The sequence below is a fragment of the Cebus imitator genome, unplaced genomic scaffold, assembly GCF_001604975.1.
Source record: "Cebus imitator isolate Cc_AM_T3 unplaced genomic scaffold, Cebus_imitator-1.0 Scaffold47, whole genome shotgun sequence".
Taxonomy (NCBI): domain Eukaryota; kingdom Metazoa; phylum Chordata; class Mammalia; order Primates; family Cebidae; genus Cebus; species Cebus imitator.
The window spans coordinates 6,622,792-6,694,880 of record NW_016107362.1 but is presented as its reverse complement, the minus strand read 5'-3'; positions in this window follow the sequence as shown (position 1 = coordinate 6,694,880).

The window sequence follows — 72,089 nt, the reverse complement described above, 5'->3', positions numbered from 1 at the left end:
GGAGTAGATCAGTTGCACCTTAAATAAGACTTTAAGGAAGGCAGGCCACCATGCCCTTTTATACAAAGCAAGGGATGGTAATGGTTGGAAATCAGAAAGACTTGTATTTTATTAAACAAGGCAGACGAGTTATTAATTCTGGAAACATAATAAATTTGTCAAGTCTGATAAAAAAGTAAAAAATCAAAAGCAAGTATTTTAAAGGGCTGCTGTGTGAGAAGCAGAAAATACTGAATACTGTGTGAAGAGCAACAATTGGGTTCAAAGGCCTTAGAAAGACTTATCAAATTCTCTAGTTGCAAGGTGGGCTTTAAATACACTGTGGGGAGGTTAGTCTCTTAATGGACATATTTCTTTGTTACATGCTTTGTAAATGAACATATCTCTTTACTAAATTAATTTTCCAGCATTTATGTGTAAATAATTAGTGACTACTTAACCATGTCTGTGAAATATCTGATGGTGCCCATGTAAGGAGTATTACTATTGAAAATGAGGTATGAAAAAAAAATCTTTGATCCTTTAAGAAAATTGAAATAGTTCTCTTTTAAAAGAAACATGCAGGCATTAAAAGACCCACATTTCCTTTAAGGATAAATTTCTTCTAGGGAGTTCCTAAGCTACTTTGTGAAACAAATGGGGACTTTAGAGCCAAAGAAATGTTACACATCTGCTGTAGAACTTTAGGTTTCTATCCACCAACAATTTACTGCAGTGGGAAAATTTGAGATGAATTACCCAGTCCTACTTATCTTGTGCTGCTTCTGTTGCTGCTTTAACCTGAATATATTTCATAAGTACTTCAAAAGAAACCCAGAGCAGCGGAATATGTCCTTTCTTTTTCGACAGGCAGACCCTACTTTTGAGTGCTGGAATTGCATTTTATATCTGGTTTGGAACCCAGTTCTTGGGGGCTGAACATAATCATCTTTAATCCATTTGGCTGCTTACTTATTGCTTTGAAGAGTGGGGAGAAAGGGGCTTCTGTTGAGTTTGCTCTCCAATCCGTGCCTCTTTAAAGAGTGCAGGTGAATAATCTATATTTCAAAGAAAGATGACCTTTACTTGATTTAATGGAATCTCTCTTTCAATATCTGCAATGAGAAAGTGATTAAAGCTTTGGTTGATAGGCAAGATGTATTTTAGGAATAGATAAGCATAAAGGTCAGACACTGTCAGAAAGGATTTTGACTTTCTTTAATATTTAAGTGCTTCATATGAATCATGGTTTATGCATTAATAGTATATTTTTAAGTTGGATTACAAGTCCTGCATGTTTTATATAATTCATAATTGGTTTCTGACATAAGGTAAAGATATTGGGCAAAGCAAGTATATTTTTGTCAGGATTTTCATAGAGACTAGACCTATTTTGTTCTTAAAAGATGACAGGAGAAATAACAGTCATTTAACATGCTGCTTTAGATCATTTACAATTCTGTTGGATATGATTTTAAATTATAATTAATTTGAATTTCAATGGCTATATTTTGCTGTCACCTATATTCAAGGAATTTCTCTCAACAAATTAATGGAAAAATAAATCCAACATTTATTGAGGATTCACTAGATAGCATGTGCTTTTCTAAGTGCTGTGCAAATATCAATTCGTTTAATCTGCCTGTAGACCAGTACTTGACCCACCATAAAGATGTGTTGAAGAATGAACAACTCTATGGATCAGGATTGTTAGTTGTTCCCATTTTATAGATAAGGACTTTGTGACAGAGAGAAGTTAAAGAGCTTGCCCCTTGCCCCAGATCATAAAGTAAGTAGGTAGTGAAACTATGTTTCAACACATGTCCCATGCTGGCACCCACATTTCTCAACATGACGCTCTTCCATGTGTCTTAACACTAGCTATAGCATATAAATTATATTTAAACAGGTTTTGTATAAACACTTTTGCTCACCTCCATTTATTAGTAAAATCAGAGTGTATCTTAAAATCATATGTATCTTATATACCTTTTAAACATTTTAATCTACACTAGCTACACTTATCTACACTTTACAGGTAAACGTTTGCATGATTACTTGCTATTGTATATGGTAGGATATGTAAGCAATGACAGAATAAATGTATAAAGATACTCAGGGGATTAAAAAAGAGGTAATAGTCTATTTCTGGATTCAGACATATTTTATTGAGGAGGAAGAATTTATGATAACCATTCAAGCAATGTTTTGACTCTTGACAATATCTCAGGCAGTGAGAACACCACAAAAATGTTAATTACAGTGACATTATAAAATACTTCATGGAACTAAACTCACAGCTTCAATCATAGTACATTCTAAGTTTCTTCTATGTGAGCAAAAAATGTGACACATTCCCTGAAACTGTTAGGGTTGTTAATGGTGCCCCAAATCTGTGACATCATCAGCTTTCTTTATCAAAGCCTTTAGATTGCCCCTTGTAAAATCCAGGATAGTAAGATAATTCATAATTAACTAGGAAAGAGAACTTATGTAGAATCCTCGGTCTAATGTGTATTAGTGTTGTCATGTTGGGCAAAATAATTAGCTCCTTTGAATCTATTTCCTCATTTGTAAAATGGAGATAAATGTTAATGTTATCTTCTTAAAAGAGTTTTCTGTGCTACTCAAATAAGAACCTTGTAAATTACGATGACAGTTCATTGTAAATTACAAAATGTTTCCTATCTATTTCATGTAAAATGTCATTACCATACAAAACATTCACTCTATTTTACTTCTACCCTTTTAAGTGGTGTTTCCGACACTGGAACTGTAAGAGCTTTTTCAATGAATACTCTTAGTAATATATGAAGACAATGTAGACAGATTTTTTTAAAAGATTTGAAAATAAAAAAACAAGAAAGTCAAATATTTTAGATATTTAGGGGAATATTAGAAATCATAGGAAGATAATTTGAGAAAATTGAAAAGAAAGAAAAAAAATACCTGACAGTATCTGCTGAAAACTGAACTCAAATTCAGATCAGCAGTGTCACAGGCAGCAGCTCAGAGAAAGTGCTATCCACCATGGCTGCTGCTCAAGCCTCCTTATTTCATTGCCAGGAAAGGATTTCTCCCTGCCTCCACACCCATGCCCCCAGGGTCCCCATCAGGCCTTGCCTAGACATCACGAAGGCCAACTTCATTATGCCCTGATTTTGGTTCAAGTCACCATCTGAAACCTGGGATTACTAGATTATTTTCAATTCTTTTATTTTATTCTCTTAGATAGCTGTGTACAAACCCTCTTTGGACTATTTTACCTGACCCTGAACAGCTCCTCAGTTTTTCCATCTGGAACATACCATTATAAGCAAAATCTCCTGAGGCTCAATTATTTCCCTAAAGATTCTTTTTGACTTATTGCCCGAATACGGCTTTCCTCCCCAAGACTTGGTTTCATATGAAACCTCCAAAATGCCTATGGTCATATTCATTTCCATGATTCACCTTAAAGAGAGGCTAGCTGTCCTTCTTGAACCTCATGTCCATTTTAGGACCATTTTTCCCATTTTCCTCCTAAAAGCAGGCAGTATTGAATCTCAAAGTTTCAAGAGTATATCATACATATGGCTCCCCATTTCAGCCATTTGCCATACGGCAGGGTCAGTGGCCTCATAGGTTATCCTTTTAGTACTTGAATTTTCAGTTTCTTCACTTCTTTTCTATTTATCTTATCTCCTACCCTACCTCAACATCTCACTTTCCAAGCCAAAACTCTAAAACATGTCATTACAAATAATTTTAGACCCTCCATAATCACAAATTCAAGCATTCAACTTCACTTTCTCTTTCATCCATATAACTCTACCCAGACACTCATAATTTCTTTACCCTTCTTAGAATTTTAATACAATAATTATTTGTTCCTCTTATGGCCTCTCACCCACTTTTTGCTCTCACTTCACTTGCTATCCAACTTAAATTACACGCTTCAGCAATTTTTTTTTTTTTTTTTTTTTTGAGACGGAGTTTCGCTCATGTTACCCAGGCTGGAGTGCAATGGCGCGATCTCGGCTCACCGCAACCTCCACCTCCTGGGTTCAGGCAATTCTCCTGCCTCAGCCTCCTGAGTAGCTGGGATTACAGGCACGCACCACCATGCCCAGCCAATTTTTTTTTTTGTATTTTTAGTAGAGACGGGGTTTCACCATGTTGACCAGGATGGTCTTGATCTCTTGACCTCGTGATCCACCCGTCTCGGCCTCCCAAAGTGCTGGGATTACAGGCTTGAGCCACTGCGCCCGGCCAGCAATGCTCTCTCTCTTTATTTTGCTTGATTTCCATTCCTCAGATACTCATGGAAAATACCCAGCCCTGCTAAAGATCTGCTGGGTTGGCATCTACACATGCAACCATACTTTCCGGTCTTACTGGTAGATATGAGTTACTACCACTCATACCAATTAGACCCTTAATGTTTTCTGATATTCTTACTACATTTCCCTTATCCATTCACTTACCCAAGCTCATGGATATTAAATCTCCAGTTTTCTCAGCTAAAACTTCCACAACTTCATTCTCTATTCTCATGAATAGAAAATGATATTTTTTATTTTACTATGAAAATATAAATGACTAGCAGGAAAAAATATTCAGAACAACCAACAGCCGGTCTGTTCTTTTGTTCCCATACTCCACTATCCTAACATAGATTTACACTTTGTGCTTTTGTCGAAGGCCAGCTCCTCTGTTTATGCATTATATCTCAAATCTTGTCACCTGAATCCAGCCCATTACGTCGGTAACACTTGCACTCTCTCTTGCTGTTTGCTCCTCTCCACTTGCACTTAATATTTTTCCATCTTAAAAATTTAATAAACAAATCATTTTTCTGAGCTCATAACCTTCTTCAGTTACTACTCACATTTTATCTGTTCTCATTTATAGCAATAATTCTCAAACAAACAACAACAACAAAAACCCAATGTGTAAACTTGAGGTATTCATACCTTTTGCTGCCTTAAACCCACTCCAGTCAGGTTGGTCTTCAGCATTCCACACTGCTCTTATCAGGATAAGCAATGGCCACGACCTTAACAAGTCAAGGTCAACTTCTGGCTCTCATTTAACTTGACATGGCAATATAACTGATGCAGATTATCTCTTCTATCCTTTGTGACACTATTTTCATTTACACACACACACACACACACACACACACACACACACACACAAATCCTTTATTTTCTTTCTACTTCTTGACTGCTTGTAGTTTTTCCCAAGCTCTCCAACTTTTAGCACTGGAATATCCAGAGCTCAGTTTTTGAACTTCTTTTGAAGCAGCTAAACCTTGGGAAACTCAGAAACACTGTTTTATGGGTATAAATATAAATGTAGCCCAATCTTGATAGTAAATGCAATTATTTTTATTTAAAACTATGATTAAATGGTATATATTGAGGTCATTAAGTGGTGAGTGACAAAGCGATCAATTTCTGCTACTGTAATAGTTTAACATCAATCATAGCAGTGAAATAAATAAGATTTTTTTCCCAGGCCAAGTCTTCTTAGATAGCCAGTATGTTGTAGTAAAAAAAAGAAATGAGAAAACTTTAGCAAACCTAGGTTTAATTCCTGTGTTAGTTAATTACTATTTGTATAACTCTTAGGTTATCTTTGAGATTTCTCATCTATAAAACATGGCTAGAGCACAATACTCTGCATTTTTATGAGATAAAGTCAGAGTTTGGCTTGGCATCCAGATTCTATGAATGAGTTACATTTTATTTCTTCTCCTCAAAGATAATCATTCCCCCTGCACTTTTGAGCCCTATTCTCTGTATCTCTGGACCTTGAAGTATCTTTCATTGGCAGCCTCTTCTCGTTCAATTCCCAAAAGGCTTTTTATTTTAATTTATTCTATAAACTTGCTTGAGTCATTCTGGGCATCTCCAGAAGAATGTACATACCAATGTCTCAAATTCAGTAAGCTCCAAATCAATTTATACATTATCCATTAAATTAACACCTTCTGGTAATTTCTATGTCAATGTTCAACATTGTTCTTCAGGCAGTCACCCAATATGGAAATGTAGAATCATGCCTTTGACTTTACCTAATCAGTTACCAAGCTTTATGTCTTGTATCTCCTAAATTTTCTCAAACCTTTACTCCTCTTTTCAGTTTTATACTCACTACTGTAATTTAAGTCTTCATGATCTATTTCACAGAACATGGCAAAGGTCCTATTTGATCTTACGAATTGGTATAGGTTCTATATTATACTTGTTCAGTCAAAATTTTTATAAACAAATCAAAACTGATGATCTCAGCTCCCTGCATAAAACAGTTATTGCCCTCATTTTGCTTCTCAAACCTTTTAAACAATATACTCCTAATAATCAAAGAAGAATAGCTTACTATGTACCTTAAATTTTGTGTATTATATTTTGTAATATTTGTCCTAATTTTTAAAAAATATAATCTTACATTGTAGTTAAGGAAATCTCTTTTTCTATCATCCATTCTAGTTTTCTGTTTGTGGATCTGGCTCCTCCATTAGACTGAGAGCTGCTTCATGGAAAGGGACCTTTCTTATTCATTTTTTGTTTTGTCAGTATGATGTATATTGTTTGATTTATAGAAAGATCTCACTAAATAATAGCCTAGTGAATAGACAAAAGAAAAAAGATAGTATTTACCAGTATAATACCAAAATATCGAGATAGAAGTTACGTATTCAAATGCTGGCTCTGATTGAATCAAATGTATTTCTACTTTCTCCTATTTCTGGCAAGTTCTGTGAAATGAATCTATTCTAGTCTGTGTATTTGTTTTTTGATTATGTATATTCTTGGATTTCTTGTTTTTATGTAATTGATTTTGTCTTTCAGATTTTCTCTTTTATCACATCAATTTCTACCATATCCTTAGAAATGTCAATTAAAATGATTTGACAAAAACATTTCATAGTCCCTGATGTATGTTTTGACAATTTCTGTTTACAGCTATTTCTAATTTTTGCTAGGCACCTGGTCACTGGGATACAAATAAAGTCCCCAGTTTCCATGACAAGCTAGTTATAGCCACATGACTAAATGTTTGACAGTAATGCTCTGAGGAAATTCCTGTAAGTTGTGTTAAATGGAGGACACACTTTTTCAAGGCATCCTAATTCCTACTGACTGGAATGTGGATGTGCTGGTAGGGCCTGTAGGAGCCATGAGGAGATATAAATCAGTGAGTAGTTGGAGCCACCATAGACCCATGAGCTACCTACCTTCAGATTCCATTTAAATAAGTGAACAATTAACTCCCTGTCTTGTATAAGTGACTGTTCTCCTGATGTTTCTGTCTATTGTAGCTGAACATGATCCTAACTAATGCATCTGAGATAACTTTATCATATGAATAGATGCACCTGAATTCCTCTTAGAACAGGGACTGTAATGTCCCTGATGTCTTGGATTTGGGGAGAACTCATCAGCATTAGATAGGAAAGACAAGAAGGAAGAGAGGCAAAAACGCAGAAGAAAAGAAAAGATAATGGTAACCTAAAGGGGGAACACAGAGTGATCTAGTAAATTCTGCCCTGACATCACAAAACTCTTATTATGACTAGAAGGGCAAGAGGTTTGCAGCTGGTTTGACTGGGGCACAAAAGTTAAGGAGGAATTAGGAAGTTTTAGGACATTTCTAAAACAAGGTGTTGTTTTTAAGATTTTATAAGCCATAAAATTGAGAAAGTGAGATTCAGATGTAGCCGTGTGTGTGTGTGTGTGTGTGTGTGTGTGTGTGGCGTCAGAGTGTTTCCAGCCAGTAACAATAATAAGCAGTCATATTTACTTCTCATACTTTATTTTAAAAAAAGGAAAAGGAGAGACTTGGAACTTCTCACATGCATACATGTCAAACAAAAGCCAGAAGTACATTTTTTTAAATTAGTACCTGAAAAATGCTGAGCCAGTCTTAGGACCACTTGAATCCAAACACTCTCTTCCAGTGTAACATAAGATCAAGAAGAAGCAAAAATCATGCTGCTGTTTTTAAAGCTGATACATTTGTGTAAATTACAAAAAAAAACTTTTCCATTTAAGAACTATTCTAAAGTGGAAATGCAAATAAAAATTGAGAAGATATCTGAAGAATATGTTAGAGATAACAGATTAGAAATGCATAATATTTATTAAATACGTGTATGTATTTATACAATTTTACAAACTGAGGGCCAAAAGAACTACAAAATAGTAAGTAAAAAGCATAAACATGGGAGACCAAGGCAAGAGGGTTGCTTGAACCCAAGAGCCCGGGACCAGCCTGGGCAACACAGTTGAACCCTGTCTCTACGAAGAAACACAAAAAATTTGCTGGGTGTGATGACATGCACCTGTTGTCCCAGCTGCTAGGGAGACTGAGGTGGGAGAATTGCTTAGCCCAGGAGGCAGAGGTTGCAGTGTGCCAGGATCCTGCCAGCCTGGGTGACAGAGAGAGACACAATCTCAAAAAATAAAAATAAAAAAAGCATAAATCCTTCACATAAAATCACAAAAATGGCTTTAAACGTATAAAAATATGTTCAACTTTACTCATCATCAGTGAAACCCAACTTCAAACTAGAGTGAAATACCATTTCCCACCTGTCAAACTGGAAAAAAACTAAAAAGATGGATCTCACAAACTGCTGACAAAGCTGTGGGACAAACAGGCACTCTCATATATTGCTATGAGAACACAACTCATAAAATATCACTGTAGTAGCATTTACTAATATCTAAAAATTATGTGCGCATTTAGTCTTCATTATAGAATACCGCAAAATCAGACTAGGGATTTATTATAAGGATAATCCTCCAGCAAAATAAAAAGAAATCTGCACAAGTTTATAGATTGCAACATTATTGAATTTCTAAACCATTGAAAATTACCTAAATGAGAAACATAGGCAATTGACCAAAAAGAGTGGCTTACTGTGATTAGAAAGAAGTACTATACAGCTGCACAAAGGAAAGATCCCTATTTATTGATAAGTTAATTTCAGACATATTAAGTTAAACATGGAAAGGTGCAAAAGATTATATACATATGTATGTTTGAACAATCTTTTAGGTAAGAAAGAAAAAGAAATAAGAAATCATACAGGTGACCATTTATTTTTGCACATACGCATTAAACGTTTTTGGTTGGCTTACTTCTTAAGAGTTTCTGTGTTCTCTGAGCATCAAAACAGAGGTCTGTGATATTTGTTTGCAAATTTTGATGATGTTAATTTTTATCAGTAGGTTAAAATGTTTTTAATTTTATTCACGTCACAATTACCACTTTTCCTTTTGTAGTTAGCAATGAACTTGAAGAGCAAGCCTTTGACAAAACATAAATATTCCATTTTTCATTAAACGATCTCTCCTGCTGATTAAGGCTTTATTAATGATTCTTGGTGGAAAATACTTTCATATGTTTGTTGTTAAAGGTAATTCTCTAACTTTATTGTTTCTACTATATGTATTAATTTTCCTTNCTCAATCCATCACCAGGCTGAAGGGGGCAGTGGCGCAATATTGGCTCACTGAAATCTCCACCTCCCGTGTTTAAGCCATTCTGCTGCCTCAGCTTCCCGATTAGCTGGGATTACAGATGCACCACCACACTCAGCTATTTTTTTGTATTTTTAGTAGAGACGGGGTTTCACCTTGTTGGCCAGGATGGTCTTGATCTCCTGACCTCGTCATCCACCCACCTCAGCTTCCCAAAGTGCTGGAGTTACAGGCGTGAGCCACTGCGCCCCGCCATTTCCTTCTTCTTAATTAATTTATTCGTTTACTTTGTACTTGTGTATGTCCATATGCATGTACAGACACTCCTCAACTTACAGGGGGAGTTATGTTCTAACCAACCCCTCATAAACTGAAAATATCAAAATTTAAAAATGCATCTGTTACACATAGCCTACTGAACATCACAGATTAGCCTAGCGCACCTAAATATTTGCAAAACAATTACATTAGCCTACAATTTGGTGAAATCAACTAATATAAAGCCTATTTTATAATAAAGTGCTGAATATCTCATGTAATTTATTGAATACTCTGCGGAAATTAAAAAAACAGAATAATTATATGGGTACTTGAAATATAATTTCTACATAACACTTTTGGACATTATAAATTCATAAACTATTGGGATTTACTCAGGGTGATTGGCAAGATATTAAAGAAAATATTAAAAATATATTCAGGAAAGTTTTAGATTGGTCTCAAGACTTTTGGAAGGCCAAAAGGTTTTATTGGGGCAGGCTGAAGACCGCCCACCAGTCCATTAAGTTAGGGAGAGACAGAGATTATCGAAGAGTTTACCCTGCACTCATTTGTCTCGGTTCTAACTATTTACTCATGCAGATTTTGTGCTGGGTGGTCTCTCCAGGGAAGATCATAGGGGAATTACCTGTTAATAGCATTTACTCTGGGCCCCGGAACCTAAAGCTTTTATCAGTCTTAAAACCATTCTCTTAACCATGTTAATTATCCACAAGTGTGTTAACGTAGAACCTTTGTTATGAATAAAAATGTGGACAGACAGAGGGTCTGTCTGGGTCGATTGGCTGTATTTCATCCTCTGAAAGCAGCCAGCAGCCATTCCCTAGCCCACTTGAAACACTGTAATGGTGTGAGAGTGCATTCATTCATCCGTCATTAAGTCAGGGTCTGCAGGTCAGACTTCATTAGCAGTGAGACCCACGTCTCAAAAAAATTGTTAGGTCTAACCACTGTAAATTGAGAACCACCTGTATTTATTTTCAATACTCATAGCCTTACTTTATGCAATGAGAGAAAATTCATTCATATGTTTATGCTCAAATTGTGCCTATTTGGCTAATTGAAACTCCTTCAAACTGGTTACTCTAGCCTTCTAACAGACTCTCACCATCATTTTACTCACTTTCTGGAACAACATGCAAGATATTTCCATCTCATTTTGTAGCTTCCTTGTCCCAAAACCTAGAATTAGTCAGTTTTTAAAAATTCTTAGGTTTTTTGTAGTGTTTAATGGTAATCTAAATCTGTGTTGGTGATCAATTACCATGTAACAAATTACTCCAAAACTTGGTGGTGTAAAACAATAACAAACATGTTATCTATTACAGTTTTTGTGGGTTAGGATTTTTAGAGGACTTGATTGGGCAAGCCTGGCTTGGATTTCTCATGAGATTTCTTAGGTGTACAATAGAACTTCAGTAATCTGCGGGGGTTAGGTGGAGGGGAGAACTGGTTGCAAGAGAAAGGTGAGGAGTGACACTTCTCTGAGTGTAATTTTGACTATCCAAATCAATTTTGTTATATATATATATATATATATATATATATATATATATATATAATTATACTAACAAGATAGAAAATACAACTTATATAAATAAAAACAAATGAATCCAACTTTATTTCAAACCACAGTAAAGGTAAAGGTTTTCAAATTGAATAGAAGATATCCTATTATGTTGGATAGATTACTTGAACTATACACTGTCAGACTAAAGAAAAACAGAGCAATGAACAAATTTTGAACTTTTCTCAGTAAGACTGAACATAGAAGGTATGAAGCAATTTTAGGCCTATTGAAGGATTTATCAGATGAATATAATTATATTCAAATGCATTATTTTATAATTTTAACACATATGCATACACATATGCAAATATATATGTGAGAAAAAACCCTGATAAACAGAGTTAGGAAAGGGTATGAAGGAGAGAGAGTTCTTATGCTTGTGTGCCTGATAACAAAACTGTCACAAAACGCTGTAAAAATCACAACCTTTCACAAAGATAATTGCAAACTTACACAAAAAAATACTTCTGCAAGGACGTATGCCAAGAAATTGCTTGTGGAAACTCAGAGTGGCACCACCTTTGTAATTGATCTACTTAGCCAAAGATAATTATCTCGAAGCAATTATTTCATCTCCTTTATTTTTTTCTTTAAATATCCTTGTATTCTTTTATCTTCCTGAATACATACACAGCTTACTATGGCACTTGCCTTTCCATTGCAGTGTCCTATTCCAGAATAAATACCCTTTGTAGAGACTCTCTGTTATTTAGGGTAACGATTATTCTATCTATCTATCTATCTATCTATCTTTCTATCTATCTTTCTATCTACTATCTATCCATCTATCTTTCTATCTATGATTTATGTATCTATCTGCATGTATGTATATAGCTCTGTTTACTTAAAAGGCCTAGGAGCAATAGTGTACCAGCAGAAATGAGTATGCATAATGCCACTGAATCTTAGGGCTTCTGTTGAACTCAGCATCCAAGATTCTTTGAATTCTGAATTCTGTTGAATTCAGCATCCCAGTGATTCTTACTTTCTGGTAATAATTACCTTTATGTAGTTTATTTTCGTACTGAACCAGAGCTCACCCGGCTGAGAGATACCAGAAGTCACTAGTAACTCCGAAAGCTATGCCATAAAAAACACTGACATTTCTGAGACATGCAGGCTGACTGGTTTTGTTTTGATGTGGTCTAAAATAAAAGAACGAAAGCCTCTTAACCAAGCTGTAGGCTTACCTAACTTCAGCCATTCAGCAACAAAATACCCAAGAGGTTATTGACCACAGATACTACTTCAGGGAGCTATGGACTCTCCTGGGGTCCCACATATGCAGTGAGACTTAAACTTCAACTTAGAGTTACCCCTTCCTCATTTTAATGCTAAAAATCACATTCAGGGGAGGATATTACAATTCTAATATTACATGCTGTCTGTAAAGAGGCATATTGAGCCACTGTGCAAACACTAGAGAAACCTCTTCTACACATGCATTAATGAAATCCTTTCCCATTGAAAGACCCTATAAAACTAACCCACACACAGCGTTTTTCCCTTGTGCACAAGCTAAATAAACTTTGTCTTTGTTGCTATGTCTGGTGACCTCTCTTGATTTCTGTTGTGGGAGATACAAGAACCCAGGGTTCTTGATAACACGTTAGCTTGTTTCCTTGAAACATTCACTCTGGGGAAATCCAGCCACACTTATCATCACGCTTAGCCATTCTCGGGAGATGCCCATGTTGGAGAGAAATGTAGGTCTCCCTCAAACATGCCAGCCATGTGAGTGATCCATGCAGGTCCTTCGGCTCAGCCAAGACTTCAGATCACTGTAGATCCAGTGGACATCTGACTGAGAAAATTCATAAGAAATCTTATCCAGAACCACTCAGCCAAGTCACTCTAGAATTTCTGACTCATAGCAACTGTAGGAGATAATAAATACGTAGTATTGTTTTAAGTCATTAAGCTTGGGGGAAACTTGTTAGGCAGCACGTAATCCCTAATACAGTTTCTAAATACCATTAACCACTAAAAGCAACAAAGAATACTTAGAAAAATGACTGTTTCTAGGTCTGGGACAGGGAAATTAGAAGATGAAATCAAAACAGCTTTCTATACCAGGAAAGTAAAGAGAAGTTTTGAAATAATTATGGCCATATGTCAAAAAATAAGGTAATTCAGGTTGGCAGAGTTTCAACTAACAAAACTGGTGTAATTTGGCATCAAAACTTATAAAGATATGAAGTCTCATTGAATAAGATAGGACTCCATGAATGTATGGGAAAAAGCAATACATGCATAAATGTATACAGGTGTGTATAAGTATATAAATAAATATGAGAATAAATAAATAGTGGAGAAGAAAAATTCATTTTAGTAAAATATCAGCTGATAAATATAGATGAAATAATATAGTTAGATATATTAATTTTTTATAGACAACATGTTAAAAATGGATTCTGGTAGGAATCATCCATACTTCCTTTGCCGGGGGGGACTGAGTTTCACGCTTGTCACTTAGACTGGAGTGTAATGGATGATCTCAGATTCCTGTAATCTTCATCTCTTGGGTTCAAGTGATTCTCCTGCCTCAGCCTCTGGAATATCTGGGACTACAGGCGTGTGCCACTACGCTCAGCTAATGTCTTTTTATTTTTAGTAGAGACAGGTTTTTACCATTTTGTCCAGATTGGACTCAAACTCCTGACCTCAGGAGATCCGCCCGCCTCAATATATGTTTGATCAACTAGATGGCATTTGATGAGAAACAGAATACTTACATAGTCTCAAAGATTATCTTTTCAAATGTGTTATTGATTACAAAAGGAAAACAGCAATTATGAAGTGGATAGAATGATATTTTAATCAACTAATCAAACTTGGTATCATCAATAAACTGCCATTGGACATTTTAGGCCTCCATTTTCATGCCCTGAGAAGGACATAGCATCACTTAAGTAGTGTGTCAACCAAAAATGCATAACCCAAATCTAATCATGAGGAAACATCTGAAAAATCGAAACTGAGGGATAGTCTATAAAATAACCAACTCGTATTCTTCAAGAAATGTTAAAGCCAGGAAAGTCAGAGTCAAAGAAAGGCTGAGAAGCAGTTCCAGATTAAAGAAGGCTTGAGAGACATGTAAACTTTATTCATTATGGGATTTGGGCTGGATCTTATACTGAAAAATAATCCCTATATAGAACATTATTGGCATAAATGAATAAATTGGAATAAAAACTGAATATTAGAATACAGCATTATATCATTGCTAATTTTTTTCTATGTATAATTCTTTTTTTCTGGGACAGAGTCTGGATTTGTCACCCAGAATGGAGTGCAGTGATGTGATATCAGCTCACCACAACCTCCACCTCTCAGGTTTAAGCAATTCTCCTGCCTCAGCCTCCCAAGCAGCTAGGATTACAGGTGCATGCCACCAGGCTCGGCTAATTTTTTTTTTTATATATTTTTAGTAGCGATGGAGTTTTACTATGTTGGCCAGGCGGATCTCAAACTCCTGACCTCATGATCCACCTACTTCAGCCTCTCAAAGTGCTGGGATTACAGGCATCAGCCCCTGAGCTTGGCCTGTATAATTTTATTGTAGTTATTTTTTTTCAATCTCCTTTTTCTTAGCTAGTGAAAATCAAACATTTAAAGGTTAAAATGTAATAATTCCTGAAATCTAACCTCATACATTAAATAAAGAAGTGCATATCATATGCATGATGAACATTCATACACACGTGTGCATACAATATATACATTTGAGAGAGAGAGAAAGATCACAAAGGAAATACGCTGTCAGGTCTCCATATGCAAGCCTGGAGCCTGAAAGTCTGAAGTCCTGCCTGCCTTGGCCAATCATCTTCCACCCCCCACCTGTGTTCGCCATTGTCCCTGATCACCCAGCAAAGCTTCCCTGGACAAGCCACTCACCCAACCCTGCCATCTTAACTGTTCTTATGATAATGTGAATACCTCCCACCCATCCTGCCACCTTAACTGCTCTTCTGCCTCACCCCCACCTGCCATTGTAACTGAACTTGTGGTTATGTATACTCCTTGCCCGTATCCCCCACCACTGTAACTGATCTTACTCTGCAACACTCCCACCCCCCCGCAAAAAACTACCCCAGCCTATAAAGCCAATTCTCACCTTACCCCTTTCACCTGTCCTCAGATTCGACCCACTTGCGCCTGAATGAAAAATAAAAGGGCCTTGTTGCCCACACAAAGCCTGTTTGGAAGATATCTTTATTAAATGCATTTAATATTCAGAACTATTGGACGTGAATAACATATGCTAGTAATTTTTAAAAACTTACAAGGGAGATTTTATTTTTGCAACTTGTACAAAGTTTGAAATTGTTCCAAAATAAAAATTTTAACTAATTATTAACTAGTGTCAGCTGTGTTAAAACTAAAATTTTATTCCTTTAATCTTTTATTTCATATGAATGCCTTTATTTTGAGAGTAGAGAAATGGTGAAGATGTTAGAGATAAAGGTTAATTTAATAATTGGTGTCAGAAGGAAGTGAGAGGAGCAAGATTCTGGATATAAAAATGAGTGAAAATTTCTAGTAAACAACAACAAAAAATTATGAGCATTGAGGGAAAAGGAAGATGGAGAGGAAAAAACCACAATAAAGAACTTTGTTCTGGAGCACAAAGGATTAGAAAAGGGATTCAGGATTTATTGAGGTAGTTTACAAAGCGAGTTTTAACTCTTTTTCCTCTATACTTTTTTGTTCCTTGACTACAGTTGGAAATTATTCTAGTGCTATGAATTTCACCTAATCACATGGAAAATGAAAATAGTATTTTTCTAACTGAATCCCATTATATACACTGAATTGTCAATTTCACTTAAAATTTTCAATCCAGGATTTCCCAGTCAATTCAAGTTTCTCCCTTTTCACGTGTTCTTTTTCCGTCATTGTGATCCAAACACATGGCGGCAAAATGGCAGGAAGAGAGAAGAATCAATAGACAAAATTGAAAGAGGGAATGCTGACACTCTTTTTATTGAAAATCCGTTTTGGTTTGAGAAACCCTCTGTTCTCAACTCTTCAGGCTTTATTCCCACAGCACCCACTGCTGAGTTGTCACTATCTCTCTCAGTCCTCAAACATTCATGACATTGGCTTTTTTTCACAATGCAAACCAGTTGTTGTAGAGATGATCCACCAGGCTATGGAGGGTTTTGTTTTCTCTTCATTCGACACAAGAACATTCTAGTGCCACTGGCTTACCCTCAAACTTCCTTGATCATTTCAAAGGAAATTATGTAATGATCCATTATACCCCATAGGGTCATTAAATGTTGGGCTGGAGTTAGGGGGAGATATCTCAGATACTTTCGGAACAAACACATTTTTTTTCTCTACTGTAACTTATTTATTTAAGTACTAAGGGAAAGTAGAAACCTTCATCTATGATGTGATCTTTTTTGTTCTTCCCTTTTCTATGTATTGTTTCTAGGGATCTACCTAGATTATTTCCTTTTGGTTGAAAATCTGCTCTTCTGTAATCAACATATCTCTCCCCAACACACATAGAAACACACAAGCACACAAACACACATACACACACACATGCATACACACACACACACACACACACACACACACACACACACACACCAGTTTCTTTAAATGTAAGTTATGCTCTGATCCACCATATTCTTATTCTTTCGGATTAAAAAAAATTTCTTTTATTCTCAAATTCTTAGCTCTTGAAAATCTAAAGTCACCAGACTTATCAGATGCATGTTCCCACTTTTTGAACTTTACAAAATCTGCTAATATATTCAATGACATTTTTCTTTCTTTTTCTTTTTTAGATGTGCTTTTCCTTTCCTGGAAAAAATATATAATACCCTATGGCTGGCATTGATCCAGTCAGGACTAGGAAGAAAAGTATTAGAAATGGCAGCTATAAAACTCTTTTAATATGGCCATAGTTTTATCTCACTTCACAATTTATCATCTAGTTTCTTTTTATTCTATAATGCATTTGTGTACTCCTACTTTGTGCCAGAAAATAATCAGGGCGAATCTGGGTGAATAAACCATAGTTTCTCTCCTCTTGGTATCTGTGGAAAATACAGACGAAAAATATATTCATAGTACCTTAAAACATGAATCTTAAACTAATCACATTTGTGGACCACTGTTAGGGGTCAGCTTAGGAGTAACTTCCAGAAGAATTCTGGTACTCTGGAGTTCAAGCAAGACTGTGCTGGAGCAGCCACTGCACCCTAAGCAGGGCTTGCTCATTCTGGAAGTTTCTTATAATCCATAAGGTATAAGGCTTCAGAGTTTGTTTCATCAGCCTACCACTGAGCACTACAGTATAGCAATGAAAGAAGCACAGCCACCAGAAATACAATCCTGTAGTATAACTGATCTGGCAACATTGAAACAATATTCATCATAGAACAGCTCAACTGACCTGCACATGTGCAGAAAATAGAATACGGCAGGATATCCAACTTCTGCTGTAAAGTGAGCTGAAATGGGGGTAATCACAAGCAGAGAGGGCAGCAGAAACATGTTAAGGATTCATAGAAGCACAGCCTCAAGCAATGTAGCATAACTGAATATGTGAGAAGGGGCATGCTGCGGAAGAAACGAAAGAAGCAACTTGCTCTTAAAAAATCTATTTCTGATGACACTGGACACAGTGTTATATAGCTATATGAAGCTCTATTCATTTCTAACTTTAAATAACAAAAATTAGTATGGATGCCAAACCCTGTCAGAAGATGTGTGTATTTATCTAGTATATTTCAGTTGCATTACAGTCATTTTAACTTGTTTTCTTAGCTATATTAACAATTAGTTTGCATGAAATCAAAATATTGTGTAAATGTCTTAGATGTTGCAAGTTAATTTGGAAGGGCAAGTGTGCACAATATGTGTGTCTCTCTGTACACAAAGTGTGTCTATGTGTGAAGAGAGACACACATTATGCACACTTGGGGTCATAAAATATTATTATTGCCAAAATCAGAGAAGAATACAAGAAATAAAAGCGTGACATTCAGAGAGTTCTTTTGCTTATATTGTCGTGGTATTCCCACAAAGTAATGAACCTACTTTTTGAGGATGACTCCTGAAAATCGCTGTCATTATTTCCGTCATGTATATGTATTTATTCAATTTATTCAACAAATATTTCCCCTGCATGGTAGGCATATATCAGGCTACTCACACCTGGAAACAAGGAATAGAGACAGAGAATATTGGAATGCACGTTTAGAGCTTTTGCTTTTCCTTCCAGATTTTTAACTCTGGGTAGGTAAAGGGAGTACACTTATTTCCATGCAGGTAGTGTTGCTCACTCCATATAACAAGAAGTACTTAGCTCTCACAGCTAAAATTCCGGCAAACATCCATTGAACTTTAGAGCAACTTCCTGAATCACAATGACTCTAGATATAGAATCAAAAGTACATCATTGTAATGAAAGGATTCTTTTTATTTTTTCCCTGCTTGTAGAAAATTTTGTGATAAAGGTGAGCAAAAAGGTTGGAAATGAAAGAAAATGTAAGGGAATTAAACAGCAAGTAAATAATTAGAAGTGATTATTTAATTTAAAAGGATTACAATGGCACATGGAGGCTTTTCAAGGTCAATTCCTTTGGTAGTTCAATTTCAGTGTATTTTTTTGGGGTGATTCAATTGAGGTCATTAAAAATTTTGGAAGTTGGCTTTTAGATATACTCGAAAGAATTAATAAGGCACTGTTTAGTTGAACTACCTGGAAAGTTAGTGAATTTGAATTATAAACACACAGACAATTACTAAGTTTATGTTATCCAAACGTCATTCACTTCAGTGATGCTTTTATGTACATACCAGCTTCCTTAGTAGCTGTGCAGTCATTGTCTTAGAGAAAACATTTACCAATTCGTACTAAAGAAAAGAATTATTGAAGAAGAGAAGAAAACAAGTGAAGGAGTGGTTTCCTCCTGTCTGACTGTAACTCCAGGGACTTTGTTTTCAGGAGTTTTGAATTATCTGCAAAGCATAAAACTTTCATACTCTTTTTAATAAGTTGAATTATTTTCATTTCCTAATAAAACTTCTTTCTGTCTCACTACAGAGTGAACTTTTCAGATTCTGCAAAGATCAAAGGTCGAGAATACAATTCATTCTTTTGTTGAAAGTCTTTCCATGGCCTGTGGGTTTTATTATTCAGCCTACAGTGGACAGGTTTTATTGCTTCATAGAGCTAAAGAAATAGAATTTTTAAGAACCTGAAATGCTAATGGAACAAAAATCGTCGTTCTGACTACTGAATTGTTATTTCCTTGCTTGCTATTCTTATTAATTACTCATGTATTTATGCACGGAGGAATAAACTTTTTTATTTCATAGCACACATTTATACAGAAAAACTCTACTTTGGAATGGAATACTTAGAGTAAAAACCATCATTCATTTAAACACTTATTCCTGGGTTTCATGTTTATGTCACTTGAAAGAGATTGCCATCCCTGAGTGAACCAGACAATAAGTCAAAAACTGTCAGCCTTATTAAATTTAGCTAGTATTCTTGTTCCATTGTGGAATGCTCCCTGGTTGAAATCAATCCTGTGAGAATGGGGATTATTCTTAAGGTGATTAAAATGATGAACTTTTGTGCTGGCAAATTGTTACCCTATGGTAGTCCATTTCTTAAATGAAAATCAAATATAGCATTACAATTTTGAAGAAAATATTTCAGTATAAGAAAATTATGTGTATAGCTTTTATTGCTGTTTCTATCAATAAGATTTATTCCTTAACACATAATTTAGTATTTTGAAAGTGCAGAAGGTTTCCTTAGACTGTTAAAAATTTTCATTTAATTATTCTTCTTAGGGAATATATACTAGCAAAAGAGGGAATTCTTATCATTTTTTCTTACAATCACACCTTGCACGTATCAATTTTAACATTCAAATTTCTGCCAATGTTAACAACTTAAGATACTTAGTCTTATCAGTGAAGTCATAGCAAATGTTGGGTCCCGTCAGACCCATCATGCATCATCCTCATTATTTTTGACATCTTCATGATCTGTTAATATTTATTTCATCTGTTAATATTTTCCTTAAAAAATGAATGTGTGGTGAGGCCAGGTGCAGTGGCTCACGCTTGTAATCCCAGTACTTTGAGAGGATGAGGCAGGTGGATCACGAGGTCAAGAGATTGAGACTATCCTGGCCAACATGATGAAACCCCCTCTCTACCACAAAATAAAATAAAAAAAAAATTAGCTGGACATGGTGGTGTGCGCCTGTAGCCCCAGCTACTTGGGAGGCTGATGCAGGAGAATTGCTTGAACACAGGAGGTGGAGATTGCAGTGAGCTGAGATTGTGCCACTGCACTCCAGCCTGGCACCTGGTGACAGAGCAAGACTCTGTCTCAAAAAAAAAAAAAAAATTAAAAATTAAAACTGTGTGGTGAATAGCTTTTCTCTTCTATCAGACCTTAATAAATGATATCACTTACTATGTCTCATGTTTAGTTTTCAACCAAATAATCAAATTTATTCTGACCTCCTCTTAAAGATTTTTACAATCTTTCTAAATTAGCCTTTCTAAATGTAACTAATAAAGGAACATAATACTGATAATATTCACAGTTTAGACAAAATGGGAGAGCTTATCGGAAGATTATTCTATCTTCAATTTTATAAGCATTCTTGGAAAAATGCTTATCTTTATCTAAATGTGCTTAATTTACTTACTCTCATTGTCCCAGGCTAGATCTTAATTACTCATCACCTTGGACTATGGGAACAATTCCTTAAAATGCTACTTGCCCCTCACCTCCGTCACTCACAAACCATTCTCATGTACTTATATGCTGCTACTGCCAGTGCTCAATTTTCTCTATGACTCTCTGCCAAAATCAGAGTAGAACTTGAGCCTGGTGTTCAAGGCTGACCTCAAACCATATAAAACCTCTCTTTATGATCTTACTGGTCTTTTCTAATGTACACAGCCTACATGCTCAAAGACAAATCATAGAATACACTGCTTTGCAAAAACCCCATTCCTTTACCAGTAGTATTTTTCTTTACTTACAAATCACTATTACTCATTTCAATCTGCTGAAATTAGAATAAATCCACCAGGCCTTATGCAAATACAATTCATTTACTGATATTTTCCTCAAAGAAATTTTCCCTCTTACTTTTGAACTCCAATATTTTGTGTGTATGACATGTAAAATTCAGTATCTTCTGTTGTTCATAATATAAATAAGCATTGCATTTCTCTATCACAATGGAAAATTTTCTAGAGGTAATGACATTCACTTTATTTCTAGTAGCATTTCATTTGTATTTTGTGAATAGTACTTTTGAAATAGTATTTTTTAAATAATTATTTTGCCTTAATAAGTAATTTAACAATATTTAGCAAGTATATTATTCAACAAAAAGTAGCTAGTAAATGAATATGAAAAATAAACATAAATTAACAGTAACAATAATGTAAAACTATGTATATTAATATCTAATGCATTTTAAACTGTTACTTTGTGCCAGAAAGTGGTTTATTAGTGATTTTTATATATAGGTAAATATATAAATGCTTATGCTAAAAAAATGGAATGGGTAATATCACCCCTATTTTAAAAACAAGGACACAAAGTGAATCTTTTGAGGGGCACAGACATAATATTGAGGAGAGTGGCATTTTGAACCCATATCTATTTGATGTCAAAGATGGTGTCTTAAGAAAATGAAATAGTATTATACAGACTCTTTAAAAATGTATTTAATTAAGAAGAATATATTAAATCACAGTATATAATATTGATAAATAATTGCTCAAGTAAGTGTGTGAAAGTACAGAGAATAAAATGTCAAAATTGATACAAGCAAAAGGCTTCATAGAATATATGAACATTTAGTTGGCCTTGGAGCGTAAAATGTGAATATGGACAGGAATGTGATAAATGAACATATTAAGGAAGCTACTTTCAGTGTAATCCATTGCACAAGTGAAGATGCAGACTACTAATAATCAGGCATGCCCACATTACAATTGCAGGTCTCATTGTAGATAATTTATGATTACTTCAGCGTAAAAATGGAAAAGTTCTTTCATATTGAACAAAATAATAGAGATATTGCACCTACATCCATTGTAACTATGATGTAAACATATATACTTCAAATATCTCTATTTTAAAGTTTTGGTTTTAACCATAGGAAGCTTTGATGATAATTATTCTGAAGTCAACTGGATAAATCCTGTGATAGTCAGCTTTGGCTGCAAATTCAAAAGACGGCATGGTTTAAGCAGTAGAATTTTTATTTTTGAACAATTCTGGAGGCTGCATATCTAAAAGGTGTCAGCATGTTTGATCTCTGGGGATGCCTCTCTCCTTAGCTTGTAGATGGCTACCTTCTCACTACGTCCTCATATGGTCTTTCATGTGTGCCTGAAAAGAGTGCTTTCTGGTGTCTCTTTCTTTTCTAATAAGAACACCATTTCTATAGGATTAGGGCCTTACCCTCATCAACTTTATTTAACCTTAATTACCTCCTTAGTGGCCCTATCTTCAGATTGGAGTTTTAGACTTCAACAGAAATTTGAGGAGGACAAGTTTCATCTTTGCAAGTCTAATCTTCAAATACTTTGCAGAGAGACTACAAGTTTGAAGAATCAACATCTCTGATAATATATGTATACGTATGTTCTCCATGCCTAGGAATCATGGACAGAAAAAAATTGCATGGTATAAGAGTAATATTTATCTTTCAATGAGTCCACAGTTGTTCAACAATAACTTATGAATTTAAGTCTCAAGGAAAAGATTAAAAACATGAAAGCCCTAAATTAAGCAGTGATTTACATTTAGTGTCCATTTTTTTTCTTAAAAAATCTTTCTATACATTTTGTATTCAGAAATCAAGAGTTAAAAGCTAAAATATACCAACAAATATCAATAAATTAAAAGAATATTTGAAAAGTCCATTATTTGCATAAGAATGCATAGATTTTTTCCCATTTGCACTGTTAAAAATTTTAGAATTCCACTAGAGATTCTAACTGCCCTTAGTACTTGTGCGATTAACACTGTCGATATCTTAAAAGCAAAAAGAAAAAATAAATAATTTTCAAAAAATTATAAAATATAGAAACATCCATCACCTTGTAACTTTGGGTAAAACTGTCAATTTATTTTTTTTCCCATTTTCTTCATATAGCAAGTTATTCACCAAATTTTAAATAAAATTAAGTTTGAAATATGTATTTCAGTATTAATGTCTTTATAATTCCATTCATTTAACAATGATAAGGCTAAATGGTACTTTAACCAAAAATAAAATTTATTTGGTTTATCCATGTTTGCAAAATTAATTTATCATAACTAAAATGTTCCTTTCTATTTTAAGAAACATACCTTAATGATCAATGTGAATGAAATTCACAAGAAATCAAGAGTTCAAATTAAGCTGATTAGCTTTCTTTCTGAGTATAATGTGTGATTTCATCTTATTCACTCCATTGAAACAAAAGATAAAGAGTATAACATTGTGAAGACCTTAATTTGATGCTGATTTGTAGTGACATCTTATCAATACATTTTTCTTTCTCTTTCTTTCCTTATTAAGCCATTATTTTTAGTCGTGTTCTTTGCTTCAAGATTGATTGTAGTCACCATTTTAGGGATATTTCTATGCTGACAAAAACAAAATACGAGTGGAATTATAAAAATGTAAATCCTACCAACCTTGTATATGACATAACTTAGGCTGAATCTAAAGGAAATTTCACCTTAACTTAGCAAATTCTCTGTATATAAAATGTACATAATAGTAATATGAACACAATATAAAAGATGATATTTTACCTTCATAAGAAAACAAACTACTTTTAATCATGTGGAAGCTCTAGCTTGCACTTTCCACAACATAATTTGTACAATATAGTGCATAATCTAGATGAGAACGTGTGTGTGTGTGTGTGTGTGTGTGTGTACATGCCATATTAAAGTTATATATATTTTCAAAGAAATGTCATATTTATGTTTTTATATACATATGAACTATAAATATATGTATTAAATTTATACATACATATGGCAAAATAAAAATTATTCTAACTTTTCTCTAATTTGTTCATTAAATTTAAAAGCCTAAACCTAAAAAAAGACATTAGCTATATAACAAAAGATGAATAAACTGGGCTTTACTAAAACTAATATCTCTCATTCATCAAAATATGCCATTAAAAAAGTAAAATGTCCAATTCACAATTTGGGAAAGAATATAGCTATGGGTAAAGCCTACCAAGCACTTGTATCTATTTTATAACAAGAACTTCTACAAAATAAGAAAAACATAATCAAATTTTAATACAACTAATTTCTGAATAGGTGCCACACATGAGATGCCCAAATATACTGAATGTATGATGTATGAGCATCATCATTAGTCATCAGAGAAATATAAATTTAAAATCTTCATTTAATAAATAATAAATCATACCCTACAATTACAAGAATGGGTAAATTAAACTACTAAAAATACTGATTTTTAGCAAAGACATTGAGCAATTTCAAGTCTTACAGTAATATGGCAGTACAAACTGGTACAGTCATTCTGAAAAATATTTGGCATTATTAAGTAAAATTAATCCTGCATGTTTGATAAGACCCAGCAATTTACTCCCGGTATACCCCAAAAGAAATGAATGCCTAGATATGCCAGAAGCATGTATAAAAATATTCATAATTGTTTCAAATTAGGAACAATTTAATTGCCATCAAATGGATAATAACAAAACAAATATTTATTTACAAAATAAAAAGATCATTAAAAAACAGAATTTCTGATAAGTACAATGAAATGGATGAATTATTCTATGGATGTAATGTTGAGAAAAAGAAGTCAGATACAAAAAATGTAGACCCTGCATGGTTTTATTTGTGTTATTTTAAAATAGACAAAGTGTTCTATTTATTATAGATAGAGATCTGAACTGGGGTTCCACTTGGGGAGGAAAATTAATTAGAAGGGATCATGAGGATGCACTCTGGAATGCTGAAAATATTCTGCATCTTGCTCAAGGTAGAGTTTTTTGTTTTCGTTTTTAGACGGGGTCTTGCTCTGTCATCCAGCTGGAGTGTAGTGACACAATAAAAGCTCACTGTATCCTTGATGTCCTGGGCTCAAGTGGTCCTCCTACTTCAGTCTCCTGAGTAGCTGGGACTCCAAGCACATGCCACTATGCCTGGATAATTTTTTAGCCACTATGCCTGGATAATTTTTTATTTTGTATTTAATTTTTTTTAAGAAATGGGATCTCACTATGTTGCCCAGGTTAGCCTCTAGCTTTTAACCCCAAGTGATTTCCTGCTTTTGCGTCCCAAATCAATGGTATTATAGGCATGTGCCACTGTGCCTGACCTAGGTAGAGTTTCCATGATCTATGAAAAGTTTTCTTTTCTTTTTTTTTTTTTTTAATTGTACTTTAGGTCCTGGGGTACATTTGCAGATCATGAAGGATTGTTGCATAGGCACCCACATGACAATGTCGTTTGCTGCCTGCATCCCCCTGTCACCTACATCTGGCATTTCTCCCCTGTTACCTACATCTGGCATTTCTCTCCCCCTGTCACCTACATCTGGCATTTATCCTTCCCCAACTTCACCACCCACTGCTGTACCTCCCTTGGCCCCCCACAACAGACCCCAGTGTGTGATTCTCCCCTCCCTGTATCCATATGTTCTTATTGTTCAACACCCACCTATGAGTGAGAACATATGGTGTTTGATTTTCTGTTCTTGTGTCAGTTTGCTGAGAATGATGGTTCCAGATTCATCCATGTCCCTAGAAAGGACAAAAACTCATCACTTTTTATGGCTGCATAGTATTTCGTGGTGTATATGTGCCACATTTTCCTTGTCCAGTCTATCGTCAATGGGCATTTGCTAGTGTAAAAAGTACCCCTATGAACATACGTATGCATGTGAATTTTTAATAGAATAATTTATAATCCTTTGGGTATATACCCAATAACAAGATTGCTGGGTCAAATGGAATTTCTATTTCTAGGTCCTTGAGGAAGCACCACACTGTCTTCCACAATGATTGAACTAATACACTCCAAACAACAGTGTAAATGTGTTCCTATTTTTCCACATCCTCTCCAGCATCTGTTGTCTCTTGATTTTTTAATGATCGCCATTCTAACTGGTGTGAGATGGTATCTTAATGTAGTTTTGATTTGCATTTCTCTAATGACCAGTGATGATGAGCATTTTTTCATATGTTTGTTTGCCTCATATATGTCTTCTTTTGAAAAATGTGTTTGTATCCTTCTCCCATTTTTGGATGGGTTTGTTTGTTTGTTTCTTGTAAATCTGTTTTAGCTCTATTTAGATTCTGGAAATTAGTCCTTTGCCAATGGGTAGATCGTAAAAATTTTTTCCCATTCTGTTACTTGCTGGATCAATCTATTGATTGTTTCTTTTGCTGTACAGAAGCTCTGGAGTTTAATTAGGTCCCATTTGTCTGTTTTGGCTTTTGTTGCCAATGCTTTTGGTGTTTTAGTCGTGAAGTCCTTGCCTATGCCTATGTCCTGAATGATTTTGCCTAAGTTTATTCTAGGGTTTTTAGGGTGTTAGGTCTTATGTTTAAGTCTTTAATCCATCTGGAGTTAATTTTTAGTGTAAGGTGTCAGGAAGGGGTCCAGTTTTAGCTTTCTGCACATTGCTAGCCAGTTTTCCCAACACCATTTATTAAACAGGGAATCCTTTCCCTATTGCTTATTTTTGTTAGGTTTGTCAGAGATCAGATGGTTGCAGATGTGTGGTATTGCCTCCAAATACTATGTTCTGTTCCATTGGTCTATATCTCTATTTTGGTGCAGTACCATGCTGTTTTGATTACTGTAGCCTGTAGTATAGTTTGAAGTCAGGCAGCATGATGTCCCTGGCTTTGTTCTTTTTGCTTACGATTGTCTTGGCTATGTGGGATTTCTTTTGGTTCCTTATCAAGTTTAAGGTGTTTTTTTCCAGTTCTGTGAAGAAGGTGATCGGTAGCTTGATGGGGATAGCATTGAATCTATAAATTACTTTGGGCAGTATAGCCATTTTCACAATATTAATTCTTCCTAACCGTGAACATGGAATGTTTCTCCAATTGTTTGTGTCCTCTCTTATTTCCTTTAGCAGTGGTTTGTAGTTCTCCTTGAAGAGGTCCTTTACGTTCCTTGTTAGTTGTATTCCTAGGTATTTTATTCTTTTTGTAGCAATTGTGAATGGCAGGTCACTCATGATTTGGCTCTCTGTTAGTCTGTTACTGGTGTATAGAAATGTTTGTGATTTCTGCACATTGATTTTGTATCCTGAGACTTTGCTGAAGTTGCTTATCAGTTTCAGGAGATTTTGGGCTGAGATGATAGGGTCTTCTAAATATACAATAATGTCATCTACAAATAGAGACAATTTGACTTCCTCTTTTCCTAATTGAATACCCCCCCTTTTTTTTTAATTGCCTAATTGCTCTGGCTAAAACTTCCAATACTATATTGAATAGAATTGGTGACAGAGGGCATTCTTGTCTGTTGCCAGATTTCAAAGAGAATGCTTCCAGTTTTTGCCCATTCAGTATTATATTGGCTGTAGGTTTGTCAAAAATAGCCTTTATTATTTTGAGATATGTTCCTTCGATACCTAGTTTATTGAGAGTTTTTAGCACAAAGGCCTGTCGAATTTTGTTGAAGGCCTTCTCTACATCTATTGAGATATCATGTGGTTTTTGTCTTTGGTTCTGTTTATGTGGTGGATTACATTTATAGACTTGCCTATGTTGAACCAGCCTTGCATTCCCGGAATGAAGCCTGCTTGATCGTGATGGATAAGCTTTTTGATGTGCTGTTGTAATCGGTTTGCCAGTATTTTATTGAAGATTTTTCCATCTATGTTCATCATGGATATTGTCCTGAAGTTTTCTTTTTTTGTTGAGTCTCTGCTGGTTTTCAGTATCAGGATGATGTTGGTCTCATAAAATAATTTGTGAAGTATTCCCTCTTTTTGTATTGTTTGGAATAGTTTCAGAAGGAATGGTTCCAGCTCCTCTTTGTATGTCTGGTAGAATTCAGCTGTGAACCCATCTGGACCTGGACTTTTTTTGGTTGGTAGGCTATTAATTGCTGCCTCAACTTCAGCCCTTGTTATTGGTCTGTTCAAGGTTTCAACTTCTTTCTGGTTTATGCTTGGGAGGGTGCAAGTGTCCAGGAGTTTATCTATTTCTTCCAGGTTTACTTGTTTATGTGCATAGAGTTGTTTATAGTAATCTCTGATGGTAGTTTGTATTTCTGTGGAGTAAGTGGTGATATCAAATTTATCATTTTTTATTGCATCTATTTGATATTCTCCCTTTTCTTTTTTATTAATTTGGCTAGTGGTCTATTTTGTTGATCTTTACAAAAAACTAGCTTCTGGATTTATTGATTTTTTGAAGGATTTTTTTGTGTCTCTCTCCCCTTCAGTTCTGCTGTGATATTAATTTCTTGTCTTCTGCTAGCTTTTGAGTTTTTTTTTTTTTATCTTGATCCTCTAGCTCTTTCAATTTTGACAATAGAGTATCAATTTTAGATCTTTCCTCGCTTCTCTGGTGTGCATTTATTGCTATAAGTTTCCCTCTAAATGTGTCCCAGAGATTCTGGTGCATTGTGTCTTCATTCTCATTGGTTTCAAAGAACATCTTTATTTCTGCTTTCATTTCATTGTTTATCCAGTTGACATTCAGAAGCCAGTTGTTCAGTTTCTATGAAGTTGTGCAGTTTTGCGTTAGTTTCTTAATTCTGAGTTCTAATTTTATTGCACTGTGGTCTGAGAGACTTTTTGTCATGATTTCTGTTCTTTTGCATTTGCTGAGGAGTGATTTACTTTCAATTATGTGACAACATTTCATGGTGGTTTTTATGTACATCTCGTCTTGGCTGTACATTGAGTTGTACACTGAAGATTTCTGTATATGGCTTTATATAAGTAACACTTCAATTAAAAATATAAAGAATATTTGGAATTCCTAAAAGTCTTTTATTAGGAATAGTAGAGGATAACCAAATATTGAAATAAAAACATAAATGTTTGTTTACATATGCACAAATATATGTATGTCTCCATGTGTATATGTATACACATATAGAATATGTTTCTTATTCTTGTCTCCTCCATTTATAATTAGTTTTCATCTTTTTTTATATTCATCAGATTCTAGGCATTTTACCCAACCTTTCTGAGTAATATTATCTAATGAATGGTTATATTTCTTTTTTTGTTACTTAAACTCAAAGAATTGTTGTTGTAATCAAATGAAATAATGATAACATTAACATCTATTGAGCTTTGACGATCTACTGGGTGCAATGCATGTTGAGGCCCTTGTACATTCCTGTGCTGCCTAACAGATTTTCAGTCAAGGACAGACTGTAGACACTATGGTAGTCCCATAAGATTATAGTACTGTGTGTTTTTCTGTAGCTTTTCCATGTGGAGATAAATTTAGATACATTCATACTTATTATTGTGTTACAGTTGCCTGCAGTATTCAGTACAATAACATGCTGTACAGGCTTGTAGCCTAGAAACAATGGTCTATACCATATAGCCTACTTGTACAGTAGGCTATACCATTAGGTTTGTGTAAGTATGCTGTATACTTACATAAGTGCAAAATCACCCAATGATGCATTTCTCAGAACATTCCTGTTGTCCTGTTAAGCAACAAATAACTGTATATAGTCAATAATGTCCATAAAAGCAAAGTAATCCATTTTAGATTCATCCATTCATTTAGCTTTTATGTCTCTGTGGTTTCCTTCAACTGTAAATAATTTCTCAATCTTCCTTTGACTTTTATGATCTTGACACTTTCGAATGAGTTTTTTTATAGAATGCCCTTTGATTTGGACTTATCAGATGTTTCTTCATGATTAAATTCAGATAAGGCATTTTTTGAAGAAATACCATGAAAGTTGACATCTGTGTATAGGATGAAATTTATTAAAGTATTGACAACCTTTCTTTCCTACTACTTTTCTCAAGAATTTGGTTCAGTTTTTTTTTTTTTCTCCCTTCACATAGTTTCCAAGAGGCTTCTATCCAGTTTTAGAGGATCTTTTGTGCTTTGTGACATGAAAATGGAAGTAAAGAAAAGATGGAGTGGAAGTGCCATAAAAAAAAGAAACAAGGATGTTAAAGAAGATTGACAAACAATTTTGAAGCATGGCCTTCAAAGTATAAGAAAAATGTTCAAGAAATAAAGAGAGAATTTAAATGAACTTTGTTGTGACTTTTGCATATTATTAATGTTTGGGAAATACAAAGGAAGAACTTGATTACATGGAAATTTACGTAATGGTTTCAGAACAGTCTTCCTTTGCCCATAGCACTTGTTTAATATTAAAGTCTATCAGATAATTATTGTGCCCCAGCACAAAACTGCATAGAAATTATTAATATTTTTTATTTTCCTGACAAGGCAAGTAAGGCTCTGAATGTTTTAATAATACTTCTAAGGTCGTTTGGCCAGTAAAAGGCATTTCAACCCAAGCCTATAAATCTCTAAATACCATTTTCTTTGAGTACATAATGGCTTTCATTTAAATTATTTCATAAATAGCAAAGTGTATACAATACTATTTTCCTCAAGAAAACAATTATAAGAACAAAATTAAGTGGGATATATTTAACAAGCTAAATAGTTTAAAGATGTACCCTATGATTATTATCATTTAAAATAGTAGATGAGATGCTGTTAGTGAAAGCTAATCATGTGTTCTTCATAAATAAAAGAAGCCACGACCCTTTTATTACACTCTTTTTGCCTGACAAGCCAGCAAGAATTATAGTAATTTAGATGCCTCTGCCACTGAATTAAGAAAAGGTAAAATAAGTTTAATTCTTAAAAAGATAATACACATGTATACAGTGTTTTAGTTAGAAATAGTTTCAGCTGTGAATGACAGAAAACATAAAATAAAAAACACTTAAAGAGTCAGGATTAAGTGATGACATGCTATAGCCACAATAATTCTCTAAAACAAACTGTCTAGAAATTTGGTGGCTTAAAACAACAAATTTTTAGTTCACAAGTACACATTTGTGCATTTGTGAAGGTCAGCAACTCTTCCGTAGACGTTGTTTCTTACAGAAAAAGGGAATACAACTAACAAAGGATTTAAAGGATCTCTTCAAGGAGAACTACAAACCACCGCTCAAGGAAATAAGAGAGGACACAAACAGATGGAAAAACATTCCATGCTCATGGTTAGGAAGAATCAATATCATGAAAATGGCCATGGTGCCCAAAGTAGTTTATAGATTCAACACTATCCCCATCAAGACACCAATGACCTTCTTCACAGAACTGGAAAAAAACACCTTAAACCTCATATGGAACAAAAATGGAGCACACATAGCCAAGAGAGTCCTAAGCAAAAAGAACAAACCTGGAGGCATAATGCTACCTGACTTCAAACTATACTACAAGGCTACAGTAATCAAAACAGTATGTGTCCCTGCAAAGGACGTGAACTCATCTCTTTTAATGGCTGCATAGTATTCCATGGTGTATATGTGCCACATTTTTTTTTATCCAGTCTATTATTGATGGGCATTTGGCTTGGTTCCAAGTCTTTGCTATTGGATTTCACAGCATTTCATAATAAACTTTTGGTATTGAATCACACAGTGTTGTGTTGTCTTTTTCATTAGGCAGAGCTGGACTTAAAATTACATACACACTGTTTATGTATTCAGAACAACAACAAAAAAATACAAGCAAACCAAAAGTGAAAATGTTAAGCAACTACACAAATACTTAAATCAGCAATTCTTTCTTTATTCTGTAGTGGCTACGTTGAGACCCTGTAGCTGAATCCCAGTTCAAATGCCTAAACTACCACTTATTACCCTTTTAACCTTGGGCAGATTAAACATTTTTTTTTTTTTTACTTATTTTCCTAAGTCAGAGGATTAATGTGAATGTTAAATGAGTCAATTCATGTAAGGTATTTATAGCTATTCCTATTATAGTTTGTACTTAATTAGATGTCACATTTACTACTGTGGTCATAATTTTTAATATTTTTGCCTGAAATCTTTAAAAATAAATTGTTAAGACTCCATAGGCTACCTCTTTAGCTGGACCTGCTTGCAAGTATATAAAGAATCAGTGGAAAAGGAATTTATAAGTAAAACATAAAGATATTATCATAGACTAAATACTCACTTTATAGGAGTCCACATAACAAACCTCTTAGAAAATAACAAAAAGTTTTTATTACTTTTCCCCAAAATTTCACATAAAAAATAAAAATAAAAAGAATATTGACATACAATTGTCCTGTATGTTAGTACTTTTTTACTTAATCAATTTGCAGTGTTAGTGATGCACAGACATAAGATGAGTAACTGAAGTGGCATTGGAATCACATTTGGTAAAGCTGTGAAATGAAAACTATATAAAGCTGTCAGGTCACAAGTCCATCAGAGAATACAGTTGATATATTGTGGACCTTTGTAAAGTAATTATCTCTCATGGTGTGTGATCTTGTATGAGTATTTCCTTTTTTGAAAAGAGGTGAACCTGTAATTAATCATGCATTTGAAAATTGAGATGCATTCTTCCTTCCCTCACCAAAAGGGAAGGAAGAATTAATAGTTCTGGTTCAAGAATATAAATTATAGCACAACAGGGTGATTATAGTCAACAATAATTTATTGTACATTTATAAATAAATAAAATCATATAACTGAAGTGTATGTAACACAAACAAGTGATAAATGCTTGAGGTGGTGTATATCCCATTTACTCTGATGTGATTACTTTATATTGTGTGCCTGTATCAAAATGTACATCTCATGTATTCTACAAACATATTCATCTACTATGTACCTATTATAGTTAAAAATTAAAAAAGAACATAAAACATTGAGAGAAATAGTGAAAATCAAATTTGTAATTGAATACATGAAGACACCATAATAAAAATGAATTAGTCTTAATTCAAACAGTATGTTTCACACATTTGTAGGGATTTACTCTAAATTCACCCTTCTTTTTCTAGTCCCATGCTGATCAGTTCATAATTTTATTAAATGCATATTAAAATTGTTAATAATTCTCAAGTCCCCTGTGCTTTTCTCTAAGTAATTTGTGTCACAGAAGGTTTATTATTGAATTCTCAGTTAAATTAAAAATTGATTCTAGTTCCTGTGTTTTAATTACTGCTTAATATCAGACAAAATCATTCTTTTCTATTATACTTCTTATTAACATAATAAATTGCTCTAGATGGTGCTGAACAATCATCTTAAGAAAAGGCAACATGGGGTATGATACGTTTCTTTGGTAAAATAATCAGAATTATTATTATTAAATTATTTATTGGATTATTATTATTCAAAGTCATTATCACATTGACTCTATAGTTTCAGTTTGTAAACTTAAATATGATAATTCATTAGATTTAGAATACTGAATTGAATATCTATTGGTTACAAAACATCTCTCAGAAATTAAATATGCAGCCATAAAAAAGGACGAGTTTATGTCCTTTATAGGGACATGGATGAAGCTGGAAACCATCATTCTCAGCAAACTAACACAGGAATGGAAAACCAAACACTGCATGTTTTCATTCACAGGTGGGAGTTGAACAATGAAAACTCATGAACACAAGGAGGGGAATGTCACATACCACGGTCTGTCTGTTTGATGAGTGCAGCAAACCACCATGGTACATATATACCTGTGTGACAAACCTGCACATTCCGCACAAGTACCCCAGAACTTAAAGTATAATAAAAGAAGAAAATAATTTCAGAACATATTGGTAATGACAAATAGATTTTTTTTTTAATTTACCTTTTTCTTAAAACATAGGTACAGGTAGTGGGAATCAAAGTAGCTCAAAACAGAGGACTAGTAACTATCCAAAATTTATAAACATATTTAGGTATTAATAACTCAGTGTATAAATCAATTGTTTTAAGACTTACTTCATTACTAATGTTAATATTTCTCCTAGCTTTCTGCAAAGTACAAAGTCATAGTAAAAATGACATGCAGTGACAACTTATATTTTATTTTTTTCCCCATTAATTTATTTTATTGCCTTTTTGGTTTTGGGGTACATGTGAAGAACATGTAAGATTGTTGCATAGGTACACACGTGGCAGTGTGGTTTGCTGTCTTCCTCCCCAACACCTAGCTCTGGCATCTCTCCCCTTGCTATCTCTCCCCAGCTCCCCACCCCCCACGATCCCTCCCCTGTTTCCCCCCAACTGACCCCAGTGTGTAGTGCTCCCCTCCCTGTGTCCATGTGTTCTCACTGACAACTTATATTTTATTAATAATTTCCTTTAGTTCAAGAGGTTTAACTAGAGGCATCTAAAACTAGATCCCTCAAAGAACCACTGAAATAACAAATAACCACATGACATAGAAAGTATGTAAGAGAGAAATGGGAATTCAGCAAGGAAGCAATGAAAAACCTTTGAGGCACAGAAACTCAGGATGGCAGTGCAGAGACAGAGGTAGCATACTCAACTATGAATGGCTCAGAGGCAAAAGGGACTTAACATGGTGAGGAAAAGTTAAGCAGGAGATACCCAGCAGTCCACATTTCTACCGTGGACACCTGAATCCTAACTATAGGAGAACCCCAAAGTCTTATAAGCCTTGAGCCCAGGATAGAGAGATGCCTGGAGTCCATGTGAGTACTTTATTCCAGATAAGGTAATTAACACTGGGTCATATTTCATATCACACAGAGCAATTTGAGAGTGCTATGTGAGCAGAACTCCCTCCAGAGGGCATCCTGGTGGATGTTCCTGGGACCAAATGTTCCTGCATCTCCACATCCCTGGGGCTATGGTGATAGCCCATCACATTCAACCAGAAAACTTAAGCATCACAACATTATCTGAACCTAGTGGTGCAGCTGTGACCCCAGCACCCAAGCCTTTGCAAATCCTTATACCTTGGGGAACAGGTCATCCAGCAAAGTGGGAAGATTACCCCCAAAACAGAGCTAACCAATGCACCTACCCACCAGAGCCTGAAAGCCATCTGTCTGGGTGGATGCTGCCACCAGTAATCCCATTACCACTAACAGTAAAGCTGCCATGCACTGTGTGTGCGCTACTAGGGTCCAATGACTGGCTTGCTTAGTACCTGCATCCCCAGCAAAGCTGTGCCACAAGCTCAACAATAACAACAAAAACACAGCCTAGGTTACTGAGGCACTTCTGATGTTGATGACACCCAAAGAAATCAAATAGAGACTACACCACTGCAACAACCCAGGACCAAAACCAAAGCATTCTACCTAAGTCACATTGTTGGATTCACCCACAGGAAAAAAAAAGAACAAAAACAAAAACTTTCCCTATGAAAGCCACTGCATAAAATGAGAAGCAACTGTCCCACCAGATGCATAGACATCAATGTAAAAGCTTAGGAAATCTGAAAATGTAAGGAAGCATGTTACATCCAAATGAACACAGTAATTCTTCAGTAACAGATCCCCAAGAAAAGAAAATTTATGAAATGCCAGAAAAAGAAATTCAAAAGAATGACCTTAAGAAAAGTCACTGAGATATAAGAGAATACAGACAGACAATCCAAAAAATTAGAAAAACAATTAATTCTTCAGATCTGGAAACAGAAGAATTTAACGAATGAAAAAAATATTATTGAGAGCTTTAGCAATAAGTTAAATGAAGTAAAAAATAATTTCTAAATTTAAAAACAGATCTTTTGAAATAACACAGTCAGACAAAAAAAAAAAAAAAAAAAAAAAAAAAAAGAATTGAAAAATGCAGAAAGCCTAGAAAACATATAGGCCACCATTAAGCAAGCATATATTTGTATTATGGGTGTTCCAGAAGGAGAAAAAGTAAATAAATGGAATAGAAAACCAATTTAATGATGTAATAGCTGAAAACTTCCCTAGTAGTGGGAAAAATATAAACATTCAAATATAGAAAGCACAAAGATTCCCAGTCAACTTAAAAAGATCTACTCTGAGACACACTGTGATACTGTCAAAATCAAAGACAAAAAGAGAATTCTAATCACAGAAAGAAAAAAGTGTCAAGCCACATATAAGAGAATATCCATCAGATTAACAGATATCTCAGCAGAAAACTTACAGGCCAGGAAAGAATAGAATGATATATATGAATTGCTGGAAAAAAGTAAAGAAACTATCAGCCAAAAATACTATACCCAGGAAAGTTATTCTTCAGAAATGCAAAATTCTTGTTTTATTCTTCAAAACAAGTAAAAACTGAGAGAATTCATCACCACTACACTGTCCTGATAAGAAATTTTTAAGGGTTTTCTACATCTAGAAGTGAAAACATAATATCTTCTACTAGGAAAACACACAGAAAGCACAAATCTCATGATAGAGCAGATACACAAATAAGAAAGAAAGAAAAATCCAAATTTATCAGTGGAAAAAACTGCCAAACTTCAAAGATAAGCAAAAAGAAAAAAAGAACAAAAGATACAAAAAACAAACAGAAAACATTAACAAAATGACAGTATTAAGTCCACACCTGTCAATAATAACCATTAATATAACTGATTTAAAGTACTCAAAACACATAGACTGAGTGAATGTATAAAGAAAACAAAACCCAAGTATGTACTGCCTACAAGATGCTACTTTTACTTGTAAAGACTCATATTGACTGAAAGTGAAGAGATTAAAAAAAAAGATATTCCATGTAAACTGAAACAAGAGGAGTAGCTATATATATGAGATGAAATAGAAATTAAGTCAAAATTAAATTAACAAAAGACAATGTCATTATGTATTAAACAGGCATTATTTGAGCTATTGAACGTGATAGTTCTAAATACATTTGCATTTGGGATTTGAGTGTTTTACTCTCACCATTAGACAGGTCATCCAAACAAAATATCGACAAGGGCATATTAGATCAAACATAAATTGACAAAACATTTTGTCCAACAGGTGAAGAATACACATTCTTCTCAACAGCACATACAGCTCTTTCCAGGATAGACCATATGTTAGGCTGGAAAACAAATCTGAACAAATATTTTTTAAAAATAAAAATTATGCCAGTATATTTTCAGAATAAAATGAAATGAAACTTGAAATCAATAATAAGAAAAACTGAAAAATGTACAAACACATTGAAATGAAGCAACATGCTCCTGAACAACCAATGGGTCAAGGTAGAAATTAAAAAAGGAATTTTAAAATTTCTTGCAACAAATACAAATAAAAACACAACCTACCAAAACCTATGGGATACAGAAAAAGCAGTATTAAGAGACCTTTTTATAGTAATAAACACTCACATCAAAAAGTAGAAAAAATTCAAATAACCTTGTCACACACCTTGAAGAGTTTAGAAAAACAAATGTAAACCATACCCCAAGTTAGAAGAATAAAAAATAATGAAGATTAGGGCAGAACTGAACAAAATCAAGACTACAAAAAATACAAAAGATTAACCAAAATTGGTGTTTTAACTATACACTGTATTGACAAGTTATTAGCTAATCTAAGAAGTGAAAAGGAACAGCCCAAACAAATAAAATCAAAGATGAAAAAGAATACATTATACTTGATACCACAGAAACACAAAGAATCATTGAAGATTATTATGAATAATTATATGGCAACAAGGTAGAAAATCTAGAGTAAATGGATACATTCCTGCACACATAAAACATACTGAGATAAACCAGACAAACAACAATAAAAACAGGAAGGGACCAATGATGGGTAATGAGATTAAATCAGTAATATAATGTCTCCCAACAAAGAAAAGCTGAGCACTGATAGTTTCACTGCTGAATTTCAACAAACTAACATAAATTCTTCTCAAACTATTGTAGAAAAATGAAGAGAAAGGAATTCATTCTGACTCTTTGTATGAAGTCAGCATTATCCTGGTACCAAAACCAGACCAACACACAACAACAACAACAACAAGCCAGTACCTCTGATGAACACAGATGCAAAAAATCCTCAGCAAAATACTAGCCAATCAAATCCAACAACACATCAAAAAGTTTATATACAATAATCAAGTGGGATTTTCCTCAGGGATGCCATGATGGTTCAAAATATACAAATCAATAAATATGATACATAATACCATTAGAATGAAGGACAAAAGTAGATGCAAAAAACTCATAAAATTCAATATCCTTTTAATTTAAAAGCTCTCAACAAATTAAATATATTTATTTAGCGAAAAACTCAAACACTCACTAAAAATCTCTGTGAGCCAAGAATTCAGTAAAGTTACAGGACACAAAATCAGCATACATAAACCAGCAGTGTTCTTATATATGTGTAATGAGCTAGCTGAAGAAGAAATTGTAAGCAATCCCATTCACAATAGCTACAAAAACAGTAAAATACCTAGGAATATATTTAATCAGGGAGGTGACAGATATCTACAACAAAAACTATGAAACTCGAATAAAATAATTTTAAGAGGACACACAACAAATGGAAAGAGAACACACGCACATAAATTGGCAGAGTTAATATTGTTAAAGTGATTATAATACCCAAAGCAATCTATAGATTCAATAAAATGTTAATTAAATTGCCTATGACACTCTTCATAGAAAAATAAATAAATCTAAAATTTGTATAGAACTACAAACGATTTTGAGTAGCCAAAGCAATCCTGAGCAAAAAGATCGAAGCTTGAGGCATCACACTACCTCACTTCAAAATATACTACAGACTATAGTAACAAAAATAGAATTGTACTGGTAAAAACAAACAAACAATTTTAAAATGTTATATAAACCAATGGAACAAAGTCGAGAGCCTTGAACTAGGTTTATGTATTTACAGCCAACTGATTTCAACAAACATGGCAAAAATACACAATGGAGAAAGGAAAGCCTCTTCAATAAATGGTACTAGGAAAATAGAATATCCATATGCAGATGAAGGAAACTAAACCCCTTTCTCTCACCATACACAAAAATTAACTTAAATGTAAAACCCAAACCTATCTGGACAAAGATTTTATCGGTAAGAACTCAAAAGCACAGGAAACAAACAACATAAATAGATAAAAGGGATTATATTAAACTAAAAACCTTCTGCACAGCAAAGGAAATAATCAATAGAATGAAGATAACTTGTACAATGGGCAAAATATATTTTCAAACTATTAATTGGACAAGGTATTAATATTCAAAACAAAAAGTCACCCCACCCCCACACACAAATTCTGATTAAAATATGGCCAAAAATTTTGAAACAAATGAGCTTCTCCAAAAAGACATATTAGTGTCTAACAAGCAGATGAAACTATGTTCAGTGTCAGTAAGCATCAAGGAAATGCAAATCAAAACCAAAATAGGATACCATCTTGCCCCATTTAGAATGGCTATTATGGTCGATATTTCTCCACCAAGAGTTAGGGTTTGGGTCTTTCATACTTGAATTTGGGTAAAGCTGTGATTCTGGGGACATGACACTACTTGATTCATGAGACTGTCATTTAAACTGATTAAACTTCTGTGTAATCTTGGATGAAATGCCCTCTCAAGTAACGAAGCCATGCTATGAGGCATGCCAGGCCATAGGGAAAATTTATGTCCAGGTTTTCAGGATTACTGTCCCAGGTGAGCACCCAGACTATTTCTAGCATCAGCTTGTTGACATGAGAGTAGAAAAAATTTCAGAGAACCTAATCCCATCTACTATCTGACTGCAACTGAAATGGTGATGTTGAAGAATAGTCACATAGATTTGTGAAGTCAACTTCAGTATTGTGGGATATGTCAATGAAATGATTCTTTGTGCTGGAAGCCATCATATTTTAAGGTGAAATTTTATTTTATTTTGCTATACAAAAATAAATATTCGCAATAAGGTACAATACCCTATATCTTTGAATGTAATTATTTCAATCTGACTTCTTCTGTTGTATATGCTTGATTTAACTTTCTTAATATACATCTTGTTTTCTTACAAAAAAAAATAGGGAAATATGGCCATTTTTAGAGCCTTCTCAGATAGATACAACCTCTCAAAATTATGCAATACAATAGAATATTTCAAAATGAATTTGACAATTTAGACTATCAGTGAAACTAAATATCCAGGTTGCTCATTGTGATAATCTGATATGAAATTTTCACTATAACACTGGTGGAGATAAGTGCATATATTAATTAATATGCAGTAATGAATTAATTTATATCATAGTTTATAACCTCCGTTATGTACTATGCCAAATAGGCAGAATAGATTAAAAACAATGGAGAGGAAAAAAAAATATTTTTACATTTTCCACTTTTCTACTTCCTCAGAAAATCTTTTTTACATAGTTCTTTCAGTTTGTATTCAACTAACTCTGATTTGTTACTATCATCAATTTTACACATTTGTAATTCAACTGTGTGATTGGTATAGCTATAGGTTTTTTTTCATGGCTATATACTGTTTCATTATGATAATGTTTTAATTTTAATTGGACAATTTTGTTGTTTCCATGTTGGAGTTTCTATGACTATTACTGCTATAACATTCTTTTAATGTCTTTTGGTACACTCAAAATGTCTATCAATAGTGGATTACTGGGTCATATTTGTACTTTGCTATAAGGTTTTGCTAATCAGTTATGAAATTTATACTTCCAGTTGTAGCATATGGGAGTTTCAGTTGCTCCCTATCCTTGATAATACTTGATATTATCAATCCTTTTATTTTTGACTATGTGATAGTTATACTTCATTCATCTTTAAATTTTATTTTTCTAATAATTATAATGAACATCTATTTATATGTCATTTGATCATATAGATAAACTCTTTTATAGTGTTTCCATTTTTAAATGGGTAGTCTGAATTTTCTTATATTTTTATTGAGTCTCTTAAAGCTCCATTTGTGAGTCCTTCACATGATGCATAAATGGTAAAGATATTCCCCACAATGAGACCTATCTTTTTCTTTTTTTATGACAACTTTTCAGTATTAGAAGGTCTTAATTTAACCTATCTTTTTTGCTATTTTTCCTTAGAGTTATGGCTTTTTGTGTCTCAAGATGTTCTCTCATGTTAATTTCTAAACACTTTTTGAATCATGTTTTTAAATAGCACTCTAGATACTATCTAAAGAATATAGGCTAGGACAGAAGAAAGTGGGCAGAGAAGTCCTTTATGAAATTGCTAGTAGTATAGGTGAGATATAATCATTGTTAAGACAAAGAAAGTAGCAAAGAAGATAAAAGAAGTAAACTGAAGTGAACTAGGTTTTAGAGACAAGAGGGATTTTACTGCTGGCTTGAAAGCTCAGATTAAAAACAAGGTATGGCTGAGGATAATATCTAAAGGGATTTTTGTTTTGTTATGCAATTTTTTGTTGTTTGCTTTTTGTTTACTTTATGTGAAAAGCTGTGACAATAATGTGAGAAAAACAAGTTGTGATTATCATAAGTAATAACTTCTACTTAGGATATATTAAATCTCATAGTAAATATCAAATAGGTCATTATGCCATTATGTATGCAAAGCTAGTACTAGAGACAGGAGGCAGCCAGGGGTCCCTCTTGAAACCTTGCCTTCAATCCTAAAACAATCTGAAGGCTGAAAAACAGGACTGCAGGTCCAGAGAATCTCTGATCAGCCTGCTCACTGGGAGGAGAAAGTGGAGCCTTGGGGAGTTCATGCTGTTTGCAGGGGGAAGGAGACTGGCCTCTCCTGTTCCTGTGTGGTAACCTAGGATTCAATCTATGAGGTGAGGGCCTGTTAACAAGAACCCCACTCACTTGGCTGAGTTTTTCCCTTTATACCCAATAAATTCCATCTTCCCTCACCCTTCAAAGTGTCGGTGAGCCGAAAGATTCCTAGTCGTGTGACAAGGGCTCCGTTTTTCTTACAACACCTGGTCTTATAGAAAAGGTTAGACCTGGAGAGAGAATTTTCAAGTTACCAGCATTTCAATTGTATAAATGAAGGCCAGGGTTGAGTCTTAAAGCTTTTTAACATTTAAGTCCCAATATAGTTTTGACTTGCATTTCTCTGATGACCAGTGATGATGAACATTTTTTCATATGTTTTTTGGCCTCATGTATGTCTTCTTTTGTAAAGTATCTGTTCATATCCTTTGCCCACTTTTGAATGGGCTTGTTTTTTTCCCGTAAAACTGTTTTAGTTCTTTGTAAATTCTGGATATCAGCCCTTTGTCAGATGGATAAACTGCAAAAATTTTTCCCATTCTGTTGGTTGCCGATTCACTCTAATGACTGTTTCTTTTGCCGTGCAGAAGCTGTGGAGTTTGATTAGGTCCCATTTGTCTATTTTGGCTTTTGTTGCCAATACTTTCGGTGTTTTTGGTCATGAAGTCCTTGCCTACGCCTATGTCCTGAATGGTTTTGCCTAAATTTTCTTCTAGGGTTTTTATGGTGTTAGGTCTTATGTTTAAGTCTTTAAAGCATCTGGAGTTAATTTTAGTGTAAGGTGTGAGGAAGGGGTCCAGTTTCTGCTTTCTGCACATGGCTAGCCAGTTTTCCCAACACTATCTATTAAACAGGGAACCCTTTCCCTATTGCTTGTTTTTGTCTGGTTTGTCAAAGATCAGATGGTAGTAGATATGTCATGTTGCCTCCGAGGCCTCTGTTCTGTTCCATTGGTCTATATCTCTGTTTTGGTACCAGTATCATGCTGTTAGAATGGCAATCATTAAAAAATCTAGAGACAACAGATGCTGGAGAGGATGTGGAGAAAAAGGAACACTTTTACACTGTTGGTGGGGTGTAAATTAGTTCACCCATTTTGGAAGACAGTGTGGCGATTCCTCAAAGACCTAGAAATAGAAATTCCATTTGACCCAGCAATCCCATTACTGGGTATATATCCAAAGGATTATAAATCATTCTACTATAAGGACACATGCACACGAATGTTCATTGCAGCACTGTTTAAAGTAGCAAAGACCTGGAACCAACCCAAATGCCCATCAATGATAGACTGGACAGGGAAAATGTGGCACATATACACCATCGAATATTATGCAGCCATCAAAAACGATGAGTTCGTGTCCTTTGTAGGGACATGGATGATCTTGCAAACCATCATTCTCAGCAAACTGACACAAGAGCAGAAGATTAAACACCACATGTTCTCACTCATAGGTGGGTGTTGAACAATGAGAACACATGGACACAGGGAGGGGAGCACTACGCACTGGGGTTTGTTGTGGGGAAATAGGGGAGAGACAGTTGGGGGTGGAGAGTTGGGGAGAGATAGCATGGGGAGAAATGCCAAATATGGATGATGGGGAGGAAGGCAGCAAATCACACTGCCATGTGTGTACCTACGTGACAATCTTGCATGTTCTTCACATGTACGCCAAAACCTAAAATGCAATAAAATAAATTAAAAAAAAAAAACAAACAAACCATTTAAGTCCCAATAGAGAAAAGGTAGGAACAGAGAATGAGAAGTGTCCATTGGGTAAAGGATAAAGCAGGAGAACAAGCATTTACAGAAATTTAGTGGAAAATGTGTTTCAAAAAAGGCAAGTGATTGGCACGTGGAATGATCCTGAAAGGGGATCTTAAGGAGAGGAGACAAAAGTTTTAGTTTATTGGTGGGAACAGAAAGCAGATTGTAGAATATTACAACAGTGAACAGAGCCTATCCTTTATTTAATACATTTTTCTTACTTTGAGAAATGGCTTAGAGGAATGGGTTGGTATCTACAGGGAATATGGATGGTTAAAATGTTGATTTTTTAAAATAAAGGTAAAATTAAATAAATAAGGACATGTTTAGGCCACGGGAATGATCGAGTTGAATGAAAACCACTAACAATGATGAGTAAAGCCGACCTGAAACAGAGTCATTGAAAAAAAGAATGGTCTAGCATCCAAAGCACAAGATAAAATGTGGTCTTTGAAATTAAGGAAATTTCTTTCATTTTAACAGAAGGGACAATGGATAATTCAGTTATTCAGTTTTCTGTGTATATTCACTGATGAGAAGATGAGGTGTTTTCTATGTCCTTTTCCCCACCAGAGTGAAGATTAATACAATTCCATTGCCTTCAAGTGAGTTAGGGGAAGGAAATGTTAAGAGTTTTCAGGACCAATGAAGATGGCCATCAGCTTGAAGAGAGAGAAAGTGAAATTACCAGGCAAACAATAAAATATTCAGGTGATGCTGAGAGATTATTTTAGGTCTATGTTTTAGAGTAAATTTTAAAAAAGTACTTAGCCTGGTTTTGTGATATTTGCTGAATGTCCAATTGCTTGGGTACAGGCACAGAGAATGTAGATAAATAAAATAATAGTTCTACCAATACTTTAGATTTGGCAGGCCGCAAAACTAAATAGGTAAGTAAAAGAAAATGACAGCAGCATGGGGAATGGGATTGGCTTGCAAATGACTGGTTTTGATGATAGATCAAGAGTATAGAGTGATAAGGGGATCTGCAATATCGTCCACTGCAATAGGATCTTGGTGAGATACAGTTACAAAATGTACTTTTGTTATAGTATAGATTAGTAGAAACCTACTATCTGAAATTGTATCAGCTTCCTCATACATATACTTTGTGAGTTTTTATACTTTACGTTTTAAAACTTTTTGTTACAGTGTACATACATTTTATTATTTAAGGAAAAATAAACTTTTAAAATGGTTTCAACAATACTGATCAATAAAATACAGAATATTCATACAAAAGAAATATGATACAGCAATTAATATATATCTCTTAAGTATATAATAAACTCTTACATGTAATTTCCACATACAAAATTATATAAAATATGTCTTAATAGAATGGTCAGTCAATATACAAAATGTTCATTTAAGTTTTATATGTATTAGTTCACAAAAGCCACATGAAGTATACATGTACACATAATCATAATCATACAGTTGTGATTTCCATTGCATTGCTTAGGAAATTGATCCTCTGGGAGGCCATGCCATGTGCTCAGTGTCACATAGCTAGTAAGTGGTAGAGCTGAGATTTGAATTAAGGTAGTGTTCATTGAGGGTTTTGATCCATTACCATTATATATCATGTAAGCATAGGGAGATATCTGAAAGGATTCACTAATAAAATAATAACTTCAATGATTGCTTCTCTCTGATAACTTTTAAAAAATGTGTTATTTATCTGCCTTTTCTAATTTTTTATAATGTAAAAGTCTTGTGTGATTTTAAATGAAATAGAATATAATTTTAAGGAGAGGTGAAAAATTTTTATAACCTGAATTAGTGCTTTTTCAAAAGCAAATAGAAGTCATGCAGACATAAAGTGCTTTGTTGTATATAGCGTGCTACAGGAGTTGACTTAGGAAATAACCTCTATGTTGAAAACTACAAGACTTCTTTTTCTGCCTTTAAAAGACTGAGGTCCATGGGATAGAGTCTTCAATTATGTCTGTATTTAAAATTACATAGCATGAAATAAAAATCCAACATATAATTGACTGAATACATGCTACCCAATCATGAATGGGATGATTAATCCTAGTGAATATGTTTAGACACTATACTAACTTGTCATAGGTAAATTATTAGTATAACTGGCTACTTTCTTATCCTTATTCTTTGTACAGTTTTAACTTACTTGCTATTTTTTATTTTATTTAATATATATTTAGAATCATAAATAAATTATAATTCACTTATAGCCATTCAGATTGTAGGTTTAAAAAAATCTAACTGGTATTTTAAGCATACTTGTCGCAGATAACAGTATACAGTATACTTGAATCATTATTGATGGCCTACAGCAATAGCATTCCTGAATCTGGATGTAACTTCCTTATTCATTTATGATGCATTTTTGGTCACATAAATGTTTAAATAATCTACTCAACATTGGGAATAAGATAATATAGCAAAGCAGGAAAAAGTCACAAGTTTTCACTCAGAAATATAGGTTATAACTAGGTGGCCATAAAATGTATTAAACATTACTGGGCAATTTGGGGAGTTAAATAGGTACAATAAATATTATTCCAGGTAGCAGCATAAACACAAAATATCCTGGAGAATCTGGGTTGTACACTCAATTCAATTATAATCCTCATTCTCCTCTGATGATCATTCACATTTATTCATCTTCTTGGTCTCAATTTTCTAATCTGAACCGTGAGCAGCAGGGAACAGATAAATACCCTACATGTTGATAAATATATACTATATGCTTGGCATAGTTATATAAATGCTGAGCTAAGACTACAATAATAAATAATACATGAAATATCATTCGGGAAGCCTGTACTTTGTGAAAGAAAGTAATCTATGGACACAATTCGCTCAACACCAGGTATAGTGGAGAGTGCCATTCTAGAACATGAATTATTCTTTTTTTAATCAACAGTTAATATCAAAAGCAAAGATGACTTCAACAAACTCATTTTAAAGGTCAAAAATTTCTATTGCTTCAGCAACCTATTCAGTGACCACATTTCCTGAATCTTAACACCAAAACCCATAAATTCCAACACGCCAATAGCTTGGTTTAACAGTAATCTTACAGAATTCCAAAATAGTGATTGAAACAAGGAAGGGTTAGCACAGCAGAATTCTATTTTTAGATTAGTTTAGGACTTGAACCAAAATGTAAACAGTCATTGAGAGAAAAAAATGCATTCTAGAGATAAGTGTGAATGTAAAAATTAGCAAATTGGCTGGGTATGACGGCTCACACCTGTAATCCTAGCACTTTAGGGAGGCCGAAGTAGGCGGATCACCTGAGGTCAGGAGTTTGAGACCAGCCTGGTCAACATGGTAAAGTCTCGTCTCTACTAAAATTACAAAAATTGGCCAGACATGGTGGCAGATGACTGTAGTCCCAGCTACTCTGGAAGCTGAGGTGGGAGGTTTGCTTGAATGCTGGAGGCAGAGGTTGCATTGAGCAGAAATCCCACCAATGCACTCCAGCCTGGGTGACAGAGCAAGACTCCATCTTAAACAAAACATAATATTAACCAATCACGTCAACTACTACAAGTTTCATTATCTGAATGTCAGCAGTGATTTTCAAAGAAAAGCCAGATGAAAATTCAGATCTAGGTTGTAAAAGTATCTAGGGAGTGCAATGATTCTAAAGGAGAGAGCTTATTAATGTGAAATGTTTTGAGCATTAAAAATGAAATTAATAGATAATAATTTTTAAGAAACTCATACCTTTTATAAACAGTATTGATTAAATAGGGCTTGGTTATTTATAATGGCATTTTTAAATTTAATAAAATAAATATCGCTAATTGTTAACAGAAAAATACCATTTTTTTCCTGTCCCAAAATGTTTTCTCAGTCTTTTTTTTTACAAATTAATGATTATTGTCATTGACTAATATTGTTGCTGTCATCAACAATATTGATGTTTGGCTAAACTAATAACTGAGTAAAAGTGGGAAGGTTTTATGGTTTTCAACTGAACTGGGATTAAACATCTGTAAATACAAAGCAGATATGAAATTGAAAGAAACATTTTTTATGAATGAGGTAATATTTTATTCACAAGGAGAGCTGTTTCAATATACACATGACAAAATATACTCTTCTAGTTGGGAAATAGGCTATTCTCTAGCTTTTGAAATGAACTCAGCAACATCAGAGCACCCTGAGAACTGGGAGCTGTAGAAACATTTGTTGTTACCACCCTTGGCATGGACAATGACACTCTAATGGAAAGCAGATACTGCAAGGAGGTTTTGCAAAATGACAGTTGGGTAACTGAGAAGAAAAAAAAGAAGGTAAAATATGCCACGAAAACACTCTAAAAGAGAATATGTATGAGACACCTCTGGGAGGACTTCTACGTCTAACTGACAGGTACTTTGAAGAGCGCTAATTTATAGAAATAAAGAAGGTGGGGGCTTGTGCCTGAATGTCTTGATTTTTAAAGCAGGAATTTTCTAATTAGAGACCATGATTTGGCGTAGTTTTAAATATATGAGGTATATAAACAATCCATTTATAAGAAATGGGTTAATAAATAATCTTCACTCATTTACAGTTTTTCAAACTGAAATCAAGAAGAGGTGGAACTCTATCCAAACCAAGGATCAAATAAAATAAGAATCTTGTCTGTACTACAAATAGCGTTTTAACCACACAAGTTCGGATCTCCTCAATCATTGTGTTTAATCGGTTCAATGATTAGTTAGTGTGTATGTGTATGCAATTTTACAGGTCTGTCTTTGGAGTGTAAAAACAATTTATAGGCAATTTCTAAAATAATATTCTGAATCCTGAGAGCAAAGCACAGGCATGGAGCCCTGACTTAAAAAGTGAACTGTAACTTTGTAAATAAGGTGAGAAAATAAGACACATCAATGTAATACTTTCACTTCACTTTATCAGCTTATAACTTGTATCTTCACTAACAGTTCTGCAATCATAAAAGTTTCAAAACCTGTGATAGGCATAAATATAGATTTTATTTGCATTTTATTTTTCGATCACCATTCCTTTTCAACATTTTTAAATGTCCTACTCTTGTGTCTCTCTAAGGGAAAAGAGAATTTTTTAATCATAGCCAAATGTGGCCACATATGAAGAGATAAGAATCACTGAAGATCATTGGCATAGATGAGATTAGATGACAGGGAGCAAACAGAATAGAGAACATTATAAAAATGTTAAAATTCTAAAGAATATGAGTAGTTGCAGAATTTTTAAAAAGACACTGACAACTTCTGATGTCATTGTACTTTAATGATAAAACAAAAGTTTTCTTTTGGTAAAGTTTGCAAAATTGCATAAATATAAATAAGTAAAAGAAACCTACGGATACTCCCTGATTTTTTAATACAGTGCTTCCCTGGAAACTGAATTAACTGAATTAGCTACAGAACAATTTGGTTAAGGCAGACTGACTTTTGTCAGACAAGCAGTATGAGGATCTCAGGTTGTGTTCCTGCAGATTTGGAAGCAAAGAGATGCAGCAACAACAACAACAAAAAATCAAGGATAAAAAGCAAGATACACATATGATAAATTTGCAAGTCTTTGAAACTCAATGAGGTCTAGGGATGTTAGTGATATATTTTTCAGGGTTCTTTGCTATGTTAAGGCAAAAAAAATGGAGCTAAGCTTTCAAACAAATCTGTGCTGAAAAATTCATATATGTTATTTCAACTGAGTCTCATGAAAACCTTGGGAAATAATTACCATTTTCCATTTAAAAGATGAGAAAACCATCGCAAAATCAGTATTATTAGAATAGCAGAGCTTGCAGGAAATATATTTAGGATGGCAATCTATATTTACTGTTCTCTTTCCACTCAGTCACCCTGCAAAGGGTCCTCTGAAATGTAACTGTCCATCAGGAATGAGGGAAAGTGAAACACACACACACACACACACACACACACACACACACACACACAGGCACAGGCACACAGAAACAGAGAGAGAGAGAGAGACAGATAGACAGAGATGAGAGGGTGACACAGAGAGAGAGAGAGACAGAGAGAGAAGAGGATGACAGAGAGAGAGAGAGACAGACAGAGAGAAAGAAAGAGAGAGGAAATGGTGACAGAGAGAGAGGTAGAGATTGGAACAAATGGACCTTTTAATAATAATGTATCCTGTCTACTCCTCAGTGTCCACTGAGAATCAGCAGGCATCCTCCCCATCAATTCATTACCAGGAAAATAATTTGTCACTAGGGGCAATCATTTTACAAAACCTGCATGCACAGTGCAACTGCTAATATAATAATCCCAGAGGGGAATAAAAGGAAATAAAAGATTCACAATGAGGACTGTTTTTAGTGTGTGCCAAATGCTAACAATTCGCTGCAAATGAGTAGTGTTATTTCCTTTATATTTCATTTGTCCCCAAATATTGCTTTGAAAATTAGATATTCTTGTGAAAAGGGTTCCAAGTTAATGATCAAAGTGCACTTTGTGAACCAAAATGATTTTAACTCAATTTTCGGAGTGACACTTCTAAAATGTACCCCTGGGATTCAAATTTTCCTGACTCAAGACTCTTTCTATTCAAGGTCTAAAAGCACTTTTAAGGGTAATAGCTAAGTAAACACGATTATATTTTGGTCGATTCAATCTGCATGAATTATTTTTCATTAAATAGCAAAATCTAATTCTAGGGGAAAAAATCTTGTTAATTGTTTTTATGAAGATGTGCCCCAGGGCAGCAGCATTTAGCTTTTCACTAACCATAGGTTTCAGAAAGCTTTTCAATTCTGCCAAATCATTGCTTGCTTATATTATTCACTGAAAAATGGAAAATATAAAAATGACCTTTTATGATAAGTATTTATTAAATATATTTTTTCTCGCTATAAACTTCTTCCTAATATGAATATTTACTTGTGTTCTATAAATGAAGAAGACATGAAAGTCATGTAGACTCACATTGAAGGAATCTGCATGAATTATTTTTACAATTATCTGCATGAATCTGCATGAAAAGTCAGTAACTGGTGGACAGTTTCAAGTCCTAATCTTGCTGTATAAAAAGCTGGGTATCGTGAGTCATCTGTTTGGTTTTCATCATGCTGAAAACAAACAAAGGGTCTTGCTTGGTACAAAATACAATGCTCGTTGGAGACCACATGCTCTAAACTCCAGATTCTTCAGATTCCTTCATATTCAATCAGTGTCTAATACATATATACACATACTTATATATGTGTGTATATGTATGTATATATATGTGTGTGTGTGTGTATATATATGTGTGTATATATATGTCACGAGAGGGAAAGAATGACAAATTGTCCACTGAAACTAAGCAAGATTCTTATTCCTGGCTGAAGATCTAGGGCAAGGATACAAAGAAGGCTAATTACTCTACTCTTTAATATCCAGAAAATTGTTTCATAAACACATGCACACTCACACCCACATATTAGAATGTTAAGTGAAGAAGTATTCTCAGCAATATTTAAGTGTTTTCTCTAGACCAATCACAGATTTTTGTAGTGTTACATCACTTTTATAAACTGCTACTATTTTTACTATAAGTCTAGAATTTTCTTGTTGCAGAATGGATTGATTGATCTTTCTCCAGCTTATAAAATTACTCCAAAATGGACTTGATTGCAACTTTTCTACTTAAAATGCCATTAGAGCTTGCATGACCAGAGCACAGTGTACTATTCCTCAAGTCATGTTACTTGCATGCTTTATTTTGCGTTTCCTAATTGAGAAAAATTGTCAGTGGCTGACCTGAATACTTCTACTAATAAAAATGCAACGTGGGATTCAAGTGACTTTACCTCTCTTATAAACGTCCTTCAAAATGTAAAGCATGAAATCTCCTGAAGTTTCAAGGATGTTTCAGTCAAGTGGTTCTACATTCTAGAGACAACTACAGTGACTAACATATAAATTCTACACTACATAAAAGAAATACAACATTCAGACACCCTGTTAGTAATGTTATATTCTACGAGTACACTCAATTGCAAGGACATTTTAATTTAATGTTAAAATACATATTTTCAAAATGACCCTATCATTTTCCACATATGAAAATTTTTCTAATTTATTTTCTTTTTTTGCAAGTAGACTTGAATTCTCCCTCCAAGAAATTTATCTTATTTTTGAGTGAAAATTATAGCATTTATGGTGTACAAATAGGGGACAAATGTATGTGCGTTTTTACTGTTTTTCCATGCAGATTCCAAATTTCTTAACCAAAAAGAACCCAGGGAGTTATTTTAGAGTAGTCTAGTTCTAGACATTGAACAAAAAGCCATTTTATCTCCTAGTGAAATGTTACCAATATTTAGTGGAAGGCACCATAGGTTAAAAGAAATTCACTGTTCCTCCCTGAATCTTACATGAACATGGTATTTTTAAATGTTCCACTCAATTGTCTAAACCTCAGATTTTTCATCAAAAAAACTAGGAACATTTTAAGAATTAAATAACAACTTATTAGTAGACTTTTATATTGATTTGCTAATAAATATTATCTGTTCGTAAAAAGCAAATCATTAGTTTGTGAGAGGTTATCTTAGTACTGGAAGTAATGGCAGTTATAAATTATTAGGAAACTTACAAATACTCAGTGTTGAGTGTTAGGCAAATTATGTGGATTATTTTCCAAATTCAAGCAACTTTGTAAGATTGATAATGTTCTCTTTTTTTAAAAGAATGCCAGAAAAGCTAAAAATCTTGAACAATTGATGATGGAAATAATAATTTCAACTCAGGTCCATTCTGTTCATTCCTAAACACATATGTTTTGCTCTGCACTATAATAATAATATAATCCTTTGATGAATTGAAACCATCTGTTTTAGTGATAAAACAGAGTGAAATCGAGCATCAGAAAAACTTAAATTAGCTATATTAAAATTGAACAACAATTGAAATATCAGAAGGATAAACTGAAGATTAATAAGATTGGTTACCTGCAGGCATGGATAAGACTAAAGAAATGCAAAATAACCTGTGTTGGAGGCATATCTCCAAATTTATCCCTTTTATAAAATCCTAACTTTGAAAACATTCTAATATCTTACATACTCAAAGAGAGAAAAATTAAAATAAAAAAAAGCTTGGAAGAAACTTCTGATATTGAATAAAAATGAAAAAATGCTAAAAGAAAAAACCACTCTATATTTTAAGTGAATAGCACAACCTCACTGAAGAGTGGATAGAAAGAAATAACTAGCCCAAATGGACTTTGAATATATTATTGGACAATGTAAACTCAGGTTAAAAAAATAAAAATCAATTACTGTAAATAATTGAATTATAGTTAGTAGACATATATTTTTTCCAGAGACATGGGTTAGCAATTCTGAAACTACTTTTGTCTATAAATCTTAGGACTAAGCAAGTAAGTAGATATATTGTGGATAATGAGAACCAGTGTTGTCACTGTCAGAGAAGACGGTGATGGAAGTGGAAAGGACAGAATGAATCATGTGATGCTGAATTGGAATTGGAGTAATCTTTGTGAACTCCCAGCCTCTAGTATATGTGAGTGATTAGCTATAGAAGTAGAAACAGATGTGTGTGTACAACTTCCGAGTTCTATCAGCAAAGACAACTCACAAGCAATAACAATCCAGAAGCAATGGGCACATGGAACTCAGATCTTGATTTCTAAATACCTTCTCTCCAACAAGAAAATTGTGAAGAAATGCCTGAATTAAGAAATAGAGCCGAAACCGAAAAAGCTAACCCTGGAACATTCTTATGTGTGAGAAAATAAGAAAATGTTGAAACAACGGATACATGTCAAAAGACAGAAGAGTCTGCTCGAAAGACTTATCCTGCTGAGATCTGGGACAATTTGAAACTCAAAATAAATAATGACAATAAGAATTATCATATTTTCAACAAAATAATTCAAGGATAAACACTAATAAATAATAAATGAACAGGTAGATAAATGAACTAAAAGAAAGAGTTTTTCCTTTGGACAGAGAGGTTTCTAACTAACAAATACAGAAAGAGTGATGAAATTGGAAACTGAATCTCATCTTGTCAACCACAGTAATAAACATCGAGTCAAACATCAGTTAGCAAATAGATGTGAAAATTAATGAGTGGAATTTTGAGGAATGACAAGATATTTACATAATTTTAATGTATTTCTCCAAAAGATATTTATTAATTTAAAAAAGTAAAACGGCTACTGCTGTGGTTTGAATGTGTCCCCTAAATTAGTATGTTGAAAATTCAAACCTAGTGGGGTAATATTGAAAGGTGTGGTCATTAAGAGGTGACTGGACCACGAGAAATTAATCATGTTTTTATGAATGGATTAATCCTTTCATGTATTAATGGATTAGTTTGTTAATCTATTAATTCTTATCAGGGGAGTAGGACTGGTGGCTTTACAAGAAGAGGAAGACAGACCCGAGATAGCACATTCAGCACCCTTGCCATGTGAGGCCATGTGCTCCCTCTGGACTCTGCAGCAAGTGCCCAACAGCAAGGAGGCTCTTAGCAGATGCAGCCCTTTAACCTTGTACTTCTAAGCCTTCATGACTCTAAGAAATAAATACATTTCTTTATAAATTACCAAGTTTCAGGTATTCTGTTTTAAAAACACAAAACAAAGAAATACAGTAACTTACAGTGAAGAAACCTGAATGATAGCAATTTAATCAAGGATTAGAGTTAACTTCCTCAATACTTTGACAAATATTTTGTGCCTGCTGATATAAGGCACCAAGAAGGGTATAACATCACTCTGTTATGTTCCTCTCCCAAATGTGCACAACATGAATCTAGTCATGAAGGAATATCAGATAAAGCCAAATTGAAAAACATTCTATGAAATGACTATTTTGAACTTGAAAATATCAGATTATATATGTGATATGTAATCCTGGATTTAATTTTACTTATAAAGCGTATTATTTTGTTAATTAACAAAACTTGAATATAAACTTTAGCCTAAATGATAATACTGTATCAGTGTTACATTTTTAAATTTCGATAATTATATAACAGAATGTCTCTGTTTCAAAAAATTCACATGATGTGTAGAGGTAAAAGGCCATCATGTCTGCAATTTACCGGCCAGTGATTCAGAAAAACAATGGTATACAAACAGAGACATATAAATAGGTACACACAGAAAGAGCATACAACGGATAAAGTAAACGTAATACTACCATAACAGGGAAACTGTAAGACCATATGAAATTTTAAGGGTACTATTCTTGTGTTTTCTAAAATTCTGCATTTATGTTAATGTGATGGTTAATTTTATGTGTCTACTTTATTTGGCTAAGGGATGCTTAGAAAGTTGATAAAACATTTCTTTGTGTGTCTGTGAGATTAATTCTAGAAGATTTGTGCTTTTGAATCAATAGACTTCAGAAAGACAATTCACCCTCACCATCATAGGCAGGCATTATTCAATCTATTGAGGGTCCAAATAAAACAACAAGGCAGAAGAAGGATGAATTCACCATCTTCATGAGCTGAGGCATTCATCTTCTCCTGCCCTAAGACATCCCAGCTCCTCGTTCTCAGGCCTTTGGACTCTAAGGCCTACACCTATAGTCCCCTGGTTCTTAGGACTTAAGACTTGGAATGAATTACCCTGCTAGCTTTCCTGGTTCCCTGGCTTGCACACAAATTAACATGAGATTTCTCATCCTCCGTAACTGTGTAAGCCAGTTCCCATAACGTATCTCCTCTTTTACACCTGTATATATCCTATTGGTTCTGTTTTTCTGGAGAACCCTAACTGATAAATATGTATGTTTAAAAATGAGCACTCATGCCAGTAATCTAACCACTTTGGGAATCCAAGGTGGGAGGATTGCTGAAGTCAAGAGTTTGAGACCAGCTTGGGAAATATAGTGAAACCCCAACTCTACAAAATAAAAAAATAAAAATAAAAATAAATTAGCCTGGAATGATGGTGCATGACTATAGTCTCAGCTGCTTAGGAGTCTGAGGCAGGATCTCTTGAGCCCAGATGTCTGAGGCTTCAGTGAGCTATGATTGCACCACAACACTCCAGCCTTAGTAACAGAGCAAGACCATGTCTCAAATACATATGTAATATTTTATAAGTAAAAATAAATAAATAAATGAGCTTCAGATACCTTATCCTGGAAATTTGTGATGACTTCAAGAAATTTTTATAGATGTAACATTCTCTATTTCAATAGAACACTTAATAAGCATTTGTGGTAGCAAAATTCTCCTTGATTATGATTCTTAAAACTGAATTCTAAAATTATCTTTATGCTAAACCAACTGTAATATACCAAGATCTTTCAATTTAGAAAACTCATTTTTCATAATAACAACATACATACTATGCCTAAATGTCATTAGATAAAATGTTTATCTGCTGCTTTGTTAAGTGTTTAATATCGCCTTGAAATTAATGAAATTCACTAAAACTTGCTCTTTTTCATTTTTTTCAAATCTTATGGTATTAGAATATATCATGTAAGGCTTATTACTAGGAAAATAATTAAGTACAGTGGAGGTGATAGGATATGTATTTTTTAAAAGAAACTTTTACCTGCCCACAGTAAGTCAATTTTCATTCTCAACATAGATAGCTTCACGCCTTTGAGTGCACTTGTATGCAAAGTTGCTTTCTTATATCCTGTTTGGGTGTTTTCAGATTTGCTTTATGAATTCAGGGTTTTGAAATGCTTCGAAGGCAAAACTCATTATTCTTTCAGTATTTCTGCTCAAGCTGGGTTGACGTTATGTGAATTGCAAATGTTGACACTAATTGGTAATTTTAAAAGAAAAAAGTATATAGACAGCTTCTACCCCTTGAGGGGAAACATAGATAAATTAAAACATCAACTATGGAATAATTGATACACTTGTATAATCCTGAATTTGCTGGTACAGAATTAATATAACATTAAAATAATAGACAAAAAATGAATACATGTCATTGCTTAATGTTTACTTATGACCATATGCCATTTTTTCTATTTGCCTTAAATTACAGACATTAAGAGCTTAAAATTGGCTCTTTTGGGAGGCAGGACAAAATACTTTTTGTGGTGACTTTGGAAAACAAAATATCTTCATACTTCAAATAGCTTAATGACTTTACGCTTTTGTTTCAAATTTTATCTTTACCTATTTTTTGTGCAAGGTGTCAACTAATGATGTATGAATACTATAGTGGGATTTTGTTTATAGAAAATGAACCTGACAAAAATAGAAAAATTTAGGATATGGAGTGAAAGAGCAAACAAACTTAGAGAAAATGTTTTATTTATTGTGGGGTATAGTAAACGCACATTACTGACTCTAAACTATCCACCCTATTTGTGCTTCATTTTGATTGGTTTCAGAGACTAAGATGAAAATATGCATGCCGTATTTGTCTAAGAGGGCAACATTTTGCAAAATCCTTTAGAAGCAATAACCACACAGTACCTTGACATAACCAACAAATTGAAAAATGAAAGAGGACATTTCTGAAGCTTTAGTGATGCTGGTGAGTAGAAAAAGGAGGTAGACAGCGGCAGAAACCTGGGGAGAGTAATGAGTAGATCAAATTTGGAAAGGATTCAAGGAAAGTCAGTTTTGCATTGGTATGTTTTCCCCTTTTCTTTTTTTATATCTTTGCATTAGTTTCAGTTTTCATAGAACAGATAATTTTTTTTTAACATTAGTTTCCCCTACGGCCTCACTCCCTTAGCACAGAAAGCTGAATTGAAATTTGCATGAAGAACTGAGCATGCCCAGTAACCCTTAACACTTCATATGCTGTCAGTAAGGTATTATACAAGATCTTTCTTATCTAATTTTATTGTTTGTGATTCATCTGATTGCAAAAACAGAAGTCCACTTGTATTAGAATTTTGGCCAATATCTTGAGTCAATTAAAATGGGGTGCATCAGTCAAGGATTCTCCAGAGAAATAGAACCAACATATTATAATGTGTACATACATACACACATACAGACACACAGACTTGATTCCTGAACAATAAATGTTTCAACTGTGGTGGTCCATTTCTATATGAGTTTTCCTCCGCCTCTGCCACTCTTAAGAAAATAAGGCCAACTGGGCACGGTGGCTCACTTCTGTGATCCCAGCACTTTGGGAGGCCAAGGTGGGCAGATCACGAAGTCAAGAGATCGAGACCATCCTGGCCAATATGGTGAAACCCTGTCTCTCATACAAATATAAAAATTAGCTGGGCATGGTAGTGTATGACTGTAATTCCTGCTACTCAGGAAGCTGAGGAAGGAGAATCGCTTGAACTCTGGAGACGGAGGTTTCAGTGAGTCAAGGTTGTGCCACTGCACTCCAGCCTGGTGACAGAGTGAGACTTTTTCTAAATAAATAAATAAGGCCAACCTTTACTCTTGCTCTTTCTCCTTCTCTTCAGACTACCTATCATGAAGACCTGCCACTCAATGAAGATCCACTTCCACTCAATGAATAGTAAACATAGTTTTTCTTCCTTATGATTTTCTTAATATTTCCTTTTAACTAACCTACTTTATTGTAAAAATGGACTATATAATATATATAACATATAAAATGTATGTTAATCAACATTTGTATTTTCAGTAAGATTCCTGGTCTACAGTGGGTTATTAGTAGTTAAGTTTTGGGGCAGTCGAAAGCTATGCTTGGATTTTTTACTGTTTGGAGGTAGGAGTGGCACCCCTGACACTAAAGTTGTTCAAGAGCTAACTAAATCTACTTGAAGTCAACTGATTGTAAATGTTAATCACAGTACAGAATCATTCACAGCAACATCTAGACTAGTGTTTGACAAAACAACTGAGAACCACAGCCTAGAAAAGTTGCCACATAAAATTAACCATGACAATGGCAGTTTGGCACTATCCTTAACAAACTTCTACAGATATTTCATAAACCACTGACAGAAACTCTCCCCTTGGCCTAGCTCTAATCCAGGCTCCTCTGAGTCCTTTACTCCGTTGGCCTCAACTTAGCCTAAAAAGACCTTAATAAAACACAACCTCATTTCAATAGGTAAAGGCCACTTTCCTAAAACGATCATAGCCCTCTGTAAAGTGTCTGCCAGAGAAAACTCAGGTTGCCAAAGGAATCTGCTGTTTGTTCCAGCCAATGCCTGAAGATAGGATCCCTGTCTTGCCTAAATTCAATAGGGCCAGTTAGCAAACTCTGATGGATTTCATATGGATCAAATTTCCTTCCACCTTTTGGTAATTGTTTACTTCCCTGACTCTACTGAGTCCCACTTACACCTGTATCTACACCCTAATTTTCTGTTTAAAATGCCTAGTCACATTTGTAAAAATCAAAGTTGAGTGGAATTCATATCGTACTCTTTTCTCTATGGCAATAGTATATTAATGGTTAAAATCTGTCCTTACCACTTTAATCAGTGCCCAGCTTTCTTTCTGTTTGAAACCACTTTTCTTTCCAAAAAAAGAAAAACAAATAAACAATACATTGAAAAATATAACAAAGTGTATTAATTAATATAAGCTAAAAACCTATGATGTCATGATGAAACCAGGAAAAACAACGTATATGAAGACAGAAAACTAAAAGTAAACGATTGCTAGATGATTTTTGAGAAAGAAAAATAATGGTAAGGAAAATAAAAAATAGTTTTAGAAAAAAAAATAATGTATGCATATTTCCAAATAGAAAAGAAATGACTATGAATTCACTTCTCTGAAATCACCATTTTCACATTTTATGGTGGAAACAACTAATATCCCTTGAACCATAAAAATCCCAGAGTCCTTGATGACGAAGCCAAAGTTGTCTTCCTTCTTCATAGATTATCTTTCTACACACAAAGAGTTTGGCCTAAACTTTCTTTATTCATAGCAATGAATAATATTATATTTCCACTTTCATTCCCATTATAGAGCATCTATCATTTTATTTTACCTCTTTGTTGTTTTTTGACGGAGCCTCGCTCTGTTGTCCAGGTTGGAGTGCAGTGGTGAGATCTTGGCTCACTGCAACCACCACCTCCCGAGTCAAGTGATTCTCTTGCCTTAGCCTCCCAAGTAGCTGGGACTACAGGCATGTGTCACCACTCCCAGCTAATTTTTTGTATTTTTAGTAGAGACGAAGTTTCACCATGTTAGCCAGGATGGTCTCGATCTCCTGACCTCGTGATCTGGCAGCCTAGGCTGCCCAAAGTGCTGGGATTACAGGTGTGAGCCACCATGCCTGGCCTGTTTTACCTCTTCCATATTTTAGCATTATGTGACTTGAGACAAAAAAGATGATGCATATCCTCTCACACAATAAAATGCTGTTTCTTTTTTCCAAGTAGGAGTTACTGCTCTACCTAATTCAATCCATATATGCAATACAGAAAACTACCTTTCATTTATAACTGCTCCAGAACTAAGACACAGAGTGCTGTCTTTACCTGTCATTACTCTGGATACCAATTTAAACCAAACACTGCTTAGAGTACTATTTAATAAGTTTTAAAAGTCATCTCTTTACCTTGTTAATTAATCCCTGATTATCTTCACCTACATTTTATTTTTATTTTTTTAATTGCATTTTAGGTTTTGGGGTACATGTGAAGCACATGCAAGATTGTTGCATAGGTACACACGTGGCAGTGTGATTTGCTGCCTTCCTCCCCTTCACCTGTATCTGGCATTTCTCCCCATGCTATCTCTCCCCAACACTATGTTTGTGTTACTGATTTATATACATAATATGTATATGTATACTTGTCAGCTTCAACTAATCAGAAGTTGTATGAATATAACCATTGAAAAGTATTCTTGCCTCCATAAACATTCCCATGAAGAAATATCCTTGCCTACATAATTTTTTTTATGTTGAGAAGAATAGAGGACAGAAAGTTGAGAAATCCTGAAAGACTGAACATAGACGCAGAGATTGAGATGAACAAAATAATACTGCTTTATTCCATTTAGAAAAAAAAAATGTGCCACTTCCTTCCAACATTCAGTTAAATCTACATAGACACATTTTTTGAGGCTGAAGCAAATCTGACTAATTTGCAGTGTGAAAATAAAATACAAAAACCATTCTTGGAGTTATTTCTAAGTAGAAATAAGATCAGAATTGTCTCTTTTGGAAAAATCAGATTTTTCAAACGAAACTTCATGGGCCAACAACTGTTCAAAAACAATGTTAGCATCATGTGTGGAAATGATATGTTTTCTAGGATTTGACGTTTTCAGCAATGGAGAATTAGTAAATTTTATAAATGAAAATACCACTACTAAAATCAGAATGCTATAAATAGAATGATGTCTTTTGTTCATGAAGTTGATATACTAGGGTGAAGGAAAATAATAATAAAAGTGAGCTATTTTGTGACAAAGATATCTTGGGGTAAACGCCACAGCCGCAAGTGCCGCCAGCCAGTATTCTTGGGGCAAATGGGGAAGGGTTACACTAAAAGCTGCTGTATCACCTTTAATTTAAGAGTTCCCTTTTCAGTCCTACATATCACCAGCTATCCTCTATGAACTGGAATAGGAATGGCAGAGTATCATATAATATCAGCTTTTATCACACTGCCACGTGTGTACCTATGCAACAATCTTGCATGTTCTTCACATGTACCCCAAAACCTAAAATGCAATATAATAAATAAATGGAAAAAAAAGATAAAATAAAAAAATAAAGAAGCCTTAAAAAAAATATTAAAAACACGAGGGCTGAATTGAATGCATCGTATCTTTGCCGCAGAGGATATCAAGTGTTTTAAATCTATAATCTCAAAAGATTCTTGACTACAATTTAATCTATGCACCTGATGCTTAATTTCCAACCCCACCCCAACTCCACAAAGGGATATATTTAAAGTATTTTAAAATAATGAAAACATCTTAATTATCAGAGCAATCCATTTGGCTGATGTTGTGAACAGAAGGAAGCAAGTAAAAGAAAGCCCACATCATTTCACTGTAATAATGTATGATAGACAATGAGGTTCACTTATAAAACATTTTTGCTTTTATTCGGTAAAATTTGGCTTTCCTTTCACTGGTAAAAATTCTATTGTTTCTAATGGAAAGACAGGGGAAAGAATCAGATGTAAGTGTTCCACTTGTTAAATGATCAAAAAGAAAAGACTAGCCTTAGCCTGTGCTGATGATTTCATATAAATAAGCATATAAGATTTTAACAAAAGTTTCTTCCTATTTCTGTAATTATCATTTTAAAAGTTGCTAATCAGCTATTTACAAAATATCCAAGTTTCTTATACCACCAAGGAGGGTGGAAAATGTAGTATAATCTCTGCTAAGTGTCTCATGCAACAATAGCCATTTCAAAGCAAGTTTTAAGGAAAGATTTTGACTGAGAAACATGATTTTAATTTCTAAAGCATACATTGGTAATAAATTTCTTAGCTTTTTAAGGCCCATATAGTATTTCCATGTCTGTAACAAAAGAGGCTGCAACTATCAAATCCTTAAAGTTTTTAATAAGTTTAAAACTTATGATTTTAAGTTTTCAAATAAATAGTTCATCTGACATGTTTTCCTGGTTCTAAAAATTAGAAACCAATAATGAAAAATGTTTAAAGGTTATCTAGAATGGTTACCTTTTCTTGATCACATCCTAGCTGATAATTTCAGCTACTTTTATAACGTCATCGACCTGTCACTAAAGCAGCTCCTATGAGGTTCAAAACAGCAATAACAACCGTGTCAAGAACAGTAATAAAAAATAGCAAAAACCAATCAAACAGATAATTTCTTAATCCCAGGGGATCTGAAAGAGACTTTGGAATATTAAAAAGGAAAACATAAACTAATAGATAGTGTGAAGTAGGAAAGTTTGGGGAGGGAACACTCAACCAATTAAACAATAAACCTAACTAATAATGAAGAAACCTAGACATACAAATAGTACTATGATTCTACACTGGGGAGTTCCTAGTTTGTTTGTTTTATAGGTTTTTAAGGTTTACCACAGGAAATAATGAAAATATCTAATTCATCTTAGAGACCCATTTTTGACAAAACAAGGAGACTTACTTAATGTTTTCTTTTTGAAACGCATGTATGTTAGCAGAGTAATCAATAGCTTTTGTTTCCTGATATTCCACCTTCTAATAATCTGATTGAGTTGAACAGACAACTGAACAAAGCAAGATCAATTCCTTTGCACTCTCTAGCCTTACACTTATATAAGGAGTAAAATTATTTTCCTCATAATTTCAAACAAATTAAACCTATTAAATCAGTCATATAATAAAATGTCCTCCTTATTGTCAAGTTCACCAGGAAAAAAAAAAAAAAAAAAAAAAAAAAAAAAAAAAAAAAAAAAAAAAAAAAAAAAAAAAAAAAAAAAAAAACCTGTGATTATTTCCTTAATTTAAATTGCAAAAATATAATCCTTCTATATGAGCCAGGTATGATAAATGAGGTTTAGTTTTAGCATCATGAAGGTTCATTAGATGTGAACTTACATATTCATGAGGGGACAAGTCCCTAAAAGTTTCTAAGGCTTCATGATCATTATTAGAGAGTTGATTTTTGGTAAATTCACATTGCTAAGATATTTTGATTCAGATTATACATAGTGGAGCCAGGTTCTCTGTTTATAATTAAAAGCAACTAAACAGCAATTTTGCATTCTGTTCAAGAAAACTGCATTTGGGTGTGCCCAATCCTCTATAGTAAACACAGCATCTTTATAATCTCTAAGAAAATGATTTAGGGTTTTCTGCTTTTAGGTTGCAAGTAATAAAACAATTATAGGTTTTAAAAGAGTAATTTGCTTATAAGTAGGCAATTCCCAGAGTATATATTTTCACTCAGTTCCTGAGCTACTGTTTTCTAGTCTGTTACTATGCATATGCATATCCTTTCCTGCCAGTGCCAAGCAGTCTGGTTTCTTAACACACTTTTATTTAATTTTTTTCCCATGGGCCAAATCAAGCAGTAGATCTTGAAACCTAGATAGACTTGTTGCTAGAGATGGGGCCAAGGCGTAATTCTGAAGCATATTTCTCCTTAAAATGGAAAAGCATGTACACTTGTGAAGATTTCTATATTTGCTAAAGCAGACCTAACCTAACCTCTCAAAAATTATATTGAATAAATGCTACTTAATAAGGTAATCAACTTCAAGGATTTCACAAATATTTACTGAATTTCTACTTTGTAATACTTTTGATGATTACAGAGATGAATACAGTAGACAAACTCCAGAGCTTACTAAACATATGCGGTTACTAAACAGAATTTCATAAGAAAGCGGAACAAAACAATTTTTCTTATTTTTTAGGCACTTGGCTTATTAAGTTAAGAATTTGCTGATGAAAAGCAGTTACAGTAAATAACTAGGCAACAGGTAACCAAGAAATAAGATATGTAATTATAAAGGGCATGGTTACACATAAACATAAGATCAAGGACAAATAGATCAATGTGTTCAATAGGATTGGGGAAGGTATTCTAGAAAAGTGGAAGCTGAATAACAGTATCATACATATGTGGACTGACTTTAAAACAAAAAAAAAAATAAGTAGACAGAAGCTTATCCACATAAGAAATAATTTAAGCAAAATAATAGAAAGGGGAATAAACTTAGAATAAAGAGGTGAATGGTAAAGTGTCTCAACAGACCACGACAATTGTATGTGTTTATTTAGATGTCTGAATAAGTGACAGGGACTAGCACTAGATAATTAGCTCCCTTAGAATTGAAAGCAAATTCAATAATTAGTAATGTGGACTAACTAATAATGTGACATTTATTTCCATAGAAATAACCTTTGTCTTATTTTTTTTTATGATGGCTCATCCTCTTCTCTACAATTATATTTCTTACAATAATGTGATTTATTAAATTTATTTTACATGTATACATTGAGTTCTTCCATAGTCTATTATGTCGTTAAGTACTGTAAACATCAACATGAACATAACTGTCTTGGCCTTCATAGAGCTTACAGCTGAGGTTAGCAGGATGGAGGACAGCACAGTTGTACAATTAAAGAGACATGTTAATTGGAAATTCATTACGTTTGCAAGTTAATAAATTTATCTTTGAGAAAGTTTTCATAGAAATAGCTTTGCAATTTGAAAAAAAATCACATGATCTCAATCCATTTCTTAAGAAAAGGTTGTCATTAGGAAACAGGCTACAATGAGGCTCCATGCTCTGGTTTATGAATTACAGGATTGTTATGATTATTATATATGCCATATGTTAATCTCCAGATGGTCAAGAGCTCTGAAACACACTGTCTATATGTACGATATAAATAGACCTGCTTAATTGTGTCTAATGTATATCATTCTTTGTTTCATAAATTGAATATATTTAGAAAGAAAGGGTCTTTGCTTTTAAGAAGCCATGACATGACCGTGAATAAATTAGGAGCACCGAAGGCAAATACACTGCTATCATTAAATGAAGTTCAGAACTACTTGAAAACAAACAAACAAACAAACAACCACAACAACAACAAAAACCACTAAATGCAGAATTCCAGGAGTGAGAAGAAAGGCTTCAGACAAGCTAGCTATTGTTTCCATTTTGCAACCTAAACAAGGAACTCCAATTAAATAAAGAGTAGATTTTGATGCTTATAGTGATTCTAAATAACAAATAGGAAAAATATAGGAATAATATCTAGTCTGTGTTAAAAGAATAGGAAATATAGAAATGATCTATGTCAAATATTTACACTATTATCTGTCAGAATAGGAGCTAAATAAGTGGTAACTTGATTGAAGTTAAAATTGTTTTATGTTGATGTTGGTTGTACAAGAGATAATTCATTAAACTGAATGAATTATATATATACGTACATATGCATACACACATGTACACACACACACACACACACACACACACACATATATATATATATATATTTTTTTTTTTTGAGACGGAGTCTCACTCTGTCACCCAAGCTGGAGTTCAGTGGCGCAATCTCGGCTCACTGCAACTTCCGCCTCCTGGGTTCAAGGGATTTTCCTGCCTCAGCCTTCCGAGTAGCTGGAACTGCAGGTACGTGCCACCATGCCCAGCTAATTTTTAAAATTTTTAGTAGGGATGGAGTTTCATCATGTTGGCCAGAATAGTCTCGATCTCTTGACTTTGTGATCCACCTGCCTCAGCCTCCCAAAGTGTTGAGATTACAGGCGTGAACCACAGCACCTGGCCATTTTACATATTTTTTAGATTGCATGATTTATAAAATAAATTCGTATTCAGAGTAAACATTATATTGCCAATTACAAATGAGAAAAATGCTGGCGACATTGATTATACTAGTGAGAGGTATACAAATTATATATACAAAGCACTGTCCACAGTATTTGTACTCTCATAAACAGTAGCTAATAAACTAACTGTGTTTTGGAGTCTTAAGTATTTTTAAAACTATATTTTGTGAAATATCAAGTAATTAGTAATAATATAATATTTATGGAAGTTCCTCTATGACATTGTAATAGTCTGTATTAGTTTCCCATTAGCACTTTCGAAAACTTACCACATACTAATTATCTTACAATCTTGGAGTTCAGAATCCAAAATGAGCTTTACAAAACAGAAGTGCAGGCAAAGCTTCCTTCCTTCTGGAAACAACAAGGGAAAAACTTTGTCCGTCTTTTGTAGCTTTTGGATGCAGACCTGCACTCCTTGGCTCATGGTCCCTTTTATCTTCAAAGTGCATCATTGCAGCCTTTGCCTTTGGTCATATTCTCTTTCCTCTATCTTGACCTGCTTAACTCCCTCTTATAATGACTCTTGTGATTACATGGAGACCACTTACATAATCCAAACTAATCTCCCCATCTCAACATTCTTAACCTTTTGCAAATTCTCTTTTGCCATGTAAAATAATAAAATCATGGATTCTGGGGAGTACAAAGTGGACATCTTTGAAGAACCATAATTCTGACTACCATACAGTCCTTGAGAAATACATTCTGATTATACTCTCAAGACAACCCAATAAAGTAAGATTCACTGTCCCTATTTTACAGACGGACAATTGTAGGCACAAATCTAACAAATAACAGGCTTATCTCTACTCTCTCTATCTGCAACCTTATCTTTCCACCTGAAAATTCTGCTTATTTCAGTCTTTCCTATTGGGAAATCATTTACCCTTAGTAAAAAATATAATGAAAGATTGCACATTCAGCCTTCCCATTGGCTTTCAAGGGTGTACCTTAGGATGATAAAAGCAATGGCCAACTGTACCTCCGGAATGGCTGTTTCTTCCATTGCTGGGAGGGCAGTGTCTCAACTTGGCTGATGCGCTTCTCCACATATATGGGCAGCAGCAACAGTCAACACACGGGCTTTCAGAAGCTGACATTTGCTTTATTTAGCGGTAACTTCCTAGTGACTGCTCCTAATGATGTCTATTTAAAACCTCATCTTCTCCCTAGACCCTTCTCTGGCAAAAAAAAAACAGTTTAAAGCTGCTCTCTTTAAACTGTTTTTTTGCCAGAGAAGGGTCTAGGGAGAAGACCCTTTTCTCTCTTTTTTTTTCCTCTTCCACAAACACTCCGTTCGTGGAGCTGTTTTCTCTCTCCTGGATTTTCCTCTGGGGTCCCCTTCCACACTCTCCAATGGAAGCCTGTCTTCCCCTCCTAAACTCCATCTCTCTCTATTCCCTTCCACTCAGTGTGGAAGATGCTTTCCTCTCCTGGATTCCACCTTTCTGGATTCTCTCACTCAGTGTGAGAGTTAGCTGTTTCTTTCTCTCTCCTTCTCTTGTTTCTCTACAAACAAACAAAGAAACAAACAAAAAAGCTGCTGTTTATGTGAACTACTGTATAGTGTTGTTCAAAGAACAATTCCTGCTGAGCCCTCTGGTGGTGGCCACAGGGCAACACAGTCCTTGGAAAAACAACAACAACAAAACTCCTGTGCTGCCTAGATTGGATGCCATCTAATAGGACGTTTCGAGTCAACCCTTGGCCCCATTTGGCTATAACGTTAAGTGAAATATAACTTATAAAAGACTTTGGAAGCTCGCGGGAAGCCATAAAATTATTCTCCTATGACTTGTCCCTGTCACATTAATTAGTGCACAGGGATAATTAGGCAAAACAAGATCCAGGTTACACAAGGTTATTCCATTATTTCCTAAAATCAACATTTCAATTAAAGTCTAATAATAATGTAAAATGTATGCATATAATATATTACAAAGACACACAGATAATCAAACCCATACATGTACATGTATATTTGGCACACTCACATATATATTTGTATACATATAAATACAGAATATATATTTATTATATATGCACAAGGATACATCAAGGGATACATTCCAACTTGCTACCGTTAACTCCAATGGAGGTAAATCTAGTTGAGCCACTCTGGTATTTCATCCCAGCTGAGGTAGTACCCTCTCTTGGAACATTTCTGAGCCCTTCCCTAAAGGCGACAGAACTGCCCTATATATAGCTCTATCATTGCACTTGCTTAGCATTGCCTGCTTTAGTCAATCTGCCTGACTTCAATTACACTATAGGCAACTTGAGGGGACAGACCATACATTATTCATCTGCATAATTCCTGAAACATGATAGACGTTAAAAAATAATTGGCTGAATTAAACAGGCATGCAGTCACACTCTAGTTACCTGAGGTCAAGGCCAGCTGTGAGGTGCACTGGATAATCCAATAAGGCATTTGGGCTTACTCAGTGACTTCACACCTTTACTGGTGACAGGCCCACCACATGGCTGTTCGGATTTCCATATTTCCATTTACTTGTATCCCTCTCTAGCTCTCACTTTCCATTCTTCTTTTACATTAGTTTAATATTGCTCATGGAAGTCTAGGACTGTTCAGGTCCGGGGTTAGAAATTGAAGAGGATATTAGAGAAAAAAAATCAGTAGACTATTAGGAAATAATCCACAAAATAAATTAACAATCTTTTTCCCTAGCTCCTGTGTGAAGATTTTTTAAAGGAAGAAAGCAAACAGAAAACCAAAGGAAAAGGCAAAATGATTGCAAAGTGCTACAGAAGCCAGCAAGCAAAAACAAACCTAATTCTGTCTTCTTCCAATTTGGAGAAATTTCAACATAAGAACTACACTGGCCAGCTTAGGCCACGTGCAGACCCCATTATGTAAGTCCGCTGATTACTGGGTTCAACCCACTTGAGACACCAGAATCTTGGCCACAATATTAGTTTGGTTGATTAGTCAGGTAGCTTTCTTTAATAATGCCTCAAAGAGTTGTGGCTTTTGGCAAGAATAGAGCTAATTCTAGCTTAATTGTCATATAAAATTTTCCCTAAAGCACAGTAGCCACTGACCTTACGCTTCTTCTTATGACACACTTTCAGACATCCCTCCTGAGTATAATAACATACCCTGGTGTTACTGTTTAACAGCTTAAGACCACAGTAGACGGTCCTGTCGCCACTGTCATTTCACCTCTTCTGCCAAGAGAAAAATATATCAGGACTATATCCCTCAGACCTCTGAACCCCCATTTTATTCTTTCTAAAACAACCTCCAGTAGTGATCCTTTGTCCTTCACAGAATGAAGATTCTTAGCACAAAGCAATTTAAACACTACCTTTTCTCCAAACTGTTCAGAATTTCCAAATCCTATTGTATCCTCTCTTCCCTCCAAGCTGTCAAAGAATTCCATGTGGTATTTCTCTCCAAGTACAGCATTCATTTTTCCCTCTTCAGAAGTTCCTTAAAGATAAGAACTACGTTTTATATACCTTTCTATTTGCTATAGCATTATTTTAACAACTATATTCTATTGATCACCTGTTTGAACATCAAGGCTATGGTGGCCTCATTTGTTCTAAGAATTGAATAGTATATCTCTACGGTATAATGTACAACATTTAATTGCTGCTATGATGTTTGGTAAATAATCAAACTTTATTTTCAGAAAATAAAATCAAATTTAAAAAATTTTCAAAGTACCTCAGAGGGAGGATCAACAATTTGGAAAAACATTTTTGCTTTCTACTGGGGAAATGTGTTATAATTCCTGAAGATCTGGCCTTACCCATGTTGTTTTGGTTTCTGACAAAATCCAGAATGCACTGGACACCTCTGGTTGTCACTGAGCCTCCAGGAAACAGTTTTATCCAAAGTCTCTTCCTGATAGAGCATGGCTCAGGCAGAAAACTATTCTTCCAAAAAGGGAAGACATTCTTGCCTGTCCAGAGATAACTCTTTTATAACACATGCTAGAAATTCATTCCTAATGATTCATTATCTCAAATATTCTGGCCTTTTAAATCTTAAAAAAAGGATGAAGAAAATTGTAATAAACAGAAAAGGATTAGATTTCAAAGAGACATGAGGTCAAATTTAAAGCACTGAATAGTTGGCAGTACTTCACATCCTTTATACACAAATTTAAATAAATACAAAATATTAAGGCATGGAACAGCTGTAAGGAAGTGAAAAAATTTCTACCCATCTGCTTACTTACTGTAAACATGTTGAAACTTTCAAAAATACAAAATAGGAGATTATTTTTAATAATTCAACCCCATTTGAGAGATATTCTTTGTACCTACCAATTAGGTAACTGGCATTCCTAATATGGACAGGAAATGAAGATAATAATAATATACATTTATTTTACAGTCTTATAAAGTCTGGCCTTGAACTAAATTTAAACCTGTGTTTGACCACCCTCTAAATACAAAATAAATCTAATTTCACCTCTTATTTCAAACATCTTTTCTCTTCTTTCAGATTATCCCACAAGCCTTCTTAGCTGGCTCTCCCTGCTCCCTTCTGTTCTTTGTTGCATTGGCATTCAGGATTTGACATAATTTTTGGAAAGCATACTGAGGGTCATATACTGTACTATGGATATTCTATGTACTACACAATTCTTAGAACAAATGAAGAAATACAGCCTTGATATGTCTGAGTGCTGATTCTCAGTCAGGATCTGTATGACATATTGTGCCTCTGATTTTCGTCACTAAAAATAGCCCATTATAATGGCTGAACAAGATAATGGCTTGTAGTGCAGGACCTGGTATACAGCAGTCAGATTTCTAGCTCAGACTCACATACTGAACAATGATGTTCATTGTGCTTCAGCAATAGACCAGTTGGATTTTAGTCATGATCCTAAATGCCAGAAAAATTCTAAGTAGCCTCCATTTCCAGCCATATATTCCTAGAAATATTTTTTTCCCACTGCTAAGGTATCTTTTTTCCACTGCAAATATATCTTTCTCTTATTTTTCGCCTTTCTGGAGTGGGGAAAAAGACAAAATGTGGGGTAAGAGTTAAAAGATTTAGCTTCCAAAAACAGTAGAGCTTTGCTTCAAATGTAAAGCATACATTTGAGACTTATAACTCCATGAAGAGTGTGTTTGAGGCTTCTACACAGCACTCTATATAGATTCACTTCAGAAATATTTAAGCATCACAAAGTTATGTAGTCAGGATGACATTAACATCCAGATGTAAGAACTGAATGTAAGTAAGCTATTCAACATCGATTACCAACATTAATTCTGTTACTTATTAAGACACTAACTTGTTCTTGAACTGTGAAGCTTTTGAGTTTTCAAATGTATAGGACACATTTATATGAATTGTTGTTTCTATGACATTTCCAATTTCATCCCACAAACATGCTGTAAAAGCTATTACATTTTATTGCATTATTTATTAAGCAATTGAGCTCAATCTTTTTATGCCACATTTTATATTCTAAAGACATGTTATATTGGCTTAAGCATCTTATACTTTATCTATTTTGTATGCACAGCTTATTATCTTTATAGACTGACATTTACATATCTGATCAAGTACAAAACATCAGCACACAATGCAATATGATACCTTAGTTTAATTCAATATCACTTTCAACTGGTTCCATCTTTAAATATTAATTTAGGTAAATGTGAATGCACAATAGTGCAATTACTTCAAGCAAAAACATATTTCATCTATTTTTAGAACTATAGAAGTAAAATATATGTGCCTATTTTCCAACTATGAAAAATGTATTGAAAGTTGTCATGCATTCAACACTCTAAGTGGCTTCACTACGAAACAGAACATGATGATTTTAAATACAGCGTCATAGACACATTTTGTCACTTTCCAACCAATAAATTTACACAATCAAGTCTTTCTCTGTAATTATTTATGGCAGATGTTGAAAACTGCCTGAAAAAGTCATCTAGAGCTGGTGCCTGGATACACTTGTTTTATCCCACACACACAAAAAAGGGATCGACATTTTAACATTAAACAAACGTACATAAAAGTCAAAATCTGACATCTTGTACCAACTAGGCCATATTCCTAAAGGGAAACAATTTGCTGGGCTTGGGTGTCAAGTCTTTGACTGCCTTTATGGACGAGACAGAGGCACAGCAGTT